The sequence below is a fragment of the Panicum virgatum genome, chromosome 5K (genome assembly GCF_016808335.1).
Source record: "Panicum virgatum strain AP13 chromosome 5K, P.virgatum_v5, whole genome shotgun sequence".
Classification (NCBI taxonomy): domain Eukaryota; kingdom Viridiplantae; phylum Streptophyta; class Magnoliopsida; order Poales; family Poaceae; genus Panicum; species Panicum virgatum.
The window spans coordinates 3,041,830-3,105,869 of record NC_053140.1 but is presented as its reverse complement, the minus strand read 5'-3'; the positions used below and the strand labels follow the sequence as shown (position 1 = coordinate 3,105,869).

General features: G+C 45.4%; 5 protein-coding genes and 2 long non-coding RNA genes across 7 annotated transcripts; 5 read left to right on the top strand and 2 right to left on the bottom strand.

The window, feature by feature from the left end:
• The first annotated feature begins 37,423 nt into the window (after positions 1 to 37,423).
• Positions 37,424 to 38,118, top strand: LOC120710424. Its single transcript, XR_005689888.1, has 3 exons — positions 37,424 to 37,498; positions 37,602 to 37,747; positions 37,874 to 38,118. It is a non-coding gene; the product is annotated as an uncharacterized LOC120710424 (long non-coding RNA).
• Positions 38,119 to 38,294: 176 nt separating this feature from the next.
• Positions 38,295 to 39,206, top strand: LOC120710423. The gene is made up of 3 exons (XR_005689887.1): positions 38,295 to 38,661; positions 38,793 to 38,925; positions 39,027 to 39,206. It is a non-coding gene; the product is annotated as an uncharacterized LOC120710423 (long non-coding RNA).
• A 1-nt stretch (position 39,207) lies between these two features.
• LOC120709423 lies at positions 39,208 to 39,957 on the top strand. Its single transcript, XM_039995055.1, has 3 exons — positions 39,208 to 39,522; positions 39,599 to 39,764; positions 39,865 to 39,957. The coding sequence occupies exons 1-3, from the start codon at positions 39,218 to 39,220 to the stop codon at positions 39,955 to 39,957; spliced, it is 564 nt and encodes a 187-aa protein (XP_039850989.1). The 5' UTR covers positions 39,208 to 39,217.
• Positions 39,958 to 42,430: 2,473 nt separating this feature from the next.
• Positions 42,431 to 43,440, bottom strand: LOC120709422 (protein FAR1-RELATED SEQUENCE 5-like). Its single transcript, XM_039995054.1, has 2 exons — positions 43,200 to 43,440; positions 42,431 to 42,975 (listed from the first exon to the last, which is right to left on the bottom strand). The coding sequence occupies exons 1-2, from the start codon at positions 43,438 to 43,440 to the stop codon at positions 42,431 to 42,433; spliced, it is 786 nt and encodes a 261-aa protein (XP_039850988.1).
• A 2,680-nt stretch (positions 43,441 to 46,120) lies between these two features.
• LOC120705684 lies at positions 46,121 to 47,295 on the bottom strand. Its single transcript, XM_039990162.1, has one exon. The coding sequence runs from the start codon at positions 46,966 to 46,968 to the stop codon at positions 46,360 to 46,362; it is 609 nt and encodes a 202-aa protein (XP_039846096.1). The 5' UTR covers positions 46,969 to 47,295; the 3' UTR covers positions 46,121 to 46,359.
• A 2,459-nt stretch (positions 47,296 to 49,754) lies between these two features.
• On the top strand, positions 49,755 to 56,204 carry LOC120705683 (phosphoribosylaminoimidazole carboxylase, chloroplastic-like). The gene is made up of 16 exons (XM_039990161.1): positions 49,755 to 50,124; positions 50,231 to 50,446; positions 50,552 to 50,663; positions 51,038 to 51,100; positions 51,179 to 51,317; positions 51,506 to 51,561; positions 51,900 to 51,973; positions 52,088 to 52,235; positions 52,322 to 52,495; positions 52,650 to 52,737; positions 52,814 to 52,927; positions 53,684 to 53,781; positions 53,881 to 53,998; positions 54,366 to 54,460; positions 55,100 to 55,206; positions 55,599 to 56,204. The coding sequence occupies exons 1-16, from the start codon at positions 49,943 to 49,945 to the stop codon at positions 55,687 to 55,689; spliced, it is 1,875 nt and encodes a 624-aa protein (XP_039846095.1). The 5' UTR covers positions 49,755 to 49,942; the 3' UTR covers positions 55,690 to 56,204.
• A 3,653-nt stretch (positions 56,205 to 59,857) lies between these two features.
• Positions 59,858 to 60,651, top strand: LOC120709421. The gene has a single exon (XM_039995053.1). It carries the CDS (start codon positions 59,858 to 59,860, stop codon positions 60,419 to 60,421), a length of 564 nt encoding a protein of 187 aa, XP_039850987.1. The 3' UTR covers positions 60,422 to 60,651.
• The last annotated feature ends 3,389 nt before the right edge of the window (positions 60,652 to 64,040 follow it).

The window sequence follows — 64,040 nt, the reverse complement described above, 5'->3', positions numbered from 1 at the left end:
CTACAGATATGTTTCCATTCTAGCAAAGCATATTCAGTCAAAACATTAGAGGCAATATAAATCTTTTCTTTCTCGGACAAGTCATGCTCATCAAATTCATTATCAACTTTTAGCTCCCAATCAATGTAAGCTTCAGGATCAAACTTACCAGCATATAATGGCAAATGTTGAATGACATCCTGAAGATGAGGGTCTAGTTTCAACTGCTCAGAAATCTCTGTATCACCTGCCATGATTAGTAGACAACAAGAAACACAAAAATAATATGTATCCTCCTGTCAACTACAAGAATGTGTCTGTTGTTGTTATCTTAATCTCAAGCTATTCAAATAAATTCTTACAAGTTCTTACAAATTCTTACCTTGCTCAACAGGTGGGCACAGCTACCAACAAGTCTGCAAACCTGGAATGAAGTGTATCGGTGCCGCAGCAACAAGACCTGTCAAGCTGTAATCGGATATGTGGAGCTATAGGTGGGCAAAAACAAGGAATGTACTAGAACCACACTAGTTACAAAAGCAAGCTGAATAATCGTTCAATGGTAGCACTATGCTGGTCCTAGCCTAGACCGTGTTAGAGACGCGAGCCTCAACACAAGGGAAGTCACAACGCACCAGCAAAAACAATAGATACTCACAATGAACAGATCAGCCCCTTTCTTTCTTTCTTATTTTCTTTTACTTTTTTTTTCTTCTCTTCCTTTTTTTGGAACTAAAATCTTTTGATTGATGCTATGACAACCAAAACAACCGGTAGCATACAACCCCTACCAAAACAGATTTACAATTCTTATTTCAGCTAGTCAGATGCGCAAATCTCCAAGGCGATTGCGGGGTGCTCAGAAGGAATTTTTGACCAAAGTCAAATCCGCTGGGAAGAGCACAAGTTAAGCTTTCCAGATTGTACTAAAACACCCAATTTTGAGATTGGACGCGGAAACTGCAGCAGTTTTCTTCTCGTACTAGAGAGGAACTCCGAAACAAAACAAAGTGACAAGAACTCGAAACTCTAAAGACTAAACTAAGACCAGCAACTTGACACAACCGAAGCAACCGAAAACTCAACAAGCCCTAACTAAGCAGTACTAGTAAAGGCTCAAAAAGTTTATAGGATTGCAGGTAAAACTAATCTACTATTTTTTTTGGCTTTTGTGTAATGTAGGAATTGAAACAAAAAAAATAGGGGAAGGATTGGAATCTCTCACCGAACAACCTTGCTCTGATTACCAACTGATGCGAACCCGCTAGGGTTTGATCCCGATCTTTCAATGAGAGGAACTGGATAAGTCGATTGGGGGTAGGAGACGACGTTCACGGCCCGACTACAGCAATCAAGATGCTTGTAGGGTCGAGATGGCGGATTAGAGGGGGGGTGAATAGTCCTTTCTAAAACTAATTGCGCCGGCTAACCGAAACTTATGCGGAATTGAAACTATTCGCTTAGCCAAGACTTCACCCCTCTAACTATGACTCTAAGGCACCTCCAAAAAGGTCCTACACAAAGCAAATGGAGTGCCAAGCTAGTAAGAGCTCTCCTAACAATTATAATGCCAAGTCATACAAGCCTAAGCACTAGTACTTCACAAACCGGGGGAGCTCCTACACAATTCTAATGAGCAAAAGCACAAAGCCAAACCTAAGCTCACTAGATGCTCAAGGACAAGGATACACAATCCAAATCCAAGAGCTCAACTTGCTTAGCTACACAATCTAAGCAAGAGCAACTAATTAGGCTACACAAGCTAACTAGTTACACTAGGATCTCTACTTCTAGCTATACAAGCAAGAAGATGATTAGCAAGCTACACAAGCTAACTAATCACTAGAGAGCGACTACACAAGCACAAGATATAGATGAATGTAAACACAAGATTTGTGATTTGGAGAATGCAAACCACCGAGAAGAGTAGACAAGATTGACACGGTGATTTTTATCTCGAGGTTCACTTGGTTGCCACCAAGCTAATCCCCGTTGAGACAAGCTCCAAGGTTGCCGCCGATCCTCTTGCTAGTGGTGACTCTCAAGTCACACTCTCCCACGTGGAGTGCTCACACCGAGCTCTAGCACATGATCCGGCCAAACCATTTGTTGCTCTTCACGTCTCGCTCAACTAGAGTTGCTCTTCGCGGCTCCCGCGGGGTGAGCACAATACCCCTCACAATCTCTTCTCCGGAGCACCGCACAATCTTCTTGCGGGCTTCAACGGAGTCTCTTGCCACCAAGCCGTCTAGGAGGTGGCAACCTCCAAGAGTAATAAGCACACCGGCTTGCAACACGATCACCTAGTGCCACTCGATGCAATCTCTCAAAGCAATCGCACTAGAATCGCTCTCTCACTCGATCGGATGATTACTATCAAGTTAGAGTGAGTAGAGGGCTCTCAATCACTCTCACACATGGACACCAAGTCCCCAAGGTGCTCAGCACCCTCAAATGGCCGGCCACACCCTCTATTTATAGAGGGAGGTCCCAAACTAGCCGTTACACTCAAATCCCGTGAAAACAGAATTTTCGCGGACTGTCCGCCTCACAAAAACCGGGCTGTCCGCCATTCAAAACCAACGGCTAGAACTGCAATGATTATGTGTCAGAGTCGACCGTTAGAGCCCCGGGCGGACTGTCCGCACCCCTGGGGTGGACTGTCCGCGGTTCAAAACATCGAACCAATCGATTTGCAAACGTCTCTGACTAAATCTGAAAGTGACCGGCGGACTGTCCGCTCCCAAGGGTGGACCGTCCGCCGTTCAAAAGGTCAGCACACACAGAAACCGCATTGTTTCTATCCCAGAAATTTCAGTAGGAGGCGGACCGTCCGCCCCCAAGGACCGGACGACCCGCAGTACAATTTGGACACCCAAGACAGAACAACCAAGTTTCTGCGCCCATTTCAGCTTTTAAAGGCGGACCGTCCGCCCCCATGGACCAGACGGTCCGCAGTTCATTTTGGACCACCAACAGAGCCAAAAACGGTTCTGTTCGAGCTCATCCGAGATAACGGCGGACCGTCTGCCCCCCTTGAGCGGACCGTCCGTGTAGCAGCACCGTCCAAATTAAACCGGCTTAAATGCACTAACCATCATCTTAATACTTAATCCAGTTACTGTTCACTTAAAACGGTGTAACCTGACAGGCTGTCGGGTAAAATCCCGATTAAACTACTGTACTCCAGGATCACAATTGCACTTAGACCCGTACGAAGACGAGCACAGGTGTTACCAGCATACAAAAATCTTCAAATTAATTTACAACACAGGTTTTACATAAAAGTCTTAAATACAAACAACAGAGTTCAAACGCACAGCGGAAGTTTAAAACTGAGTTCGAAATACAAATATGATAGCTACGACGACGATAAAAGGTGAGCTCCACATCCTGCCCACCGATGTGACGCCAACCTGCCCAATCTTCACGGGGAAGACGGGGCCCACTCGACGGTCCAACCTGGAGGAAGCGGCTGTCCAATCCAGGACGCACAGATCTCCTCGAAGTCCGCAGGGACACAACCTGCTCAGAAGGGTTACAACAACAACCCTGAGTATACTAATACTCAGCAAGGCTTACCCGACTCTGGGTATACTTAGCCCATTACCTAGACATGCAAAGCTTTTTGGCTCTGGAGATCTTTTGCTGAAAAGCTGCTAGAAGTGAATCCTTACTTTCAATATTTTAGCTCCATTTAGTATACCAAGTATTACTAAGTTCGCCTATTCATCTAAAACACACATGGTGGAACAGATTATCTTTTAGTAACTTCCAAACCAGTCTTTTCCATCCCGTTTTCAATTCAACTTCCTACTACGATGTGACAAAGTGACCAAGGTTCTCTTAACCGAGAGAGACGGCGAATCGATCCGATTTAACCTTGCAAGGTGGACCTAACTCACACGACACGCGTAAACCCCGTCGGGCCACACACGTCAACTGTTCCCATCATCACCACGACGTCTGAATCACGCCTGCCAAAACCCGGGTGAAGGGTCCCTCACAGCGAACTCCCAGAGAACTAGGAGGCGACATACACTCCAACACCCGCCATCATTCCACTCCCAGAGTAGCAGGTCGCGATTCAAAGTATCGTTGCAAATCAGGTAATTAGCTTACCGGTTTCGACTACCTCCTACTTCCGGCATGTGGTTAGTACTGTTCAAACTCAGTCATCACTGCCAACAACGGAATGGTCCTCAATCGACACAGGCGGAGATTTCTTTTCATCCATTCTATACCATTAATCCAACTCATTTCCGCCCGGTCTCCAATTCTCTTTACTCAACAAAACATTTCAAAGCCAAGGCTAAGGGATCAAGATCCTAAACTCGCGAGTGACAGTAATCACTCGACTTCTACCGAAATCCTATTTAGCAGAGCATTTCTACCGACACCTGCATACTAGTATAGGCCCACGGTACCTAGGGAAAACATGCATACTATGGTTCCATTCAACTCCTAGAACATAAATGCACAATACTTAATTAAACAATGCATAATTTAAATTATGGTTATGCTCCGGGGCTTGCCTTGCAGGTCAGCGGGGTTAACGAAGTCTTCTGGAGCGGGCTCAACGGCGACCTGCTGCTGCTCCTCTGCTCGTGGCTCCTGGATTGGCTCAGCAACTAGCTCGTGGACAGCGTTGTTCGTGGCGTCTACACGAATAAAATATGACATGCAACAGTTAGGATATGGTGCAATGCATGAGCACTTAAAGCGATGAAAGATCAACTTAAATTAGCCTGAAGTGTTTCCTTCAAAAACAACAACTACTAACTTGCTTAGAGCAGTAAGAATTAAAACCAGAGTTTGCTTTGCTGAGGTACACATACATGAAAATAACAACTAACAACACTTACATAAAGAAAAGAGTAAGGCTAGGGCACAATCTAAGCAAAACCCTAAATTGCGCATAAGCTCTAGTAACAAAAATTTTGCTAGCTTAACTTGAAAGCAGTAAGCATGCCACCCATTTTTTTTTCTAACATTGATTGATATAGAAACACATTTCTTTTAGCTCTAGAAAAGGAAAACAAACACTAACAGATGCACAACCAAGCACATAGGCTAAGCATCTGCAACTTTTACAGTGGACTGCACATGCAAGAACTAAGCCACTGCAAATTTTTCATAATTTTTAGAGTTATAGAACAAGTGGTACAAAATAGACTAGGTTAAACACAATTTGAATTTTCCCTAGAGCAAAAGTGATAAAATGCATGCTTAAGTATTTTTCCTCTGAAGATCATAATTTTACAAACCTAACAAAATTTATTTGGCATGTTTCGCATTTTTCTGTGATTTTCTACGCAATTATAAACTTCCAGCCGAAAATAGAATAATTAAACAAAATGAAAAACATAAAAGGGGGGGGGGCTGACAGCCGGGGCCCACCCGTCAGCGAGCCCGGCCCGCCCCCTTCCTCTGCTCCCTGCGCTCCAGGCCGTGGCCGGCGGGGCGGCGGCCTGGCCCGCTCGCGGCTCGCCAGCGGCGCGGCCTGGCCCGACCGCGGCCCAGGCAGCCCGGCGGAGCCGGCGCCCGCGGCGGCGCGGCAGGGCACGCGCTCAGCGCGGCCCGCGGCAGTGCGGAGGCAGGGCACGGTGGCGCGTGGCCGTTCTGGCCCGGCCGGCGGCGGAGGCGGCGTCCAGGCGGCGGGGTAGCGACCTGTGGGGGCCGGGGGCTGTGGGGCGCGCGGGATGCGGGGCGCGCGTGGGGCAGAGCGCAGGGCGCGCGTGGGGAAATAGGGCGGCGGCGCACACGGAGCAGGGCGGCGGCACGCGTCGGCGGCGGCGTTCCGCCGGCGGCGGCGCAGGGCGGTCACGGGGTGGGGCGGCGCGAGGTCCAGGGAGGCCAAGCGGCCTAGGGCGCGCGGTAGGGGCCCCTGTGCTGGAGCAGGGAGCCCCGGCGGCGTGCGCGCAGCGACGGCGGCGCGGCCACGGCGGCGCGGCGGCGCTGCGGCGGCGATAGCACCGGAATCGAAAGGGGAAACGAACGGGGAGCAAGAGGAGGTCGCGGGGGATCTCACCGGGGGCTCGTTTTGCGCGAAGGAAGGCCGGAGGAAGGTCGTCGGCGGAGAGGGGCGGAGCTCGGCCAGTGAAACTTCGACGTCGAGCTCTGCTCGCTTCCGCTCGCTGCTCCGAGGAAGGAGAAGGGAGGAATGGGACGGGACAGGAAGCTTCAAGGCGTTCGCGAGGATAAGAGCGCCGACGCCGAGGTCGGGCGCGATTGCCGACGCGTGGAGCGGCGCCGACGAGCACAGTCGCCGGTATGGCCGGCGAGCGTCATAGTGCCGAGCAGGAGATGCACTGTTTCTTCGTTTAAATTATTTTAACTCGAATTAGACTAGTTGAAACTCAAATTTTCATATAGGAACTTGAAATTTGGCCAAAATAAAAGTTGTAGAGGATTAAAAGATCTACAACTTTCGTTTTGGGCGGAAGTTGATTTGGAGCTCGGATCAAGGACAAAAACGAGATTGAACACAGCTAAGTAGATGTTTACTATGCAAACACGATTAGCGTTAACGACGAATTTGAGTCCACGATTAGCGAGTTAACTCTTGATTAGCGAGACGATTAACACAGGGGTGTTACAGCCTTCCCCCCTTAAAAGAATCTCGTCCCGAGATTCAAGCACAAAGGAATAAAGACAGGCGGAAAGGGTTCGAAGTTGTAGTACCTGGATGAGCATTTAAAAACTCCGGATACTTGGATCTCAGGAATTCCTTCTTCTCCCAAGTAGCTTCATCTTCGGAGTGATTACTCCACTGAACTTTGTAGAATCGGTTGGTGGTGCGACGAGTAACTCGATCCTTGCGATCAATAATCTTGATAGGATGCCCAGAATAAGTGAGATCAGACTCTAATTGAATCGAGTCACTTGCCACAGCTTCAGTCGGAACTCTAAGGCACATTCTGAGTTGCGATACATGGAAGATGTTATGAACTGCAGAAAGGTTTGCCGGAAGATCCAACCGATAAGCCACAGGACCGCATCGTTCCACAATTGGATATGGACCGATGTAGCGGGGAGCTAACTTCCCTTTCATTCCGAATCGTTGGACGCCTTTCCAAGGTGATACTTTTAAATAGACATGGTCACCGACTTTAAAGACGAGTGGATCTCTTCTTTTATCCGCATAGCTCTTCTGTCGGGACTGTGCAATCTTTAAGTTGGCTTGGATAAGGCGGACTTGTTCTTCGGCCTCTTGAACCATGTCGGGCCCAAAGATTGTTCTTTCTCCGGTTTCAGACCAATTGAGAGGTGTACGGCATCGACGACCATACAGTGCTTCGAATGGTGCCATTTTGATGCTCTCTTGATAACTATTGTTATAAGAGAATTCAGCTAACGGCAAACATTGATCCCATTTCTGTGGATAGGTCAAGACGCAAGCACGGAGCATATCTTCCAAAATTTGATTTATCCTCTCGGTTTGGCCGTCTGTTTGAGGGTGATATGCAGAGCTGCGAATAAGATGCGTTCCCAAGCAAGCATGTAATTGCTCCCAAAAACGAGCAACAAACTGTGTTCCACGATCGGAGATGATAGTCTTTGGCACACCATGTAAACATAGTATGCGATCCATGTACAATTCCGCATATTGCTTAGTCAAGTATGTTGTCTTAACTGGGAGGAAATGTGCCGACTTGGTTAATCTATCCACTATAACCCAAATAGAGTCGTAACCCTTTTGAGTTCGAGGTAAGCCGACGATGAAATCCATACTAATATCTTCCCATTTCCATTCTGGAATATTCAAGGGTTGAAGAGTCCCAGCTGGTCTGAGATGACTGGCTTTAACCCTTCGACAGATATCACACTCTGACACATACTTGGCTATTTCCCTTTTCATCCGAGTCCACCAAAATCGTTGCTTCAGGTCTTGGTACATCTTGTTGCTACCTGGATGAATTGATAATCATGACGTATGAGCTTCATCAAGGATCTGTTTTCTGAGTTCAAAATTCTTAGGCACCACTAATCGGTTCTTGAACCATAATACATTCTCAGTATCCTAGTGGAAGCAATTCACTTTAGGGTCTCCTTCTGATAGTCTTCTCTGAATTTCCTTCACCCCTTTATCTTGCTTTTGTGCCGCTATGATGAGATCGCAAAGAGTAGGAGTAAGCTCTAGATGAGCCAATGTGCCATGTGGTACAATACTTAAATTCAGCTTTTCCATTTCAAAGCAAAGAGATTCGCTTAATGGTATAGCTGAGATGCAATGACAGTGAGCTTTGCGACTCAGCGCATCGGCAACCACATTTGCCTTTCCAGGATGATAATGCACTTCGAGCTCATAATCTTTAATCAGCTCAAGCCATCTTCTTTGACGCATGCTCAAATCAGCTTGAGTGAAAAGATATTTGAGACTCTTGTGATCAGTATAGATGTTGCACAATGAACCTAAAAGATAGTGTCGCCAGATCTTCAGAGCATGGACCACAGCTGCTAATTCAAGATCATGAGTGGGATAGTTTTCTTCATGCCTCTTGAGTGATCGAGAAGCATAAGCAATCACTCGGTTCTCCTGCATCAAGACACAGCCGAGTCCTGTGCCCGAGGCATCACAGTAGACATCAAATGACTTTGTAGTATCGGGTTGGGCCAAGATTGGAGCTGAAGTGAGAAGTGTTTTCAATTTCTGGAAAGCTTCCTCACATTGATTACTCCAATAGAACTTGACACCCTTTTTCAGAAGTTCAGTCATCAGCTTCGCAATTCGGGAGAATTCTGGAATAAATCGTCGATAATACCCAGCTAAACCCAAGAAACTGCGGATTTCAGGAACTGAAGTGGGGGCTTCCCAATCGAGTACATCTTGTACTTTACTAGGATCCACAGAGATGCCCTCAGCAGATATGACATGACCGAGGAATGGTACTTCCTTCAGCCAGAAGTCACACTTGCTGAGTTTGGCATAAAGCTGGTGCTCTCTCAGACGCTGAAGTACTATGTGAAGATGATGAGCATGTTCTTCCTCATTTTTGGAATAGATCAAGATGTCATCGATGAAGACCACGACGAACTTGTCTAACTCCGGCATGAATACCGAATTCATAAGGTACATGAAATAAGCTGGAGCATTGGTTAATCCAAAGGACATTACCAAATACTCGTAAAGACCATAACGAGTAGAGAAAGCTGTTTTTGGTATATCCACCGGTCTAATTTTGATTTTATGATAACCAGAGCGTAGATCTATTTTTGAGAATACTTTAGCTCCAGCTAGTTGATCAAAAAGAATATCAATACGAGGAAGTGGATATTTGTTTTTGATGGTCACTGCATTCAGAGGTCGGTAATCCACACATAACCTCAAACCGTGATCTTTCTTCTTTACGAACAGAGCCGGGCAACCCCAAGGTGAGGTGCTTGGTCGAATAAAACCTTTATCCAGCAACTCTTGTAGCTGGATTTTTAATTCAGCTAACTCACTCGGAGTCATTCGATATGGCCTTCGAGATATGGGCGCTGTGCCAGGCTGTAACTCAATGACAAACTCGATATCCCGATCTGGAGGCATGCCTGGCAAGTCCTCCGGAAACACATCGGGGTATTCACAAACCACCTGAATTATTTCTAAAATTTTCCCTTCAAGATGGTATATGATAGTGGCTGGAATTTCATGCTTGGAAAGTTGAATATCCGTAGAACCATATGTGGGGGAGTTAATCCGAATGACACGAGAAGAAGTATCAAGGATAACACAGTGTTCCTTCATCCAATTCATTCCAAGTATGATATCTATCCCTTGGCTTGGAAGGACAATGGGCTTGGTTTGGAATATTTTTCCACCCAATTCAAGGGACACACTCGGAATTATTCGATGAGTGTGCAACCGTGCACCCGGTGTACAAATAGCATAAGGTCTTTTTATTCGAAATTCTTGCAAGTGGAGTCGTTCTACGCATGCTTGACTGATAAAGGTATGGGATGCTCCCGAATCAAATAGCACAGTAACAGGGCAGTGATTAACGGAGAACGTACCCGCCATCACTTGGGTGCCCTCCGGAACTTCCTCCAGAGTAGTGTAGTTCACACGACCAGTCTTGGCAGGTACAATCTTCTTTTTCTGATCCTTCTGGCTGGAACCTTGACTCAGCGCGGGAGTCTTGTAGATATTCTGCCGAGGTGGCAGACGGCAGTCACGTGCAAAGTGCCCCAAATTACCACAATTGTAACATGGGTAGTTGTTAGGGCGAGGACCTTGTAACATTAAAGGCCTCTGCTGCTGTGTCGGGAAACGAGGTGCCCACTGCTGCTGTTGCTGGGGTGGCCTAGCGACCCAACGGCCCTGCTGTGGAGGACGATTTGAAGCCTGTTGATTTCCCGTCTGAACCAGCTTGTACCTCTGGGGTGCATTGCTGGAAGATCCAGCAGGTGCTTTTCTCTTCTTATCAGCTTTGTGTGCCATTGTGGCATCTTCCTGGGTGATGGCTTTATTAACCAGATCAGTAAAGTTGTTGCATGTGGTGAGAGCTAGCTTATCCTGAAGCTTTGTACTGAGTCCCCTTCTGAAGCAATCCTGCTTCTTCTCATCAGTATCCACATGAAAACCGCCGTACTGGGATAGCTGATTGAAGGTTTGAGCATATTGCAGCACGGTGTTGGTCCCTTGTTTCAGGGCTAGGAACTCTGCCATCTTTCGCCTCATTAAGCCCGTAGGGATGTGGTGAGCTTTAAACGCTGCCACAAGCTCATCCCAAGTGAGACGTGTACCAGCGGGAAGTAGGGCCTTGTGATTGACCCACCATATTTTTGCCGGTCCTCGCAGTTGTTGTGCTGCAAAGGCGGCTTTGTCCATTTCCGCGCAATTGAGGATGCTGAACTTATCCTCAATGGTGCGAATCCAAGCATCTGCCTCCAGACGATCATCGGCCTTGTGGAACAGAGGTGGCTGGGTGGCCAGAAAACCGACATAGTCAGTTTCTGCTGGTGCTAGCGGGGGAGCGTGTCGACCTCTGCCAACATTTGCTTGGGCTTGCACCAGTTGCCTTATCAACTCCGTTTGCTCGTTGCGGTCAGCGATAAGAGCTGCAACAGCTTGAGCCAACGAGAGAGGTTGTTGGGGCAGTGCTTCGTGATTATCATTGTCATGATTATCACCCATCTGCAAAAATAATCATTCCCCTGGTTAGCCATTTCGTTATCAGGACTAATTCATGCAAATAAAGAATGTGCATATATAATATGAACACACGGCATGAATCTTTCCCCTCACGATATGGTTCACCAAGGAAAGATAAACTAACTTGCTTTGGTTGAAACCGCCTAAACAAGATTTCAACATCAAAGACAACCAAAACACAGCTCATCGGTGAAATCTTATACCACCGGAATTAACAAACTAAGGCGGTAATCAGAAAGATCATTAACATAAGCAATTTACACTATGCAGCCACGCTGCTTGCTTTGAAACAAGGTTCAGTACAATACCAAGCCGTGCTACGGCAACAAACTAACATTAGGGAAGGGTTCACAAACGACCCGACAACACACCACTACGGGGTCTTACACGACCCGGCTACACACCACACTAGCGAGGGGTTATCCTACATGACTCGAACTACTGATCCACAAAAGAATTCTCAACCCAAGGTTAGCCTAAAGCACTATGTTGGTCATCCTACCCAACTATCCTACAGTTAGGCTACACTGCAAGGGGAGAATCAACACTATCCCGCTGCATCCTCACGGAGTCCCAGGTCCCGACTCGACTCCAGACACTCCCTCAATCTCCTCAGGGTCCTCTTCCTCTTCTTCTTCTTCTGGCTCCTCCTCTGCTGCATCAGCCTCCATCTCTGCTGCTGCCTGCACCTGAGCCTGGGCGTCCTCAATCCACTCCTGGGCCTGCTGAAGCTGCCCCTCAAGGTGCTGCACCATCTGAGTCCTGTTCTCTAACTCCTCCTGCAACTCCTGAATCCTGATCTTCCTTGCTCTAGACTTGGCCTTCAGGGTCTTGATCTTGTCCTGGGTACCAATCATGTGCTGCTCATGGAGGTGAGCCTCTCGAGCCTTGCTCCTGCATATCGCATTCTCCTCGCGAAGCTGCTCATACATGTTGCTCAAAGCTGAGGAGTAGCTGAACGAGAGTGCTGTCCTGACATTGTAGTCGGGCATCATGTAGTTCAGGTTGCGGTTCACCCGATCTGTATAGGCCTGAGTAGTCTCATTCCTCAGAGGAAACACACTGTAAGGAGTATCTATCACCTCTGCATTATGCTTCTCTGAGAACTCCTCAATAGCCTTCCTAGCTGCAATCTCCCAGGAGTCTGCCAGCTTCCTACCATAGACAGTGAGCTGCCACGAGTCCCAATCCAAGCGAGCGGGGCACGCAGGGATCTTCACGATCATCTGACAGCGCTCGGTGCCCAGCAAGCTAGACTCGTGTCCGGAGTACTGTGGGGGCTCAGTGTAGTCAAACGCCCTGAGCATCTGCCACAGCAGACGAGGAAAGTGGCCGGTGTGGAGGGCATTGGAGTGCGCCCAACCCTCAGCGTCCACGATCACGTGCGTGAAGCTAGCCATCTGTAAGAACACATAGCGCTAACGTAAGCCACAGTTTTCAAAAGAACAGATTTAATTTGGCAACGCAACACAAATGAAATTTTTAAGGAACTCATAGTAAAAACATGGTGAACCAAATAAATTTTTGTGAGCGCTACTGTAACACCCCGGGTGTCTGCACCGTAATTAAATAGGTGTCTGCACAGTAATTGTGTGTGTTTGCTATGCATCATGTGCTTGAATTACTTTAAAAGGATCTTTTTGTAATTATGAAAGGTTATATGTGTAATTATGATTTTCTGCAAGGTCCTTTATATAGTTATTTGTGAATATAGCTTTTGTGGAGGGTGTTTCTGTAAAATTTCAGTGCATTTAATGCATGGCAGCAATTTTTACTTTTAAGTCTATGTTTGAAGTGAATTTGCTTTGAAAAGGACAAAATTCCTAGAATTCAAAATCCCTTCTATGAGTTTAATTTTAGCTCTTGTATCTTTGGTCAAATAAATTTTTGCACAACATCAAAGTTGTAGATCTTGAAAAGTTGAACAACTTTCATGTTGGGCACTTTTTCATTTGAGCTTTGGTTTGAAAGTTATCGCTGGTTTACAGTTTAATCCCTGGAACTTTTGGTAATTGCAAAACGACCCTTTTCTTCCACCTCCACCCCCCTGCTCTGTTTTCTCTCTCGCCGCCGACAGCGCCGCCCGCCACCGCCGTGGAGCGCCTTCCCGGCCTTCCCGGCCATTAATTCGCCGTGCGCTGTCACCCACGCGTCGCCCCGGAGCTCCTCCCCCTCCTGTTGCCTCGCGCTGGAGCCTCCACAGCCGAGCCACGCCACCCCCGCGAGCCCAGAACCTTCTCGCGGCTGCCACCGCGACGCCGCCGTGGCGAGCTCGCCGCAGAGCCCCAGCCCTCAATCTCGCGCGCGCTTGAGCACTGCAAATAGCCCCGCAACCCGTTCCCTTCATTTGTTTTCCGTTTCCCCAACCCCACACCCAGGAACACCACCGCCGCCATCCATCAAACGCCGGTGAGCCCAGGCCGCCGTTGAACTCACTCCTCCGCCATCCCCGCCCCAAATTAACCCCTCCAGTAGCTCCGACCTGGCCCCGTGCAGCTCCCTAGCCCCTTATCTTCCACCCTCGACCACCGGATAACCCTAGCCGCCGTAGAACTCCGCCGCCGACCCGCCTGCTCCGTCGAGCCGCCGCCTCCGAGCCCCTTCCCGCACCCCTAGGCCACCCAGAGGTGCGCCTTGCACCCGTGAAGCTTACGCACCCCTCCACTCTCGCCGCCGGTGAGCCCCTCGCCGGGAAACGGCCGGTCAAACCCCGCCTCCCCTCTCTGACCCGGCCAGGGACGTCGGTGTTAGAATTTGGAAAAGCCCAGGGGGCTGTCTGCAAAGCTCTAGACTCAGAGGAATAGTGCTCGAAGGACTTATTTGTATTAGTTTGCTGTGAACTTTGAAATTCTAGATCAATTCGTAGAAAATTCGTAAAATAGAAAATTTTGATGTTTTGGAATCCTCTTGAAGAGCTCTATGCAGTAGAACCATAATATGTTAGGCTTTAGTTGCAAGTTTTTGCTGTGTAAATGGTTTTGTGTCACTAGGTAATTAAATACTAGATGTTTAGTCTTTTTCTTATCTAATGCTTGAAAGCTGGTCTTGCTCTGAAATTTTTGTGGTAGTTTACTCATGTTACACTAGCTTTTCTATAAAAATTTCATGATCAGTTCTCTTGTGTAGCTTTTTCTTTGATTTAAACTTTGTTTAGTACACTTTATTTATGGTAAATAGTTTCTGTTCGTAATAAATCATGATTTTATTTCGGCATGTTCTTTTTGTGTAGATTAGCTTGTCCAGGAAGTTTGAGCTTCAGTTCATGTCTAGAACAGGAGTTAAAATTGAATCTTGCTAAACTGATGTCTATTTTGTTTATTTTCTCAGAATAAATTCTGTGTAGATAAACTCATGAAAAATTCACAGTGGCTATATCATCCCTGTGTAGATCTCATGTTAAATATTGAGCTTCTGATCTGCTTTAGTTTGATCGGTATAATTCAAGCTTGTACTAGGTGTTGCCTGCATAAATGATTTATTGTGTTTACATGGTTAAATGTTTTGGCATGATTTTTACAGGGTAGATTACTTTGTTCATGTTCTGTTTAGTGTAATTTTGGTAGAATCTATTACTATTTGTACTCTGATTTGTTGATTTATTTGCAAACCATGACTTAATTGTATAGGAAATCACCACTACTCATTTTATGAAGTTAGTTAACTTCTTTTGTGCTGTTGATCATGATGCCTTGTGTAGTTAGATTTGTTATTTAACTACTCTATAAACGATTGCCCATGTGTGTTTATAATACTGTTCTTGCATTACATGTAGACACGACTGCCTTATCGGACGGGACGTACGAGCTGATCCCGGAATCTGACGGAGGTGATCTCGAAGCTCAAGTAAACACTGCGGAACTAACTGAAACCCCGGACCAAAGTTCGGAAGAGCCTAGGGCTGAAATAGTTAGCAACTACCGAGAAGGCAAGCCCCGGACATAACCTATACTTCAAATTAATATCATTTACTGTATTATTTTACTTGTGCATTTACAGTTCATAGGAGTTGAATTGAAACCCTAGATGCATGATCCTAGGAACCTATGTACTGAACACTAGACCTGAGTTCGACTACTTGCTAAACTGATAGGACCGGTAAAAGTCGGGTGATTGCCTGTCACTCGCGAGCTTTATAGGAATTGATTGTTTACTTTCTATTATCAATATAAGGACGACGGACGGGGTTGTGTTCGATATCATGACCTTATGTGAGACCCCGTCTGTGTTATTGAACTTGCTAAGGTCGCGGTGTGTGTGGTAGCGTTGGTTAAGTTTTTGAACGTACTAGCCACATGCCGTAAATATGGTACGCGGTAAGCCTAGTAACCGATTGGACCGGGGAGTGGATATACCTGACACTCTCTCTTAGAGATAGGTTTTATTTATGTTGCGCAACACTACGACTTCTAGGGACAAGGGTGGACCGGGCACGGGTGGACCTTGGAGCCCTGTAGTCGGGGAGAGTGTTCCTATCCACGAGCCGGAAAGAAAGTCAAACGGTTGTTTGGAAACGACCCGACGGTGTTCCAAACGTGTGTGTTAGGTTTTCCTTGCAAGGTTGAATTTCGATTCAGAATCGTCCGCCTCTCACGATGAAATGAGACTGCTTGATCCCTTTGCCACACAGAGTAATAAGAGCAACAATATTCTTATTAATCTTGATGTTTGCTTAGAAGTTCCACCATGATTGGATAGTAGCTGCTTACATAAAATGGTTAATCAACTAGAATCTTGAAGCTAAAAAAACTGAAAGTAAGGACATACTCTTTATTGCTTTTCAGCAAAAGAAAACCAGAGCCTCACAAACCTTGCATAGTCTAGCTTTAGTGGGCTACTTATACCCGTTGACGGTTAAGTCTTGCTGAGTATTAGAATACTCAGCCTTGCTGTTGAAACCCTTTTTCAGGTATGAGTTTTGAGGATCAGATCGCTAGCTTGACCTATCCTTGCTCGTTGCCTCCTGGCTGGTCCGTAGAGTGGGATACGTCTTCGGCCGGCAATGACTGTGACGAGTGATACCATGCTTGGGCTAGCTTGGTATACTTTTGCGACGTGTTGTAGTCATCGTGTTTCATCTTCCGCTATTTAGACTCTGAACTTATAATCATAACTTGTATAACTGTTTTATTTAAGTTGGCTTTGTAATAATGTTTTTTAACTGGTATGTAATCGTTATTATGCCTGAGTTGTAAAATTGTGGTTGTAATATCTCTGAACTCGCCTTCGTGCGGGGTATGCTTGTTCGATCCGAGAATCGGTGGTTGTATCGGGACGTTACCCGACAGACCAAAAAAAAAATTGTTCCGTTTGAAGTGTGTTTAAGCTAATGTTGCCTTTATGGTGATGGTTTACGCACTTGAGCCGGGATAATTTAGGCGGTTCTGCCACAGCTGGTATCAGAGCTGCAAGCGTACATCAGAGGTGTTGGAACCTTAAAAACCATTTTCCATATAAAATTGGAACCATAAAGAATTTCGGAAAACTACGTTGGATCCGTTAAGAGTTGTGCTTAGAACGTAAAGTCCTAGGGAATTTATGGGAATTACTAGGTGGTTATTTCTGTATGGTTTATGTTATCTGACTTCCAGCATTTACTTTTTGCCAAACCATACTCACAAGCAACTCTTAATTTCCGTAACGACGCACCTACGTTGAGGTAAGATGGTAAGGATCCTCAGTCAGCTGAGGGAGTCTGACCTTCCCGTCGGCGATGCGAACCGAACGCTGCGCTCAAGCAGTGGCCTACTTGAGCTGCTGCCAATATACCGACCTCGGTCGACTATATTGGGAGTAAAGGAACTTGTGAATACGCCTCTTAGTAGCGTATGTTAACGTTGGCCATACGGCGGAAATTGTATGGCTGCCGCTTCTATAGTGAGCGGTAATGTTTGGGAACGCTTTCATGAGTGCTGGCATGAAAGGTTCATTGGGTATATATATTTATGTTTTGTCAATCTTATGCAGGTATGCTAACCACGATTCGATAAGATAAGAACGGTTAGAATGTATCGACTAGCTATATAGGGAGAGCCGTATTTATGTATACCACCGTGCTAACCACGTAAGCCCAACCATAGTTGGCAATTGTCTATCTTGTGAGGACGGTCAGGACGTGCATGCATATTTGGTTGATGTTTGATTGGTTCATAATAGTTGAAGTTGCTACATGAGCTTGTTAAGGAATTTCTAGTATGAATCCTTATAAGATAAGTGTTAGTGTGCTTAAAACATGAGTGAGTGAAACTCTGATTTTAGTAGCATGCTTGTTAAAATGATTAGGTTTCCTTGGATGAAAAATAGGGTTTCGAGTTATGCCTTCCTCCTAAACCCCATCTTGTTGTTGTAAGGATCTGTTCATTCCTTGGAATCTCAAATGATGAACCAGTACCGATTGTGGTTTATTATTCTTTGAGTATGGAACCATATCATCTTTTGATTTAGAATCATAGTTGTTTTTCCGCAGTCTTCTTAAAGCTTTATTTGAGAAGTCTTGAGTTGATCACATTACTCACATTTGAATCCTTTTTGATTCAGATGGCGACTTGTTCCCAGGTCTTTTGGGATGAGGAGGGAAATGCTCATACCGACTGTCTGTACTGGGAGGGTTTTCCGAGGATTCTTTGGGATTCACTTCGTATCTTCCACTACCCAGATCCACCCCAGTACACGGGACGCCAGTTTTCGGAGGATGGAATTAAGAAGAACAGAGTTAAAATGACCATTCCTCAGCACCCCACCTTGGAGTGGCCACCGATTGAGATTGAGGTGATTGGGTACCGTCTTGTGGATGCTTTTGAGAAGGCAGCTCTCAACGCTATCACCACTTTTTGTGAGCACCATCCCGAGGAGGTAGCTGCATACCCTATTGGTTTGTTCCCAGCAGTCAGTGCTGGAAATGCAGAGTGGCTGTTCAGGGTCACACACTTTGGGCACTTGATTGGAGATGTAGCGGATGAGACTATCGAGGCAGTAGTCAGATATATGAATGCTCAGTCGCACTACCAGATACTCCAGCAGCGACACATGGACCAGGTGATAGACTTGGCCCAGAGTTTTCAGCGAGGCCTTCGTTTGAGGGATACTCAGATTCAGGGACTTTAGGATGCCGTAGCTGGGAGGGATCTGGCCATTGCACAGTTTGAGCATCAGGCTATGGAGCATGGTGCTGAGATAGAGCAGCGCAACATAGTTATTGGTTTTCTTCAGGGGCAGGTGAATGAGCTTCAAGCAGATTGGGCTGATGCTTTAGCACATGTTGGTATGCTCCAGGAGCAACTAGATGCCCCAGCTGAGCCTGCAGCAGCAGATGAGGACCCCGAGGAGATTGAGGGAGTTTCTGATCTAGATTCAGAGCACGCACTTGCTGAGCCTAACCCTCAGCCGGATGACTCTTCTTCCGGCAGTGCCTCTTCTGTGGGCAACCTCGACGACTTCTAGGCTCCTTAGACTAGTCCTAGATAGTTCGTGTTTTCTCTTGTTGCAGCTTGTACATAGGAAAGAGATGTTGTAAGATAGCCCTAGGGACGAGTACCACTTGTTGTATTATATGTGGTAAGGGTGAGTGATGTTAGGTTGTAAGAAAAATGCTGCTTTGAATGTAATATAAGTAGCGACTACCAGTTTGGAAATCATAATCTTCCTACTTAGCATATCTCTTCATTTGTGCATGTTCACGCCGTTTGATGAATACAAGATGTTGCAAATTTTGTGGCATATGTGCTCATCAAATGTTAGCATGCGAATCTATGAGACTAAATTTTAGTCCCCCTTCTATGATCTCTGTTGTTTAGCAACATAGCACATAGCGATGAAGAGCGAATTGATAGATTATTTTCTTTACCCTTTGCTCTCAGCATTGAGTCTCTATACGATGGAGCAGGAAGCTATCTAGCAGCTGACTAGTTTTGATTTTTGTGGGGTACACAGTTATGTGTTGTGCATATTGTGCTACACCGCATCTAGTAATTTTTGCTGATTTTGTTTTATCCATTGTATGATCATTGCATGTGCCATTGATTTTGGAAGCGAGAAATATGTATCTAATGGATGTCTTCCATGATTACAGATGGTTGGTCATACACGCGGAATGCCTGATGGCTTTGGTTGTGAAACTGGCAGTGGATCTCAGCAACCACCGCCACCCCCGTCGAATCTGGCCGAGTTGATGGCCATGCAAACAGAATTACTTCGCCAACTAGTCCAAGGGCAACAAAATCAGCCACGCCAACAGTATGGAGGACGTGAGGCACAACCAGCGGGTTACCAGGAATTCTTTGGTACCCAACCTCCGCTATTCAGCAAAGCTGATGACCCACTGGACGCCGATGCTTGGCTCCGTACCATCAATTCCAAGTTTGCTTTGTTAGCAGTACCGTGTGTTGATGCAAACAAGGCTCCCTTTGCCGCCCAACAACTTCGCGGCCCTGCACGTATATGGTGGGATAATTATTGTGCAATGCAGCATGCTGAACATATCATATCTTGGGAGGAATTCAGAACTGCCTTCAGATCACATCATATTCCGGATGGACTAATTGAAAGAAAGTTGAATGAGTTCTTGGCTCTAGATCAGGGAACCCGCACTGTTTTACAATATGCACAGACCTTCAATCATCTGTGCCAGTATGCGGGCCATCATACTGATACGGATGCCAAGAAACGTGATCGTTTCCATCGTGGCCTCAATACTAAGCTCAAGGAACGTTTAAACTTGGTTCAGCCCAATACCTATAATGAGCTGGTTAATATGGCCATTACACAGGAAGATTGTATTGCTGCACATCGTGCTGAGAAAAAGCGGAAGGCACCAACGGGACCCTCGAGTGCCCAGCCACCGAGGTATCGCCTGGTGCAAAATACTTCACCTAGGCCTCCACAAAGAAATGCCCCAGTGGGTAGGTTTGTCTTTAGGCCGCCTCAGCAACAAGGAGGATTCAGACCTCCAGTGCCTCAGCAACAGCAACAGCAGCAATTTATCCCAAGGCCGAATGCCCCACAGTTCAATAGTGGGAATAGTAATAATCGATGTTTCAACTGTGGCAGTGCTTCTCATTTTGCCAAGAATTGTCCACAACCCAGAAGGAATAATCCAGGGCAAAACTCTAATCAGAACAACAATAACAACAACAAGGGCAAGGGCAAGAGGCAAATGGTGCAAGTCCGGCAAGGGCGAGTTAATTTCACTACTCTTGCAGACCTTCCAGCAGGAGCACCAGTTATGACGGGTACTTTCTCTATCCACAATAAACCCGCAGTCATATTATTTGTTTCTGGTGCAACGCATAGTTTTATAAGTGCAAAATTTGGAGCAAGAATAGGATTGGACTTTTGTCATACTAAGGGATCTTTTATGATAACAACTCCTGGTGGGAAGATAGCTTCCAATCAAATCACTACACATGTACCCCTTAAGTTGGGTAGTAAAGTGATAAAGACAGATTTGATCTTAATGAATTTAGAAGGCATGGATGTTATTCTGGGCATGGATTGGATGACTAAACATAGAGTACTGTTAGATATCTCTTCCCGAGCTATCGAGATAGATTCACCACATCAAGGAACCACCATACTCTATCTACCACAACGAGAGTGCGTTAACTCTTGTGCTTATGCCGCAAAAGAAATTAAACTTGAAGATATCCCTATTGTGTGGGAGTATGCGGATGTATTTCCAGATGATTTACCTGGGATGCCTCCTGATAGAGACATCGAGTTTGTTATCGAACTTCAACCCGGTACCGCCCCTATTTCTAAGAGGTCGTACCGAATGCCTCCAAATGAATTAGCAGAATTGAAAGTCCAACTCCAAGACCTTCTTGACAAGGGCTTTATACGTCCCAGTTCTTCACCCTGGGGATGTCCAGCCCTGTTTGTGAAGAAGAAAGACAATAGTTTGAGGCTATGTGTTGATTATCGACCACTCAATGCGGTCACTATTAAAAACAAGTATCCTCTTCCCCGCATTGATATTCTATTTGATCAGTTAGCTGGAGCTAAGGTTTTCTCTAAGATTGATCTTCGTTCTGGCTACCATCAAATAAAGATCAAACCTTGTGATATTCCAAAGACTGCTTTCTCTACCCGATATGGACTATATGAATATCTGGTTATGTCTTTTGGTCTTACCAACACCCCAGCATATTTTATGTACTTGATGAATTCAGTCTTCATGCCGGAGCTGGATAAATTCGTCGTGGTTTTCATTGACGATATTTTGATCTACTCCAAGAATGAAGAAGATCATGCTGAACATTTGCGTATCGTTCTTCAACGATTACGAAATCATCATCTTTATGCCAAATTCTCCAAGTGTGAATTTTGGTTGGACAGTGTGAAATTATTAGGTCACACTATCTCCAGTGATGGTATATCTGTTGATCCAACTAAAGTACAAGAAGTGATGGATTGGGAATCTCCTAATTCAGTTCATCAAATTCGCAGTTTTCTTGGTTTAGCTGGATATTATCGTCGGTTCATTACTAATTTCTCCAGAATAGCCAAGCCTATGACGGAGTTATTGAAGAAGGGAGTGAAGTTTGTTTGGAATGATAAGTGTGAAGAAGCTTTCCAAACTCTCAAAGCAAGATTAACTACCGCTCCAGTATTGTCTACACCGGACAGTACCAAACCTTTTGATGTCTATTGTGATACTTCGGGTACGGGTCTTGGTTGTGTGCTTATGCAGGACAACCGGGTTATTTCTTATGCATCAAGAGCTCTCCGGAATCATGAGAAGAATTATCCAACCCATGATCTGGAATTAGCAGCTGTCATTCACGCTCTTAAGATGTGGAGACATCATCTTATGGGAACTCACTGTAATGTTTACACTGACCATAAGAGCCTCAAATATATCTTCACTCAAGCTGATCTCAACATGAGACAGAGACGCTGGCTGGAGTTGATAAAGGATTATGATCTAGAAGTGCACTATCATCCAGGAAAGGCTAATGTGGTTGCGGATGCACTCAGCCGCAAGTCACAATACCATTGTCTATCTGTAGAACCATTCAATGAAACTCTATGCCAGGAAATGATGAAGTTGAACCTGGAAATGGTACCTCAAGGAAGTGTGAACCATATATCGATTGAGCCTACACTTCATGATAGCATCATCATGGGACAATTACATGATGAGGGTATCAAGATCATCAAGGAAAAGTTATCACAGGGAGAAGCAAAGTATAAATGTTTCCGAGTGGATCATAGAAGAGTTCTATGGTTTGAATCTCGACTGGTTGTACCTAAGAATCCTCAGCTTAGAAAGCAAATCCTTGATGAAGCACATCTATCGAAGTTTTCGATTCATCCCGGTGGTACCAAGATGTACCATGATCTCAAACAAAATTTCTGGTGGACTCGAATGAAAAGAGAAATCGCCAGATACGTTTCTGAATGTGATATTTGTCAAAGAGTTAAAGCTAGTCACTTGAAAGTAGCTGGTACTCTCCAACCTTTATCTATTCCATCCTGGAAATGGGAGGACATCAGTATGGATTTTATTGTTGGTTTACCCACTACTCCTCATAAGCATGATTCTGTTTGGGTAATCGTTGATAGACTCACCAAGACCGCTCATTTTATTCCTGTACACACCACTTATTCTGCCAAGAGGTACGCAGAGATTTATCTCGATCAGATTGTTCGTTTACATGGAATTCCAAAGACGATTATTTCTGATCGTGGGCCTCAGTTTATTGCACATTTCTGGGAGCAAATGCAAGAATCCCTTGGAACAAAACTGATTCGTAGTTCAGCTTATCACCCACAAACAGATGGGCAAACTGAGCGAATCAATCAAATCCTTGAAGACATGTTGAGGGCATGTGTTATTCAATATGGCAAGAATTGGGTTAAGTGCCTAGCACTGGCGGAGTTTTCATACAATAACAGTTATCAATCCAGCTTGCAAATGGCACCATTTGAAGCATTATACGGTGAACCAAATAAATTTTTGTGAGCGCTACTGTAACACCCAGGGTGTCTGCACCGTAATTAAATAGGTGTCTGCACAGTAATTGTGTGTGTTTGCTATGCATCATGTGCTTGAATTACTTTAAAAGGATCTTTTTGTAATTATGAAAGGTTATATGTGTAATTATGATTTTCTGCAAGGTCCTTTATATAGTTATTTGTGAATATAGCTTTTGTGGAGGGTGTTTCTGTAAAATTTCAGTGCATTTAATGCATGGCAGCAATTTTTACTTTTAAGTCTATGTTTGAAGTGAATTTGCTTTGAAAAGAACAAAATTCCTAGAATTCAAAATCCCTTCTATGAGTTTAATTTTAGCTCTTGTATCTTTGGTCAAATAAATTTTTGCACAACATCAAAGTTGTAGATCTTGAAAAGTTGAACAACTTTCATGTTGGGCACTTTTTCATTTGAGCTTTGGTTTGAAAGTTATCGCTGGTTTACAGTTTAATCCCTGGAACTTTTGGTAATTGCAAAACGACCCTTTTCTTCCACCTCCACCCCCCTGCTCTGTTTTCTCTCTCGCCGCCGACAGCGCCGCCCGCCACCGCCGTGGAGCGCCTTCCCGGCCTTCCCGGCCATTAATTCGCCGTGCGCTGTCACCCACGCGTCGCCCCGGAGCTCCTCCCCCTCCTGTTGCCTCGCGCTGGAGCCTCCACAGCCGAGCCACGCCACCCCGGCGAGCCCAGAACCTTCTCGCGGCTGCCACCGCGATGCCGCCGTGGCGAGCTCTCCGCAGAGCCCCAGCCCTCAATCTCGCACGCGCTTGAGCACTGCAAATAGCCCCGCAACCCGTTCCCTTCGTTTGTTTTCCGTTTCCCCAACCCCAGACCCAGGAACACCACCGCCGCCATCCATCAAACGCCGGTGAGCCCAGGCCGCCGTTGAACTCACTCCTCCGCCATCCCCGCCCCAAATTAACCCCTCCAGTAGCTCCGACCTGGCCCCGTGCAGCTCCCTAGCCCCTTATCTTCCACCCTCGACCACCGGATAACCCTAGCTGCCGTAGAACTCCGCCGCCGACCCGCCTGCTCCGTCGAGCCGCCGCCTCCGAGCCCCTTCCCGCACCCCTAGGCCACCCAGAGGTGCGCCTTGCACCCGTGAAGCTTACGCACCCCTCCACTCTCGCCGCCGGTGAGCCCCTCGCCGGGAAACGGCCGGTCAAACCCCGCCTCCCCTCTCTGACCCGGCCAGGGACGTCGGTGTTAGAATTTGGAAAAGCCCAGGGGGCTGTCTGCAAAGCTCTAGACTCAGAGGAATAGTGCTCGAAGGACTTGTTTGTATTAGTTTGCTGTGAACTTTGAAATTCTAGATCAATTCGTAGAAAATTCGTAAAATAGAAAATTTTGATGTTTTGGAATCCTCTTGAAGAGCTCTATGCAGTAGAACCATAATATGTTAGGCTTTAGTTGCAAGTTTTTGCTGTGTAAATGGTTTTGTGTCACTAGGTAATTAAATACTAGATGTTTAGTCTTTTTCTTATCTAATGCTTGAAAGCTGGTCTTGCTCTGAAATTTTTGTGGTAGTTTACTCATGTTACACTAGCTTTGTTATAAAAATTTCATGATCAGTTCTCTTGTGTAGCTTTTTCTTTGATTTAAACTTTGTTTAGTACACTTTATTTATGGTAAATAGTTTCTGTTCGTAATAAATCATGATTTTATTTCGGCATGTTCTCTTTGAGTAGATTAGCTTGTCCAGGAAGTTTGAGCTTCAGTTCATGTCTAGAACAGGAGTTAAAATTGAATCTTGCTAAACTGATGTCTATTTTGTTTATTTTCTCAGAATAAATTCTGTGTAGATAAACTCATGAAAAATTCACAGTGGCTATATCATCCCTGTGTAGATCTCATGTTAAATATTGAGCTTCTGATCTGCTTTAGTTTGATCGGTATAATTCAAGCTTGTACTAGGTGTTGCCTGCATAAATGATTTATTGTGTTTACATGGTTAAATGTTTTGGCATGATTTTTACAGGGTAGATTACTTTGTTCATGTTCTGTTTAGTGTAATTTTGGTAGAATCTATTACTATTTGTACTCTGATTTGTTGATTTATTTGCAAACCATGACTTAATTGTATAGGAAATCACCACTACTCATTTTATGAAGTTAGTTAACTTCTTTTGTGCTGTTGATCATGATGCCTTGTGTAGTTAGATTTGTTATTTAACTACTCTATAAACGATTGCCCATGTGTGTTTATAATACTGTTCTTGCATTACATGTAGACACGACTGCCTTATCGGACGGGACGTACGAGCTGATCCCGGAATCTGACGGAGGTGATCTCGAAGCTCAAGTAAACACTGCGGAACTAACTGAAACCCCGGACCAAAGTTCGGAAGAGCCTAGGGCTGAAATAGTTAGCAACTACCGAGAAGGCAAGCCCCGGACATAACCTATACTTCAAATTAATATCATTTACTGTATTATTTTACTTGTGCATTTACAGTTCATAGGAGTTGAATTGAAACCCTAGATGCATGATCCTAGGAACCTATGTACTGAACACTAGACCTGAGTTCGACTACTTGCTAAGCTGATAGGACCGGTAAAAGTCGGGTGATTGCCTGTCACTCGCGAGCTTTATAGGAATTGATTGTTTACTTTCTGTTATCAATATAAGGACGACGGACGGGGTTGTGTTCGATATCATGACCTTATGTGAGACCCCGTCTGTGTTATTGAACTTGCTAAGGTCGCGGTGTGTGTGGTAGCGTTGGTTAAGTTTTTGAACGTACTAGCCACATGCCGTAAATATGGTACGCGGTAAGCCTAGTAACCGATTGGACCGGGGAGTGGATATACCTGACACTCTCTCTTAGAGATAGGTTTTATTTATGTTGCGCAACACTACGACTTCTAGGGACAAGGGTGGACCGGGCACGGGTGGACCTTGGAGCCCTGTAGTCGGGGAGAGTGTTCCTATCCACGAGCCGGAAAGAAAGGCAAACGGTTGTTTGGAAACGACCCGACGGTGTTCCAAACGTGTGTGTTAGGTTTTCCTTGCAAGGTTGAATTTCGATTCAGAATCGTCCGCCTCTCACGATGAAATGAGACTGCTTGATCCCTTTGCCACACAGAGTAATAAGAGCAACAATATTCTTATTAATCTTGATGTTTGCTTAGAAGTTCCATCATGATTGGATAGTAGCTGCTTACATAGAATGGTTAATCAACTAGAATCTTGAAGCTAAAAAAACTGAAAGTAAGGACATACTCTTTATTGCTTTTCAGCAAAAGAAAACCAGAGCCTCACAAACCTTGCATAGTCTAGCTTTAGTGGGCTACTTATCCCCGTTGACGGTTAAGTCTTGCTGAGTATTAGAATACTCAGCCTTGCTGTTGAAACCCTTTTTCAGGTATGAGTTTTGAGGATCAGATCGCTAGCTTGACCTATCCTTGCTCGTTGCCTCCTGGCTGGTCCTTAGAGTGGGATACGTCTTCGGCCGGCAATGACTGTGACGAGTGATACCATGCTTGGGCTAGCTTGGTATACTTTTGCGACGTGTTGTAGTCATCGTGTTTCATCTTCCGCTGTTTAGACTCTGAACTTTTAATCATAACTTGTATAACTGTTTTATTTAAGTTGGCTTTGTAATAATGTTTTTTAACTGGTATGTAATCGTTATTATGCCTGAGTTGTAAAATTGTGGTTGTAATATCTCTGAACTCGCCTTCGTGCGGGGTATGCTTGTTCGATCCAAGAATCGGTGGTTGTATCGGGACGTTACCCGACAGACTAAATAAAAATTGTTCCGTTTGAAGTGCGTTTAAGCTAATGTTGCCTTTATGGTGATGGTTTACGCACTTGAGCCGGGATAATTTAGGCGGTTCTGCCACAGCTACCTTAAGCAACAAAACAAACAACAACTCAGGAATGCAAAATGCAAGATGCATGCCACGTTCTAGCGTTTCTCACACAAACAAGTACCAAAAATATGGTATACGAGAACAATCGGTGGCACAATTACGTACTCTCCCTATATATAGACTAGTCGTTCCTACGATCAAGGATTTTATAACGCGCTTACGAAGTTAGTTTCCTGCAGAAGAACACAGAGACAGATATAAATATCCATTTCTGGACCCTTCGTGCCAGCACACACGAACGGCCCCCATGTGTCCTGCGCCACACGGGTAACGCAAATGCAGTTTCCCACATATTCACACATACATTACCATCCACTATAGAGATGGCACCCAGACGTTCGACGCTGAATGGGCAGCGCTGCATACGTCATAACAACGTATTCACTTCCCGTACACTCGTCTTACGGGACATCCAAGGGTAGACGTGTCCCAAGGGTCACGGTCATGGCCAACCGCATGACAGGTTTACATCTCGTAACATTGCCTTACGAAATGGCCGTGATCACAATCACACGGCATGCAATCCGCACTCCATATCAGGCGGCAGATAGCGACAGGCTCGTTTGAATTGAGCCTTATCACCTCCTCGTATGCTCAACATACGGGACCCGCGCACGTATAAAACACGTGGGCTATTCTAAAGGACTACCAAGAATGCTTACCTTGCTTACCTTAGCGGAGGTGCGTCGTTACCGAAATAAGGTTTAACAAAAAGTAAAAGCTGGAAGTGCTAGAATAAAATAGATACTTAGTTGCCACCTAACTTATACAACATAATTAGGGCATACGAACTATCTATTCTATTCCTTAGCGCGTCTAGTGTCAACTTTTCGAAAACCCGAAATCGTTGCAAGGTAATCACCCCAGTGCAATTTAGAGCTCTGATGCCAGCTGTAGCAGCACCGTCCAAATTAAACCGGCTTAAATGCACTAACCATCATCTTAATACTTAATCCAGTTACTGTGCACTTAAAACGGTGTAACCTGACAGGCTGTCGGGTAAAATCCCGATTAAACTACTGTACTCCAGGATCACAATTGCACTTAGACCCGTATGAAGACGAGCACAGGTGTTACCAGCATACAAAAATCTTCAAATTAATTTACAACACAGGTTTTACATAAAAGTCTTAAATACAAACAACAGAGTTCAAACGCACAGCGGAAGTTTAAAACTGAGTTCGAAATACAAATACGATAGCTACGACGACGATAAAAAGTGAGCTCCACATCCTGCCCACCGATGTGACGCCAACCTGCCCAATCTTCACGGGGAAGACGGGGCCCACTCGACGGTCCAACCTGGAGGAAGCGGCTGTCCAATCCAGGACGCACAGATCTCCTCGAAGTCCGCAGGGACACAACCTGCTCAGAAGGGTTACAACAACAACCCTGAGTATACTAATACTCAGCAAGGCTTACCCGACTCTGGGTATACTTAGCCCATTACCTAGACATGCAAAGCTTTTTGGCTCTGGAGTTCTTTTGCTGAAAAGCTGCTAGAAGTGAATCCTTACTTTCAATATTTTAGCTCCATTTAGTATACCAAGTATTACTAAGTTCGCCTATTCATCTAAAACACACATGGTGGAACAGATTATCTTTTAGTAACTTCCAAACCAGTCTTTTCCATCCCGTTTTCAATTCAACTTCTTACTACGATGTGACAAAGTGACCAAGGTTCTCTTAACCGAGAGAGACGGCGAATCGATCCGATTTAACCTTGCAAGGTGGACCTAACTCACACGACACGCGTAAACCCCGTCGGGCCACACACGTCAACTGTTCCCATCATCACCCCGACGTCTGAATCACGCCTGCCAAAACCCGGGTGAAGGGTCCCTCACAGCGAACTCCCAGAGAACTAAGAGACGACATACACTCCAACACCCGCCATCATTCCACCCCCAGAGTAGCAGGTCGCGATTCAAAGTATCGTTGCAAATCAGGTAATTAGCTTACCGGTTTCGACTACCTCCTACTTCCGGCATGTGGTTAGTACTGTTCAAACTCAGTCATCACTGCCAACAACGGAACGGTCCTCAATCGACACAGGCGGAGATTTCTTTTCATCCATTCTATACTATTAATCCAACTCATTTCCGCCCGGTCTCCAATTCTCTTTACTCAACAAAACATTTCAAAGCCAAGGCTAAGGGATCAAGATCCTAAACTCGCGAGTGACAGTAATCACTCGACTTCTACCGAAATCCTATTTAGCAGAGCATTTCTACCGACACCTGCATACTAGTATAGGCCCACGGTACCTAGGGAAAACATGCATACTATGGTTCCATTCAACTCCTAGAACATAAATGCACAATACTTAATTAAACAATGCATAATTTAAATTATGGTTATGCTCCGGGGCTTGCCTTGCAGGTCAGCGGGGTTAACGAAGTCTTCTGGAGCGGGCTCAACGGCGACCTGCTGCTGCTCCTCTGCTCGTGGCTCCTGGATTGGCTCAGCAACTAGCTCGTGGACAGCGTTGTTCGTGGCGTCTACACGAATAAAATATGACATGCAACAGTTAGGATATGGTGCAATGCATGAGCACTTAAAGCGATGAAAGATCAACTTAAATTAGCCTGAAGTGTTTCCTTCGAAAACAACAACTACTAACTTGCTTAGAGCAGTAAGAATTAAAACCAGAGTTTGCTTTGCTGAGGTACACATACATGAAAATAACAACTAACAACACTTACATAAAGAAAAGAGTAAGGCTAGGGCACAATCTAAGCAAAACCCTAAATTGCGCATAAGCTCTAGTAACAAAAATTTTGCTAGCTTAACTTGAAAGCAGTAAGCATGCCACCCAATTTTTTTTCTAACATTGATTGATATAGAAACACATTTCTTTTAGCCCTAGAAAAGGAAAACAAACACTAACAGATGCACAACCAAGCACATAGGCTAAGCATCTGCAACTTTTACAGTGGACTGCACATGCAAGAACTAAGCCACTGCAAATTTTTCATAATTTTTAGAGTTATAGAACAAGTGGTACAAAATAGACTAGGTTAAACACAATTTGAATTTTCCCTAGAGCAAAAGTGATAAAATGCATGCTTAAGTATTTTTCCTCTGAAGATCATAATTTTACAAACCTAACAAAATTTATTTGGCATTTTTCGCATTTTCTGTGATTTTCTACGCAATTATAAACTTCCAGCCGAAAATAGAATAATTAAACAAAATGAAAAACATAAAAGGGGGGCTGACAGCCGGGGCCCACCCGTCAGCGAGCCCGGCCCGCCCCCCTTCCTCTGCTCCCCGCGCTCCAGGCCGTGGCCGGCGGGGCGGCCAGACACCGCGGCGGCGGCGGCGGCCTGGCCCGCTCGCGGCTCGCCAGCGGCGCGGCCTGGCCCGACCGAGGCCCAGGCAGCCCGGCGGAGCCGGCGCCCGCGGCGGCGCGGCAGGGCACGCGCTCAGCGCGGCCCGCGGCGGTGCGGAGGCAAGGCACGGCGGCGTGTGGCCGTTCTGGCCCGGCCGGCGGCGGAGGCGGCGTCCAGGCGGCGGGGTAGCGACCTGTGGGGGCCGGGGGCTGTGGGGCGCGCGGGATGCGGGGCGCGCGCGGGGCAGAGCGCAGGGCACGCGTGGGGAAACAGGGCGGCGGCGCACACGGAGCAGGGCGGCGGCACGCGTCGGCGGCGGCGTTCCGCCGGCGGCGGCGCAGGGCGGTCACGGGGTGGGGCGGCGCGAGGTCCAGGGAGGCCAAGCGGCCTAGGGGCGCGCGGTAGGGGCCCCCGGGCTGGAGCAGGGAGCCCCGGCGGCGTGCGCGCAGCGACGGCGGCGTGGCCACGGCGGCGCGGCGGCGATAGCGCCGGAATCGAAAGGGGAAACGGACGGGGAGCAAGAGGAGGTCGCGGGGGATCTCACCGGGGGCTCGTTTTGCACGAATGAAGGCCGGAGGAAGGTCGTCGGCGGAGAGGGGCGGAGCTCGGCCAGTGAAACTTCGACGTCGAGCTCTGCTCGCTTCCGCTCGCTGCTCCGAGGAAGGAGAAGGGAGGAACGGGACGGGACAGGAAGCTTCAAGGCGTTCGCGAGGATAAGAGCGCCGACGCCGAGGTCGGGCGCGATTGCCGACGCGTGGAGCGGCGCCGACGAGCACAGTCGCCGGTATGGCCGGCGAGCGTCACAGTGCCGAGCAGGAGATGCACTGTTTCTTCGTTTAAATGATTTTAACTCGAATTAGACTAGTTGAAACTCAAATTTTCATATAGGAACTTGAAATTTGGCCAAAATAAAAGTTGTAGAGGATTAAAAGATCTACAACTTTCGTTTTGGGCGGAAGTTGATTTGGAGCTCGGATCAAGGACAAAAACGAGATCGAACACAACTAAGTAGATGTTTACTATGCAAACACGATTAGCGTTAACGACGAATTTGAGTCCACGATTAGCGAGTTAAGTCTTGATTAGCGAGACGATTAACACAGGGGTGTTACAGTCCGCATGTATATTTACAGCAGAAATGTACCTCGGTAAAACGGCCATAACTCTTAGCTCCGAAGTCCAAATTAGGTGATCTTGGACTCTATGAAAAGCTAATTCAGAGGGCTACACAACCCTACTGAATACTTGATCCAAAACACAATGGATCAAAGCAGTATTCCACTCCAAGAGACCACCTAATTTCCGGAGAAAACCGAAAAACCTTTCTTGCTTCCCAAAGTTGATCAACATCAACTCCAACTCTTTCTCCTTTGCAAATGTGCCAACACAACCACGTGAACAACACCATGTGCATGTGTGTTAGCATTTCACAAACATTTTCAAAGGATTTTCACTTGGTCTCACCACGCCACTCGATCCTAGCAACATCGCAAAGTTAGATCGCTCAAGTGGCACTAGATGACCGATATGCAAACAAGTTTGCCCCCTCTTGATAGTACGGCCATCTATCCTAAATCCGGTCATGCACTTCTCTACACAACCTTTGACCTGTGAAATGAAATGCCCTACAAGTCATACCTTTGTCTTGCGCATTCCATTTCATCTTCCCAAATGTTGATGCCACACAAGCACCAAACTCCATCAAGCCTTTTAATCATCATCATGAGTCAACACTTGGCTTGATCTTTCTTAAATGATATGATCCACTCCATATCATCACATGACCTCTTTGGTCCATCGATCTTGACCTTGCTCGCTCTTCACCGTTGCTTCGGTCCATCGGCGCCAAATCTTGCCCAAGCTTCACCGCCTCGCGGTCCCTCGCTTCGAAGCCTTGACTTGCCCTTCTCCATTGCAACCGGTCCATCAAGTCAAGCCTTGTCTTGATCTTCTCCACTTTGGTCACATAACTCCATGTCATGTCTCATATGAAATGAGCTCCTCGATCACACTATATGAGCATAGCATCAACCCTTTAGCCATTTCTCCTCCATGGCACATGTTGCTCATACTAGTGTCTTTGTGTGGACTAATCTCCTGTGTATCTCAATATAAACACTTATTAGTCCACCTAAGTTATCACTCAATTACCAAAACCAAACAAGGGCCTTTCAATCTCCCCCTTTTTGGTAATTGATGACAACTCTACAAAGATATGGAAATTAAGTATATTCCAAGCTAGCACTTCACACATGTGTAAATAGCTAACTTGGTTTGGATTTTATGTTTCTTATCCACCATTAAGACCACTTGTAAAAGATTGGATAAGCACCATAAAAATCCAACTTGGTAGTGATAACTCCCCCTACATGTGTGCTCAAGAGATTTGGTTTTAAACTCACACACATGCATAAATATGAAGTTTGTGGGATTGTTATCACTACTAAGTGATGCTAAGGTATATAGGACAAACCATTGAAGCGTGATACCAATTTGTGTTGCATCCTTGAAGTTCATTCCTTAGCATCAATGAGTAACTAGACATTCATCAAAAACTCAAGATACCTCATGAGATCAACAATATTAGCAAGGCTCTTGATTCACTTGTAAAAAATGTCTAGCTACAATCTATGCATGCTAGTTATCAAATCATCAATCAAGTTCTATGACTAGCATACATCACACACAAGCAATGCATATATAAATTTTAAAACTTATGCAAATGCAAGCAAGCACATGAATATGCACATATCAAATGCAAACAACTAAGTTCATGAGCTTGCTCCCCCTACTTGTGTGCTCCTCTTGTCCAAGAATATTGATCCTCCTCAATATTGCTCCTCTTGATCCATGTCCATGATCGCACTCTCATCTCATCTCCCCCTTTGTCATCCAAGGATAATTAATATCTTTGTTCATTTCTCTCCCCCTTTTGTCATCAATGACCATAAAAAGGGCCGAAACCACATGAAATTTGCCATGTGAAGATCAATGGCTACCACTTGATGTTGCACCCCTTGTACTTGTAGGGTTATCACTTGAATACCCCTTGTAGACAATCATATGAAGCGCTTGTGGTTTGATACAAAGAGTTGGACTTGGGTAAATGGTTGAGTCTTGAATCTTCATTTTTTATGGACACTTTCAAGTTGATTGGAATTGACACCACTTGTAACAACAACATGTGGAAGCATGAAGACCACCTTGAAATGCCACATGGAGGACACTAGTAGGATTCTTGATCTTGATACTTTGTAGTGGGGCTCCTCCCCCTATGTCAAAGTGTTTGTCAATCTACTTGAATCTTGAGCTCTTCTTGATGAGGGTAGCTTTCTTGATTTGAATTGATCATCTGTCCTGCAAGCAATCGAGAACCAGCAAGAACAAGTAGAACAAACACTTGATTGCTAGATAGAATTGATGAACTCAATCTGAATCACAATATGGTGAGGTTTTGTAAACAATCAGACGGGCGGTTGGACCAACACACGCGCTGAAAGGCGATAGCAATGGCTAACTCGACGAAAACAAAACCCAAGTGTTCTTGGCGGCGGCTAAAGGGTATAAGAACATGGGAGGACGACCAAAAGGGTGCTGGGGTCGTGCTCCAACCCTAGGACCCGTCCATAATGGACTCAACTTGATACATGGCTCATTGGGCCAAAATAAGATGACGCATCATCGTTTGCAGAAAACATGTCGGCATAAAATAGATGATTGTGGTCGACTCCGAACAGATGTGGATGTGAGGTTAGATCCGTTGGAAAGTAGACTTGATAAGCTTTCCATGAAGTACTTGAATGGTCCAATCTGAGTCCGTATGCGACTGTGACGTCCATCACAAGTCGATGCTTTTCTGCAGTCCGAATCCAGCCTCCAAAACGTGTTGGACTTGATCTCTTTCTATCTTTGGGCCCAAAGTGACGTGGTGGCCTGGTGGAGGACGTGAGGAACACTTGGACTTCGCAAAGTCTATCCGGCGACGGGTCGTGCCAGCAACCCAACGCGCGACCCTCGCAGCCCAGCAGGCCGACGCGAGCCCAGGCTCCCTTTTTCGGCCTGTTTTGACCGTCCCACGCCGCTTTCATCTCCCGTCTCCCAAACGCCGCCTCCACCTGCACACCCCCAACGGCTGCCTCCTGCGACGGGGAGGGGGGGCGAGAGCAGCCATGCGGGTCCTGGTCGCCGGTGAGGAGCGGCAGCAGAGGACCGGCCGGCGAGGAGCGGCGGCAGAGGACCGGCGAGGAGCGGCGGCAGTGGCTCCGTCGAGGAGCGGCGGCAGTGGATCTGGGTCGCTTGCTCCGCTGCGGATTCAATGTGAGTTGCAACCCCCATCCTCTCTCCCCTCCTCCCCGCCATCTCACCCCTGCCCTGCCCTCCCCCGCCATGGTGCCGCAGCCGAGCTCGCGCAGGAGGCGCAGGAGGTAGAAGGGGCCCCGCGCCGCATGCTATTGCTCCACCCGTAGTTGGCTTTGCTGTCGAGGTAGAAGGGGGGCTCGCCCTGCCGCCCGCCATCGCCGCGGGTCCACCCGCACCCCCCTAGCTGTAAAGGTAGGTGGCAAAGTTTGCGGAGGATCCACGGCGTGTTGTAGAGGTAGAAGGGGCTCCGTGCCGCTGCCGCGCATTGCTGCCTCCACCCACACACCCCCTGCAGTACAGGTATGCAGCGAAGTTGCTGGACCCGCGGCGTGCTGTAGAGGTAGACGGGGCTCCCCGCTGCCGCCGCCATTTGCATCGTCCACTCGAACCCCCTTGCAGCACAGGAACACTGCTTACGCCATGGCGAATGAAGTTGTTCTCCATTATGAATTTATGGAAACAACAGCAAATCATTTGTTTTTTAGATTCCATTTTTTGTATGTTTCCTATGTCTGGTGCCCCCATAGAACCAAATTACACGACACGGGGAAATCTAGTGAGTCATTTTGACATCAGTCATTTTTCAGTGTCAAGTTGTGTGAAATTTTGCATGCAAATAGCGTCGATTTTAGTGTCAAGTCAGACATCCCTGTATCGCCAAGTTACATACTCAATATATAGTATCACATTAGGGTCAATATACATTTTATATACTCTAACTCAAATTTTTGTGCCTGTTTTTTTAGCATGGCTAAGAAATGGAAACTTGATACTATGGGACATCCATCTCCACCGAGAAGAAATACAAGAGCAGCTTCTAAATCAGATTTGGGAGGTTGTGGTGCTGGTGGGCCCACACAAACACAGCGTGCTAGTGATGCTGCCCTCCCGCCGAAGAGAGTCACTAGAGCAAGCTGCAGGGATATCAAGGGAATGCCGGATCAAGATGTGGAAAACAAGAGGCGCAAGAAAAGCATCATCATGGGCAATGAAGTAAAGCAGAAATCAAAAGAAAAAGAGGCGATGGATGAATGCCACACAATCAAGAAGCAACCAGATAAGGTTCAACACACCCGCCTTCTCCTTTTTGCATTTTTTTATTCACACACCTCCCATTTCTTGCAGCACTTGTGTTTTTGCCACTGTTTTTTTATTTTTTTTCTAGCGCTACATATTGATTTTTTCTACACTTTTTTTCATGTTCAAGGACTTGAGGAAAAAGGGATCAGCTAGGAGGTTGATATTAATAGCACACTAGAAGATCCTCAGAAAAAGGAGATCGAACGAGTCGGTTTTGGGGGGGCTGCTTCTAGTTCAATGTTGGTCAGTCCCAGAGAAGCTATCTTCCTGGCTCATCAAGAGATTTGATGTCACAAGATCCGAATTGGTCATACCGTGCAAGGGCAGAATAAAGGTTGATGACCACGCTGTCCATAGGATCCTGGGGCTCCCAATGGTTGGAGAGCACATCGATTATGCAAAGAACAGCTTTGCTGACATATATGAAGAATTTTACAAAGTTTTCAACCATGAAAGTGACCAAAAAGCGCCAACATTCACTGAAGCTGAAAATTGGCTATTGGGTGAGGGAAAGAAGAGGAGTGACACCTTATGGCTGTGGTATTAGCTTGAGTTTGCCATCAGCTCATTCTTGTGCCCTACTTCAAACCCAAGTTTGTGTGTGAGTGCGTTCCATGCGATCGCAGATATAGAAAAGATCAACAAATACAATTGGTGTAGGCTTATAGTTGAAAAATTGATTAGAGGCATCACGGAGTTCAATGAAGTAGGAAAGAAATCAGTGTCAGGCTGTCTTTTTCTCCTTACGGTACGGCGGATTATCCCCCCATGTGTTTTTTTGATTCACACAATGCAAGTTATTTGTTTTTGCCCAACTATATAATCTGAGTTCCACACATTACCTGCAGATTTTGTATTTGGATGCCCTCGACACCGGTGATATTGTAGATCAAACTGCAAAAGTAAGAGCTTCTGTTTGGACATGAAGCTTGGTTACCAGAATCACTACAATGGACAAGGTATCCAGCACTGAATTCGGAAAGTTACATGTGAGTCATTTGTCCCTTTTTTTCTCTCAGTTTTTCATGGAGTATCAATCTGCATGTTGTCTTAGTATCAACTTACTCATGGACATGTATCAACTTACATCACCACCTTGAGTCAAGTTGACTATATACGTCATATAATTTTTTTTGCAGCTCAAAGCTAAGTACCAAATGAACTACCCCAACATGCTCATACAACCAGAAAGGAGTGATGAGTTTGTCAACTCCAACATGCCCGCTGAATCAGTCACCATGGTAATTTTAGCTTTTTTTCACACTCCCACCACATCATGTGCAATGTATCAATGTTAATATATATAAGATTGCAATATATCAATGCAGGATAGGAACACCTTCAAGCAAGCCATCAGCGAGTTCAGCTTGGCCATCAATGAAGCAGTGGTAAATCTTACCTTCAAACTGTCTCAAGGCGGCAAGCAGCCAACGATCAGCACAGGTGCACCAGCAAGAGCACAGAGCACACGTGCAACTGCGGCAGAAAAACAGAGCAGCTCGGCAGCAACAAAAGACGAAGATGCTGAGTTCGAAGATAAAAGTGACACACCCTCCGGGGGGGATCTCGAGTACACTGAGGAGTCTGAAGACGAGCCCATTGTTAATTGTGAGCGCAGATCCAAAAGAAAACAAGATGATGGGGGAAAGGGTCAGGAAAGTAGTAGTGAGGAATTGGAAGGTTATGTCGATTCAGATTCTGGCAACGATCGGGGAGAAGATGGGGGAGAAGATCGGGAAGACGAGCCTATTGTTAGTAGGTATGCAATCATCAACTTTTCATGGATAGCAACTTTTCTATGATTATGTCTTCTTTTTCACCCATCATATATTTTTTTTCAAGCTAATTTTTTTTTTGCACAGGGATATAAATGAGGGATCTCAACTTGCTTGCAACACCCAGTCGCTAGACATTGATATCACCGGCTTTACTGCAACACAAAGATATGGTACACAAGAAGTTGACATCACCGGGCTGCATAGTCAACAAAATGATGATGAAATACAAGGTATATCGAGTTTTAATCTACACTAGCAATTTCTTCAGTACAAGGAGCAATTTACTTAGTTTTGAAGTGGCAAGTTATACATTTTTTACATGACTTTTTTTCATTTTTGTTGTCTGAGATTTTCAGTTCAAAGCAAGAAGAAAGGTATCCCTCAAGGCAAAGAAGACAACAAAGATGGTGATGACAAAGAAGAAGACAAAAAAAACACACCACTAGCAAATTGTGATGATGCTAAAGGCAAACAACCAAGGAAAGATGACGACCAAGATGATGAAGGATATAGTGGGGCCAACAATCCCGAAGAGCAAGCTGCAAGCAATATAGGGGACGAAAGTGGGAATGCAAGTCAAAGGTTAACACCTCAAAATTCTAAAGGGGTAGCAGATACAAAAGTCTCAGGCAAGTGCAGTGATGACCATCTGGAGCCTAGGGAAGAAAATATGCTGAGTATCAGAGAAGATATGGAAGCATTAGGGCTACTTGATGATACAATATCAGGTCGTGCGACTGCAAAGCAAATGGTTTTTGAACCAATAGAGATTTTAGAAGTGAGTGCAATAGCGGAGGTGAAGAAAATGGTTGAGGATTGCATGCAGCCACTACCTATGCCGGACTCTGCATTAAATCTGCCACTCAAAGAAGAATCTGAGAAGTTCGAGGCTAAACAAATCAAAGATGCCATCGACAACCACCTTTCTCCTGAAACAAAAAAAGAATTGAGGACCAAGAGAACTACTACAAGGACAGATTTTATGACTAGAAAGAAGTTGGCTGCTGAAAGTCTGAAGGCTGCATGCCACTTGCCTCCACTTGCACCCAAAAAGGATAATGGAAAGAAAACTTCAGACAAAATGCAGCTCCCCCAAGAAGTAAAGGGTTCAAACGAACTCAAACAAAACAGCAAAAGCCCACAGGTACACATGATCACATCATTTTTTCAGCATCAACTTGTGCATAAATTGTGTCAAATTGTGCACCACTGGACTAGCAATTTCCACATCACTGGCTATCAACTTTCTAAACAGCAATTTTTTTTTCAATAGAGCAATGAAAATAAAAAAGATGAAGCATCTGCAGCATCATCAATAGCAGCAAGGATAAATGTTTACACCAGGAAGCCAATGAAAATTTCAACTGAAATGGAAAAGCTAGTAGAAGCCTCGCTTCCAACAGACAAGGTTTTTGCTTGCCTCCTTTTCTTTTCTTTCTTTTTCTTTTTTCTCACTTCCAATATGTCAAGGCATGTTTGTAAATATTCCTTTTTCTCTAAAACGGCCAGGGTGAAGAGAGCAAAGGCCCGCTGGCAGCCAAAAAGTTAGATGAGAAAGCAAAGGTGCGAGCAGTTTTTTTAAGCACTACCCTGACATATGCAACCAGCAAATTGAGTACAAATGTTTTCCCCCAAACATTTTTCCTTCCTTTTTGTTTTGGCAGGGCATTTCTGGTGAGGGAGGAAGCAATCTTCCAATCATGCACACTATTGAGGAGATCAAGAAATCTAAAGGATACAGGGATGCCCCAGACGCACCCAGTTTCTCACTTGGGTTTGATGATGTTACCCAGAAGAGCCCAATTAAATCAACTACTGACGATTTTATCACCTCCTCAATGTTTGACCAACTTTGTGATGATGCCATGAAGAACTCAGCGAAGCATCAAGATTACTCCACCATAAACACAAACCCCACCATAAACACAAACCATTTGAGCCCGGAACAAGAAACCATATACAATGAAATTTGCAAGTGGAGGTCGCGGTCCGGTGCTGATACCAGGTATGTAGGTGAACAAATAAAGAAACTACACATGCACAATAAAACAGTACTAACAAGCTCTCCCTTTATTTCGCAGTCCGGACGCATTCAAGTCAAATGAAATCACAGCTACTGCGAGTGAGCTAGCAAATAGCATGGCCATGGGCAGATCGCTAAACACAATTGCGCTCCAAGTTGGGACATTTGTATTGTCGAAAGATCCAGCACAAAGGAGGAAGAAAATAATGTCACCATGGGTTGGGGTAAATTACTTGCCCCCCTCCCCTATCTAGTTATTGTATGATCTATTTTTATCAATTGGGTCTAATAATGTGTCTTTTTTTTTAACGGCAAAACAAACAGTTGAAGATTATGACACCAACAGAAGCGTATTGCAGGATGATTGAGAAAGCATTTGATTTCCTCAACACAGAATATGATCTAGTATGCTCCTGAAAATATTCTTTACTCCCTTTTTTTCATGTCTAGTTACTTACATTTTAGCACACAAGTTACATCACCTACTAGCAACTTACATATGAATTAATTATCAAGTTGTTCACCTAGAATCTAGATCTTGTTCCCAATCTATGAAGCAAATGAAAACGAACCGGATGCAGCAGGGCACTGGTTTACAATTGTATTAAACCTGGCAGATAAAGAGTTCCAAGTCATTGATTCTCTAAGGACCTCTGGCACCCAGTCACTGGTTCTGAAAGCACACATGGTTCGCGCGAAGATCATAACACTATGGAAGAAGTACACGGCAAAGCACAATGGGTGCACAGTCCCCAATATTTTTAGCTATGAACTTCGATTTATCTCGGGCTACCGGCAATTTGGAATGTAAGCACATAACACTACGCCCCTCTTGTATCTTGTCCTTTTCTATCATATAGTTATTTTTTTATCTAACATTTTAATGATGTACACACTTTTTATTTTTTGCCCACGGCAGCCATGACTGCGGATTGTTCACCCTCAAGGCGATTGAGTTTTGGGATGGAAGCAGGCTGCCCAAGTTTATTGGATCTAGTGAGGTAAATTTGTGGAAACAAGTTCTTCACCAGTGGATCACTAGTCCACGCAACCAAGCTGATTGGAAGAGCACTCTCTGTCAAGGAAGCGAAACAAAGTAAGTCACTACTCAAAGTTTAGCAAAGCATTCTTTTTTCTCTTCTTCCCCCCTATCATGTACTCCTCCCCTGGTGAAGTAACTTGTTGTTTATTTCGTCTATCCAAACAATAGGGGGGAAGGGGCTGGTTGTAGCACATCAATGGGGAAAAGGACATAGAGGAAGCATCGGAAGGGGGGGCAAGAAATGCAAAAATGGCGCATGGACGGCGTTTTTTTCCTCTCTCTTTTTTCAAGGATGACGTGTAACAAAAGGCATTACTATTGTGTTTCATGTCAGTCACTTTTTTTAATGCGTCTTTAGCTAAAGAAATTGTATGATGTGCGCCCCTTGCCAGAACTACAATGTTACAATGTTACACCCATTAAGTTCAAACCTCAAGAGTTGTGCATGCAGAGAAGTTCCTTTTTTGACACATATTGACACATCATCAAAACATAAGTCAGTTGACACACCAACCGAGTGACACACCAACCAAGCTGAATAAGTTGGTTGACACACCAATACGACCAGAAGATCAGACGTGTGCATTATATTTTATAGACCAATAAATTTTTTATACACCAATAAGCTGATAAACCAATGGACATTTTGATGTCACACACCAGTAGTCACAAGTTGACACACCAATATGACACAGTTTGACACACCAACAGACACAAGTTGACACAAAGAATCGGTGTTTCTCTCAAAACCACACACTCAGATAGAGCCATCTAAAATGTTTGCAGCACCAATGTCTTTTTGTTCTACAATTCCGTCATAAGCTTCTTTGCAGGCTTGGATGGGCAATTTGCTGTATTATGCTCAGTACAACCACAATAGCCACATGGAATTTTTTTGGCGGTTGCAGTCCCAACGGATTCTTTATTCTCTTCGATCTTGGATGCCCTTGCCTTTTTGTAATAACTGGATCCTTAACCCTCAAATCAGCACCTGATGTAAAATAGAAAGTACAGTCAAAATGAAAAGCTCTCATATCGCTCCAAACTACCGTCAATTTGCCTTTTTGTTTCTAACTTTTTTAGTATACCTGTTTGAAGAGTTGGAGTCGTATCAGCGCCTGAAGCATTGCTTGCCTTTTTCTTCGAGATCTTACCGCCACGTCGGCCTCCACCAACCACGCTTCCAGCCTGCGCGACATTGGACTGCACTTGTGAAGCAGAACTCGTCACCCCTCCATTTTTGCGTGCATTAAGTTCAGCTTGCATCGCAGCAACATGTTTCAAAACTATGTTGTGACTTTCATCCTCAACCATGAAAGGTCTTACAAACTGAGCAAAGTTGGAGCAAATTGTATGGTAACGGACAGCATGCCTCCCCAGGTTTGAAATTTGTGTGGCCTGCAGCGGCTCACCAGCAACTTCCACATTGTCACCATCATTCGCCTTTTCAGCAGACCACCTAGGCAAAATGTAATGACATGGCACCTCACGGACAGCAAGTGCATCAAACACCTTTAGTATATGGCAGCAAAGAACCCCGTCCCTCTGAAACTTGCAACAATCACAGCTATACAAACCATCAACACTGTTTGCCGAAACCCTGAATGTTCTCTTCCCATATAATAGATCGGGACAGCGCCCATATGGAACAACATCAAGTAAGCTATCACCTTCAACTCGAACAATATAGTAACTAGAACTCAGCTGTAGCTCATCCTGGAAAATATTGAACAACTTCCTTGTGTACATTTGCTTCATTTGTCTTTCCATGGGGTGGCCAGTCAAGTAGTGCGGAACCTTGACAGTTGTATTAGCCGCATGCATTGTTTGTTTGCCGAATATTCTATCCTATATTTTCTTGTACTGGTGAACAAAGTTTAGTATTGAATTCATTGGGTTCACATATCGCTTCAGGACAGCATTGAATCCTTCACTCCGTGCTGTTGTTTGCAGAAAGGGGAAGAAGTTGTTCATGAAGTAAGCCGGAACCCAGCAATTTCTCATTTCATACAAATGCTTGAACCTTTCATCATCATTGATCTCATGTTTATCCAGCATAGCTTGCCATTTGAATTCAAACTCTACAATTGAGAAGCTATTGTCAACACAATCATTGAAATCATCAGCCAAGCCTGGTTTACCATCTAAGGAAGCCCCCAATCTTTTCCTAGCATTCTCCATGATGTGCCACCTACAGTTCCTATGGACTGAAGTGGTAAAAACTTGAGCAATCACAGCCGCCATCGCCAAATCTTGATCAGTGATAATATTAATAGGATCTCTGTCACCCATAGCCTTCTTGAACTCAGTAAACAACCACACAAAAGCTTCTGTTTTTTCATTCCTCATGAAGCCACAACCAAGCTGAATAGTTATTCCATTTCTGTCAATACCTGTCAAATTGATACAAGGGGAAAAATACATAAATTGATACCTGTAAATATTAAGTTGCTATACAAGCAAAACACAACTTGCCACATAATAAAGCACATAAATTGATACAACAGAAAAAAAGGACATGCGCAAAATACCAATGAGATGTTTTTACCTATGAAAGGAGCACATGGCATATTATACATGTTGGTCAAGTAAGTTGTGTCAAAAGATATACAATCACCATAGAGCTCATATGACTTCCTTGCTGCACCATCAACCCAAAATAGATTCTCAACCCTATCAAATTCATCAAGGGTATAACTGTAAATGAAATCAGGATCCTCTTTCTTCAGTTCCTCAAAGTGATCAAGGGTTGCTTTCATGTCCTTTCCTCGATACTCAGCACGGTACTCCACTCTCAAATTTTTTGCATCACCTTCCGTGTATGGACAGTTTTCAATACCACCATACAACTCAACCATTATCTGGTAAGCGCGCGTAGTTGTTATGCAACACCCATGAAGAAACTTTATGAACTCCTCTTCAGCGGGTATCTCTCTATGGGACTTCATGTACTTTGTAAGAGAGAACTTCTTCACACGCTCATGATTGTGCTCCCGCTCAAAGTGAACGACCTCCCATTGAGATGGGGCTGTTTTTCTCACAATCATGCGTGCAGGACAGCGAGTCCTATCAACATAATCTCTGCGCCTTTGCCTCACTATCTTCTTCTCAGTTATCGGTCCTTCCTCATCAAGTTTTTGCTTCTTATTGACACCAGCTTTTTGGCATAAAAAATAACTTTCCTCTTGTCATTGTCCTTTTTGGATTCACTGGAGGTGTCAATTCTGATGGAAAAACCAGCGTGTCTAGCATACCTATTATAGTAAACCCTAGCATCTTGCGGGGTGCTAAATGTCATGCCAACATAGGGCTCTTGCGGTGTTGATAGAACCTCAATACCATCCTCTACATCACCCCATCTGCAGCAGTTTGAGCTATTGGCACTGTGAGACCATCAGATTCTACAGGCATTGATGAACTTGCTAGAGTAGGGACAGGAGGTATGGCAACAGGATCATCTTGAGACATAGCAATAGGATCATCTTGCGACACATTGATCAAATAAATAGTAACAGGATCATCCGCAAAACTAACATCTGTTGGTTCAATATTAAGGTCTAACCCCTCTACAGACGACATCTTTTTTTTGAGCTGCAAATAGCAAAATGAGAGAAGTCTGTAACTATCAAGTTGACAATTTTCTACAAACCGTAGTTTGACACAACAGCAAACTAACTTGACACTTCGGACAGACAAGTCAAAATAACAGATTTAAATCAGGGAAAAACATGCAGACAGAGAGAAATTGGAGACAAAATTGATACGCAGAACAAGATCAATGCGTGCTGCACCCCAAGATCAGAGGTGCAGCAAGCAGGATGTGAAGGAGGGGGGCGGGGGGCGCACCTTTTTTTCTGACGGGATGAAGACGCCGAGCGAGAAGAGGCAGACACGACTGAAGGGGATGGCAGCGAGCGGTCGCCGAGGAGGAGTCACGGAGCTCTGGCGGCGGCCGATGTGGGGGGAAGACGGAGGTTTTGGCGGCGCGGCACGAAGCCTGGCGGCGGCTGACGGGGCAGGACGAGGGGGGTGGGAGTTTTTTTTTGGTCGGATGGATGGCGCTCCCCTCCAAAAGGAAGGGGTACGGGGCGTCGGGGTCACGCGGTCGCGCTATGCGCGACCCGTCGCACCTTATCCCACTCCCTTGGACTTGGTCCCCAATCAACTTCTTTGGTCCTTCATGCCTTCCATGTTGTGTCTAGCACTCTTTTTTATCCATGTATGTATTTCTGAAAATGATAATGAACACACATCATGGCGCAACATCAATTCATCGAATGTAGCAACAATAATCATGATATATGATTGATTCACCTTTTGTTTACAAGCCATTAATATGGTCATATCTAAGCTGGTGATGTCCTCATCATCCTGCCAACTGGGAGCCGGCAGAGTCAACGGGAGTTTCGTGGAAGGCACTAGCGAGGACAACGGGAGTTTCGTGGAAGGGGGTTAAATCTATAATTATCCTCATCTGCTGGGAGATTTGAAAAGAACGCAATGCACGAATCTTTGATCGCTTAGAGGCACCTTCCTTCATGATCCTAGCAAAGATCACAGATGAAATTTCGACTTGGAGTCTTGCCGGAGCCAAGCACTTTGCTAATTTAGTGAGCAGAGCTTAAGTGTTAAGAGTAAAGTTTTGTCTTGCTTTGCTTCCGCGGTATTTAGGCGGTGTTTTGTACAGTATTGTACCTTTTAGCCTTTTTTGACTTTTCCCTTCTAATTAATATAATAGACAGCTCTCCTGCCAGTTCGTTTCAAAAAAAAAGATAAGGTCCTCGTCACGGAATAAACATAAGGGCGCCCTGCGTCCCAGAAGATGGTCAACGCATGTCGATCACGCGTCGGCCGACGTGGTGGGCCGATCAACGCTAGCCGGGCGGGTCTGTGACTACGATGATGCCGGCGGCACATGCACATGTAAACTATAGTTGAACGCGGCGAGGGAGCAGCAGCAGCTAGCTGTACCAGACTACCGGTTCAGTTCAAGGGAGCTGCATGCCCGTGTTCCCCGGCTTGGCTCAACAACCACGGCGGGCCTCGTGTCCTCCTGGTGGTTGGATCCGTCGCGCGCGCCCGGCGCCGGCCAGCTCTCGACAGGAGGCGGAGCAGGGCGCGCCGCGCACGCCAACGTCCAAGTAGTCAGGCCCATCAGTAAATTATTGTAACTTGGGCCGACGGCCTAACTCCGACCAAAATCCACAAACAATTTCGTGTACGCGCCCACGAGCCAGACTGGTAGCCCGAAACGACGCAGAGGCCGTCATTTGAAGATCCAATCCAATAGGTTTCTTTTTTTTTTCAATACGCAAGAGCTGTTAGGATGGAAAGAAAAATTACAGCAATGCAGAGCGGAGCTCGCGTCTAAAGTGCACCTGCCGGGTGTCACAAGAGTTACAAGAAACCACAAAAGGATCCAATCCAATAGTTAGAATTCTGATTGATTGGTTTAATTCGCAGATACATGATTAATTCACAGATATGTTGATAGATATCTAGACAAACACATAATGTGTCTATATGATGGCATGAATAGATTGGAAATTCACAAGTTTTCATCAGTATTTGATATTTATGTGTGTATAGTACAACCAAAACGTAGTACAAAGCCACGAAAAAAATTGATCTCCTAATGAAACCAAAAGATATCCAGCTATCCACCTAGCAAAATGCCACAAATTACAAGCTTAACTAGCCATGTTGATACATGCTATACTACAAAAGATACAAGCCCATCCATGCTGAGCTACTAGCTAATGATGAAGCTGAAGCTTTTATGCACCCAAAGAAGAAGAAGAAGAAGAAGAAGCCAAGTCTCTTGTAATGGCCGGGATGCAGCTGGAGCTCCTGGCGAGGGCGCCGGCAGGGGCGTGATCCCTGGGGCTGTTGGACCTGCACCTCTTCCTGAGGATCTCCCGCATGGCCTCCGTCTGCATGAGCACGGGGTTGGCGCGGCCGACGCGGTTGAAGCGGCCGCACACGGCCATGTGCGCCGCCAGCGCCTCCTCCGTGCGGCCGCCGTGGCGGCTGTCGGCCTCGCCGTTGACGGCCTCCGCGCACAGCCCGCACACCCACCGCCCGCAGTAGCGCTCCCGGACGCGCCGCACGTACTCGGGCGTGCACTCCTCCTGCATGCCGCAGCACTCGCACCGCGCCTCCTCCACCTGCTGCTGCTGCTCCGTGATCGCCGGCAGCAGCTGCTGCTGCGTCGCCGGCTTGGCGTCGGCGGCCTTCCTGTCCCTGGCCAGCTCCAGGGCCAGGTCGGACATGGCGCGCTGGAGCCCCTCCATGGATATCCTCCTCGGCTTCGACTGCCGCCGCGCCGGCTTCGGCTTCGGCGCCGGTGCGGCCGCCGCGACCACTGCGTCCCCGTTAGGCGCCATTATTATCTCTCCGTCGATCTGGGTCACGCACCAAATCAAAGATTACTCGTACGTATTAATACAGAGAAAGAGGTATAGCTAGCGATCTCTCTTGCAACTTTGTATCAATCAATACAGCGGAGAAATAGCTGGCCAATGATTAGGTGATGGCTGAACAGCAAGTAGCTAGCGATCGATTAGCTAGCAGTTTAGTATGATGGCAGGGCAATGCTTTGCTCGAATGCAATGTTGATTATGGCAGTGTACATAAGCGATCTTTATATACAGCTAGCCGGGGCTAGCTACCAGTGTAGGCAGCTGTGTGCAAGCGTGCCTGATCACTCTCGTGCGCGGAGAAAAGTACAAGATTAGTGGAGGAGGTGCGTCGTTAGCTCGTGACATGATCGATCGGGAGACGGAAAGGAAGGGGAGGGAGAGGGGACGAGGACGCCTGAAAGCCCTAGACTGCACCAGATCTGCGGGCTGCGGCTGGGATCGAATTGGCTGGCAGGCTGGTACGCATCATTTCAGAGTGTGCAGTGTGCTCGTGAGCGATCGAGATGGTAATGTTTTGCTCGATTTTTCCTGTCCATGCGTGTGTGTCACAGTAATACGAACCCTTCGTTCTGATTAATTTATGGGAAAAACACCTCACTAATTCTGCTGAAAAAGTGAAGGGTGTTGTTGTATGCTGCATGGTTGCAAGATGCAAAATATAATTAATCTTTTCTGTTGGAAATAAATGGGATCCATTTGGTTTCTTCTCGCCTTCTCCAGGGTCATGCACGAGCAGCAAGACAGTGATGCATGAACCCCCGTAGAGTGTAGACAGTCAGACATGTATACGTATGCAAAGTGAAAGTAAAGCGATGTTCCTGTGCGAACGAAGTTAAATAAAATATTTTGGAAATTGGAAGTGAAGAAAATTAAAACGGCAAATTTCATGCCAAACTTCACGTTTAGTTTTTTTATTTTGCCAGGGCATTCATATTTTCATTCCCCCCTCATTATGCAAATATTATTATAGCTTTGGCAAAAAAAAATTGACCGTGATTACTACTGTACACGTTATTACATTAACCCACGGTTAAAATTGACCATGATACGGCAGGGAAAAGCAAGGTTTCCTGGCCGGAACCCGGGCAAGCACGGGCGCCGCCGCCGCGTCCATATGCCGTGGCACCGTGTCGTGCAACGACGACATCCACAAGCTTCTGCCGCCGGTGACTCGGCGGCGAGCCGGCGGCAAGTGCCCCGCACCGCATCATTGCGCGAAAGAGACGGCGATCGAGAGGCAGGAGGCTCACGGGAAGTTTGGGCGAGGCGATCATTGCCGGATCGGGATGCGCCGGCCATGCCTTTTCTTCCTCTCTTTATTTGGGAGGAGGTTCGCCGCACTTTCACTGTGCCGCCTGGCGAACTCGCCTCCTCCCTCTCATCTCATCGAGCTGCCGTGTGCTCCATCATTGGGTGGCTCATCATTGCGACCCTCAACTTGCATTGTGTGCTATACTGATTGGTTAGGGTCTTCTCTTGCAGCTGCTCCCCATGCCCCGGCCCTGGCCCTGGCTCGCTCCTTCTTCATTTCTAAGCCTAGCTGGTTCAAGATTTAAGGCCCGTCTGGCCCTCTGCTCTCTCTGATCCATGAACCAAAACTGTGTGTGTTCTCGCGAGATCAATGGGACGAAGTCATGAAGAGAGTACTCACTCCTAAGTTGGTAGAATTCGAGATAAAGCAGAGCATAAATTACATAATAAACTACAACAGGAATTTAAATATACTATCCCAAATCTAGGAGCAACTTCAGCAGACCTTTAAACAGTCCTCTATTCTAAATTTAGAAGGTTAAGTTAAAAAAATGCACTTCAACAAACCCTCTATTTTGAGGAGGTCTCTAAAATTGCTCCTCCACCCTCCATCCTAGGGGATTTTTATGAAATCCTCTATTATAAATTGAAATAGAGGGTTATTGCTGAAATTGGAGCAATTTTAAAAGCATCTAAAAATAAAGATAACCCCACGTTTAGCATTTGGAGGATGTGATTTGGATGCTGTTGTTGAAGTTGGTGTACATGTATACATCGCATCGTGTCATGGGACCTCATTTTAGAGGAAAAGAAAGCGGGAATGCTCTACCTGAAACACGATTCTGAATTTCACCTAGAAATTTATCAAGAACAGCTTTTCTCTCGCGTTCTGGTTGAAATTCAAGCAAAGATTTTGCGTCGCGTTTGCGTTGCGCTGGGAGGGAATCCAAACCCATCACTTATTTGTTGCGTTGCATAGCGAGCGGCGGTCCGGCCGGAAGGGACTCCTTTGCAGTACTTTCCTGTCACTCACGTGTGGGGTCGGGCCCGCACGTCAGTGACCCAACTGCAGGGTGATGTACTGCAGAGGATCCTCGCGCGTCCGGCCACACCACGCCCATCAAAAAGCAACCTATCGCTCCTCCACCCTCCATCCTAGAGGGTCTTTAGAAAATCCTCTATTAAAAATTGGAATAGAGTGTTATTGTTAAAATTGAAACAATTTTAGAAGCATCTAAAAATAAAGACAACCTCACGTTTAGCATTTAAAGGGTATGATTTAGAGGCTGTTGTTGAAGTTGGTGTACATGTATACATCGCATCGCGTCATGGGACCTCATTTTGGAGGAAAAGAAAGCGGGAATGCTCTACCAGAAACACGATTCTGCACTTCACCCAGAAATTTATCAAGAAGAGCTTTTCTCTCTCGTTCGTCCTGGTTGAAATTCAGGCAAAGATTCTGCGTCGCGTTTGCGTTGCTTTGCGCAGGGAGGGAATCCAAACCCATCGCTTTATTTGTTGCGTTGCGTAGCGAGCGGCGGCCCGGCCACGCCCATCAAAAAGCAACCTATCGCTTTCCGCGCCGCCGCCGCCGCGCCCGCGACCGACCGTCCCTCACCTCCCTCGCTCCCCCCGCACCTGTCCCCCTCCTAAACCCCTGCTTGAACCCTAGCCACCGCCAGGGAGCATGCGCGCCAGGCTACTCAGCGCCCCGTCCGCCGCCGCCGCCTCCTCCTCCTCCTCCGTCCCCTCGGGGGGCGCCCGCCCGCGCCGCGCGTTCTGGAGGCCCCGGGCCCCCGCCGCCGCGCCGCCGCCGCTCTCGTTGCGCGCCCGAGCCTCCATGCAGCCCGCCGCGCCCCTGCCCGAACGGTGAGTGGAGTCCCTCCGCATCGCACCGATTCGCGCCGAGGGGGATCGATGGCTGGCTGGTACGTGTGGGTTGCGTGATGTGATGATTGCTCGTGTTGTGTTCCAGGCAGGGCGGCCCGCCGGTGCACGGCGTCTCCAACACGGTGGTCGGGGTGCTGGGGGGCGGCCAGCTGGGGAAGATGCTCTGCCAGGCGGCGAGCCAGATGGGGATTAAGATGGCCATCCTGGACCCCCTCCAGGGTTGCCCGGCCAGCTCTGTTTGCCACGAGCACGTTTTGGGTAGCTTCAGCGACGGCGACGCGGTCCGGGAGTTCGCCAAGAGGTATGCGAAAGCTGCAATCCTGTTACACTTGTTGTTTGGAGGTCGTATCTTATGCAATGTTGTTGGTGAACTGCCGTGATTCATCCTTTTTTATTCTTCTGTTAGGTGTGGGGTCCTAACGGTGGAAATTGAGCATGTTGATGCCGCAACACTTGAGAAGCTGGAAGAACAGGGTGTTGATTGCGAGCCCAAAGCCTCTACAATCACGATTATTCAGGCAAACTTTTCCTGATTCTGCCAACCATGTGTTCATTTTTACTGCTTTGAGATTTAAACGCAATATATATATATATATATATATATATATATATATATATATATTCATAAGATGCTGCATCTAGCTCTTCAGAGACGAAAAATATAATTGCAGCTGCAAATTCAACTGATTCGTGCTATGCAAGCTGTGAATGCTCTAGCAAATTATTATTGGTTCAACAATCTCTTGATCATTAAGAACCAGCCGTATCACACAATGTAGTTAGTTGTCGTTTCAGTTCTACTTTAGTAGGTTCTATCTCCTAGGACTCGTTCTCTTCAGAATATCTGTTTGAACAACTTCATTTACTGATAGTTCCATACAATCAATTGCAGGACAAGTACAGGCAGAAAAAGCATTTCTCAAATTTTGGGATCCCTTTGACTGACTTCATGGAAGTAATGCACAGACTTCTAACCAGTCGATTTTATTTGAGCTTTGACTGTCACTATATAATTCGTAGTTTTGATTTGTAGGTAGATACTTTACACAGTATAGAGGAAGCAGCGGAAAGGTTTGGCTATCCTCTAATGGTAAAAAGCAAGAGGTTAGCATATGATGGTCGAGGCAATGCGGTCGCCCAAAAGAAAGAGGATCTATCTTCTGTTGTTGCTTGTAAGGGATTTAGGTTTCTTCTTTGAAGTCTAAGAGCTGCACTGTTTCTTTGTTTGAAACTGTTTGCTACTTTTGAAAATTAGCTTATTTGGGATGCTAGTTTTGTGTCCTTGATTAGCCATTAATCCGAGGTCCATAGACTCCATACTTTTAAATTTATTGTTCCTTGGCATTCTTACTTTTTGTAGCTTTGGGTGGGTTTGAGCATGGATTGTATGTCGAGCGATGGACTCCTTTCGTGAAGGTTAGTTAAAATTCAGTTTTCTTTGGTCACGTAAAAAATTGAACTCTTTGGTTGTCAATATTTTGATGATATCCTGCAGCTATTTTGATTATCTTATCCTGCTTGATCCTAATGGTGCAACTCATCTGTATGTTTGGTAAAATTGAACCTCTTATTTTTTGGCCCTCCTTTTGTATTGAAAGATTGATATAGCTATTTTTCAAGCCATGCTAACTCCCTGACAGTACCATGGTGGTTTCTGCATATGCATATTATTCTTGGTGCTTGTTCTTGCTGTTCCATATATTGATGAAATGAACATGAACATAGGATGTGTTCTGTTTGTCCTTTCGGTTTAGGAACTTTCTGTTATTGTGGCAAGGAGCAGAGATGGTTCTACAGTCTGCTATCCTGTTGTTGAAACCATACACAAGTAAGATGTTCTTTTTGTAATGATAATTCGCCATTTTTCTTGCTTCCTTTCGTTTGCAGTTTGCTCTGTCCTTTTGAGTTTTCAAAATACAACACGTTTGTTTGGAACTTCCAGGGATAACATCTGTCATATTGTCGAAGCTCCTGCTGAGGTATCTGCCAAAATAAAGAAGTCAGCTACTGATGTGGCTGAAAAAGCTATAAAATCATTAGAAGGTGCTGGTGTGTTTGCTGTAGAGTTATTTTTAACAGAAGATGATGAGGTTTGTTGGTTCTCCTATCTTTATTTCATAATTTAATCCTCCTGGAGCATTGTTGACATTATTCTCCTCATGTTGACATTCACTAGATTTTATTGAACGAGGTAGCCCCTAGGCCTCACAACAGCGGGCATCACACGATTGAGTCATGTTACACCTCACAATATGAGCAGCACTTACGTGCCATTCTTGGAATTCCACTTGGTGATCTTTCAATGAAAGCACCTGCTGCAATAATGTACAACATCCTGGGAGAGGATGAGGTAGTTGATTCCATATTCTTTTGTGTTCACTTATCATTACATTTTGGACTATATTGAATATTGATTAGGTTACAATTGGCTACCTTGGCAGGTCTCAAAGTTTTCTTATTGTAATTATTGTAGTATAATATGTTGGACTTTGGTTGTGCTATAGGGTGACGCAGGATTCTTTTTGGCTCATCAGCTAATTGAGAGGGCATTAAATATTCCAGGTGCATCAGTTCATTGGTACGCAAAACCAGGTTAGTTCAATCTACACAGTCAACTCCTACAAAGTTAACAAGTCAGAAAGTGATGTTTAGAAATGTGTTCTTTCAGAGATGCGAAAGCAAAGAAAGATGGGTCACATTACAATCGTGGGACCTTCAAAGGCGAGTGTAAAATCACGCCTGGACAAGTTGCTGCAAAGGGACACGTATGACCCCAAGAAAGGTATTACGTTCACTGTTAAAAGATATCATTTCCAGCCTATTAGGGCTCATGCGATGGAGGAAGGATGAGCACTAAACCTCCCAGGGGCTGGCACAGGGGTACTTGTTCACGTATGTTATGCACTACCACGCTACTGTTCACGCCAGGCCCAGGGTCGGCTTGTTACATTAGATATTAGATTCAGTCAGATTGATTTATTATTCCCCTTAATACTAGAGATAGGTTTCTTAAGGGTACACCCCTTGCTGACGTTGCAATTTCCCCTAATCCCTTGTTTGGCACTGTCATTGACACACATGCCAGTGAAATACAGATAGCAAATAAGGTATGGCTAATTTTTGCAATGGCTGGTAAGGAATAGCCCCTTTTTTGATAGGTCAAGTTGTCTCCATCTATACATGGATGGGCTTAGATCCCTGGCAACATAAATGTTCGTAGGTGATTCTCTTGTATCCCTGCCATTGTGGTGTGCCCTTTGATCGTCAGCATGTTACATTTCTTGGGTAGGCCATCTAAAGGACGCCCATGATGCAAATAACTCATTTGAATTAACGCGCATGTACGCAGCAAACCTTTACGACACTCGTTGTTATTGTTTAATCTGGCACCATGTAATTTCTTTGCTGGTTATACTTGCCATCGTGAATTCTTCGTGCTTTCTTATGCCATTTCCATATTCCTTTATTTTGGAACATCTTACACATTTTCATTCTAGTTGATTGAAGGAGCGCTGAAACAATGTAAACTTTATTGCAGTTAGCCCTCGTGTTTCTATAATAATGGGGTCTGATTCTGATCTTAATGTAATGAAAGATGCTGAGGTGATATTAAAAAAATTTAACATACCTGTTGAGGTATGATTTCTGAAACCATTCTCTTTCAAAGATAACCTGCTTTCATACCTAGTCGAGTTTGATGAAAATGTAAATATGATGGATATCTGAATATTGCAGACTACAATTGTTTCAGCACATCGTACACCAGAGCGGATGTATGATTTTGCTAAGTCTGCATATGGCAGGGGTATTGAGGTCATAATTGCTGGTGCAGGCGGAGCAGCTCACTTACCAGGCAAGTATCAGTTGACAAAAAAAAAACATATCCACGAATTCACCATGATAATTTGTTTTGATTTTCAAGGTCAAATCCTGTGTCTGTTGGTATACTTCTTTTTCTTATTCTGGCAATTAGGTATAGGCAATATTTTAATTCTTCAGTATTCTACTGCATTTTCTTAGAACCAAGTAATGTGGAAGTGTGGTATATAGCCGGAGCATTTCATTGATTTTATATTCCACCAATTGTCAGTTATGTTATGTGCTGGAGTCTGAAACATGGTATTTCTGGATGAAATGGGTTTAACATTAAACTGTTGACCTCCATATGCAGAAAGCTCATTGTTTGCCATTATAAATCAGATATAACCGTGTTGTTGCAGGGATGGTAGCTTCATTGACTTCTCTTCCAGTAATTGGAGTACCCGTCAAGACTCAGTCGCTTTCAGGACTTGATTCCCTCCTATCTATTGTGCAAGTTAGTGTGTTAAACAGTTCTTTTATTTAAGATTCAAACAGAAGTTTGTGCCATAGAGATTTGATAATCGTAGCTGAACTTCAGTGCGCACTCTTCTCATACGTTCAGATGCTTTATGTTTGCATTTTGTATTGTACTATTATCTGAATTCTTCCGTTTAAGATCTGATTATTGAGGTTTGAGTTTTGCATTTACCATTTCTCAACACGGCCACAAATTTTCTGTTTTAATGCAAGCATAGAATGTTGGCCGCTGCATTCTGAAACATGTCTTTCTGCTTGGGACTTCACCTCACAATGAAAGGCATTAAAATTTTCAAGCCTGATACTTTCTTTTGTAGACTTGGACAGCACCATTTACTTTTATCGCACCCTTTTGTGAGTGATGTTTGGCATCTTGCAGCTAGGTGCGCCCAGGCCTCAATAGATCGAATGATACCTAAGTGTGTCAGCATGCTAATGAAAAACATTTCAGAACGCCCACATAAATGAACCACCAGTTTAGTTAAATTACTGTTGATCATATTGTTCTATAGAATGATTAGTTTTGTCATCATCTTTGTGCATGGTTGTCCTTATTTTTTCACCACTTATTTCTTATGGATGAAAATGATTGTTGATATTCTTACTACTTCTACAGATGCCAAAAGGTATTCCTGTTGCAACTCTTGCTATTGGGAATGCTGAAAATGCAGGCTTGCTGGCAGTTAAGATTCTGGCTAAAACAGATCCTGAGCTTACAGATAAGTATGGTTCTTTGTTAGTATTGTTATTTGCATATTTGCATGCAAATTTGTTAGTGTTGGGCTATGGTCTATAGATAGTATGATTTTCAGTTGATCGAGTTACCAAACACCGCGAAAAGGTAATCGACCTAATCAAGAAAATAGGCCAGTTAATTGTATTGGTCACTGGTTTTAAAGAACAGTATCAAATATTGTGTATGCTGTGTACATTCAGATGAAAGGCTGTATCCACTCGAAATTGGCAACAAGTTGATGATTCTGCATGTGTTTACTGACAGGGGTTTCTCTAACCACCCTTTTCCAAATCCTATCTAATACTTGGTCTGAGTAGCAGTCATTTCTCCCTTTGATGCTGTTATGCTATATCATTATATGACCTGTTATTTCTTGCAGGGTGCTTAAATACCAGGATGATCTGCGGGACATGGTCTTGGAGAAAGCAGAAAGGCTTGAGAACATAGGCTGGGAGGAATATCTGAAGTGAAAGGCGCGAGGACCAGGGTTCCAAGGAACACAGTCGACGGCTCGATTCTGGTGGCATTCTTTCACATCCAATTTTGGTCGGAGCAATCTGGTCCAAAGTTTTAGGGGAGATAATCCGGTCCAAAGTTTTGGGGAGATAATAAACCCTTCAGATTGTGGGCTGCAATTCTCTTGCTAGCTGTGCTATCTTCAGAACTTGTCCACCCATCAGGGAGTGGCTTTCTTAACAGAACTTGTGACTTGGCTTTATAGAGGGAAAAAAATGGTTGGAGGTGAATCTCAGTACGGCGCCACCCGACTGTACCTAGCAATGTATTACTTCCTGACCAAGGAGAGTGTCTGTTGCACAGGCGGCGAGCCTGCGGCTGCAGCCAGCCAGAAGCTGCTACATTGCTGCAGCTGGGCGGTGCGGCTGTAGCTGAAATATGGGTGTTTTCAGTGATCAAGTGTTTTTCTTGTAAGTAATTACAAAATCCTAAATAAGCACCAATGAGCGACATCTCCCAATTACCGGTATGGGTCAAGTTCCACAGTTTGAACTGATATAAACAAGGGAGCCTTTATCGGAAATGCTTGAGCAGAGGCCAAGATTCAAGACTTGCAGTTCCGAGCAGCTTGCCAAGTGCTGCAAAGCTGAAAATTCGGGACTCTAAATAATGAACTGTTAGAGAAACCAATTGAATACACGGCTATCAATGAACTGTTAGAGAAAAGCAATTGAATACACGGCTATCTTTCAATTACCCTCATCATCAATACAGCAATCAGTTAGGTCAAAAGCAAACTCCTGGATAATTGTCGTGAAAAGCTGCCTGCGCGTGAGCCATTTCTATTGAAATGTGGTGGGGAAAACAATGCATGGGCGATGGTTCATTTCAGGACGTCATTATCCTGATCCACCTAGCAAAGATGTACCCCCTTCATCCAGTTTTGATAAATATATTTCAAAAACTCAAATGTTCAAAAATGATAGCTATATTTGCTATTGGCATGGGCTGCTAGTAACGAGGAGTTCCCAGTTAAAACATTAGATGACCAACAAAAAATCTGTGTTGCATTTATTAGATTGATAAGCACATTTGATGTCCTTAGTCATTGTGTCATATGGAAATAAATCTATCAAAACTAGATGGAGGGAGTATGTGTTTGCACACTTGCAGCCTATCAGCGATGATATTAGGCTACTAGATTATACTTTTGCGCTTTTGAGGCATTACTTTCCAACTACTGGCCGGCTGCATTGGGGTTATCTCTAGAATGTCCGGGCAGTGTTAGCAACTGGCCACTTGATGTCATCATGATGATGATACAGGCAGCTGCGTTGGATATATATAACCTTGTTCTCTTTTGCTCCACGAGTACGTTGTACACAAGCAAGCTTAACTGATTTCACGTGAAAGTCTGGTTGTTTTTATATCACAGAATAATAGCCTTGTGTTCTTCAGACTAATAAATTAATAAGCCATACTGAAAGCAAAAAAGATTACAGCAAAATGAGAAGCGTCAGCAGAGTCCTGTTGCCGGGAGTCGATATGATGATGGTGGTGCCACAGGAGAGCTTCTTCCTTCAGAGCAGATTTCAGGCCACTGATAGTGTTGGCTTCACAACAGATTTGGCAGAGTATATGCTGGCTTCAGAGCAGATTTGCATTAAACTTTGGGAAAAAAACACACACCCCCTCACCTGCACAAGCACAACTCTTGCTAGTTTATTGCAGAGTATTGGCTTTGACAGTGGTTTAATTTTGATTTTGCAGTGACGCAATATAGAGTTGATTATTAGTTCATTATCCAGGAGTCACTATATATCATATCAGTTGCACAATAGACACACCAGCTTCATATATATCACTCTGTTCTGCTGGCAACCATTCTCTCGCATCAAATCAGCACCAGCCACCAGCCAGCCAGCAGTACTTTTCTCTCACAGCAAATCAGCACCAGCCACTAGCTACAGCCACAGCCAGCCGAACAGAGTGATGTGTCAAAAATGACTATATCCATTAGCATAAAGTGATTGATTAATTTAGCTGCCTTCCGCTGCATTGTGGGCGAAGTGCACGTGTTATGGCGCGCCTGACATTATTACTTTATTATATTATTATCACTACGTAGCACACTGTCTCGTTTGATGCATTCGAGTGTGGACGCGACCTTTACATTTTATCTCCCGTAGGCTGTCACGGGAGCATCGTGCATTGCTGCTTGCTCCATTTGAGTACTTCATTTACTCTCGGACAATGATTGATCGGTGTTGATACTTGATAGATCTATCAATTATTCGGAAAGAGAGCAGCAAAAGAGTGACTGGATGCATGCAAAGCATACGGAGTTGTTCTGCCTTTTTTTCTAAATAAGAAAAAAAATCTAATTTGAACACGATACAGACACATATGCTTGTAAAGTGGTGAAAACATACTCACCCTCTAGGGACGGGCATGCAGACCCTAGCCATATGAACATCTCTCCAAGACAATAAACTCAAAAAATTTGAGATCGACAAACTCACCATTGGCAAACGCGTGTTGCTACATATCAAGGGGCGTGTCACCTATCGCTCAAAGCATATTATTGTTTAGGCTGTGTTTAGTTCGTAAAAAAATTTGAGTTTTGATACTGTAACACATTTTGTTGTTATTTAACAATTAATGTTCAATCATGGACTAATTAGTCTTAAAAGATTCATCTCGTATGAAACAGTTGTACTGTGTAATTAGTTATTTTTTCAACTGCATTTAATGCTCCATGCATGCATGTGTCCGAAAATTCGATATGATGGATACTATAGGAATTTTTTTGAAACCAAATGTGACCTTACTTTTGAAATACAAACAAAAGTACTTATGCTAGCGCACACGCAGTCTGCAAACTAGTCTAGCTAACCTAACCACCTGTAACATATAAGCCACGGCACAATATATATACACATTTTTTTTCTTATGAGCAATTATGTAAGCTAAAAGAGTCGTTAGATCGATATCCATGTGATGCAAGATTTATTAATAAAAAACATGAGTTAAAGAATACATAAGGCGATCATTAGTTATTAGCAGCACTGTCTTTTCCTGATCTTTTTACGCGCCTTTTGCAAGATTCATGCATGCTTGCCCATAACTCTATAGCTACTATTATCTAGCTAGTGTGAAGTGTCTAGTGTGATGGAAACAGCAGCTGCAGCCTGCAGGCTATAGTTTAATTTGCGTGGGATGCATGAATCCGATCCTACGAGCTTCGCTTTGCGGCGTCAGTTGGGGGTGTTGGACAGTGATGCATACTCACAAACTGGGAGATCCCTGTTGTTTCCCTCTACCAAAGATTTCTCTTTCACATGCAAGATGTTGCCCTGGATTAGCAGAAGCTGGCCGCATCCTCGTCTGCAAATAATTTCTTCTGTGCGGTGCAACTAGATTGGAGCACAAGTTGCAGAAATGCCATCCAAGTTGTGCTTTCTTTGGGCACTACTTGTTAGCAAACACCACCATGCATGCCATCTAATAGGCCTATAAATATGATGTAGGATAGCATCCTGCCACCATACACTGCTTCCATCCTAGAAACTTTATTGTAAGACAGATAGAGAGACGCAGTGGGAAACCACAATCATCTAGACCGAAACGAGCGAACTCCAGCCTGCAGCAAAGGTAAATTCTATCTTCATTCTCTCTTGCTGTCACAGAACGTGCACCATGCATAAAATTAAACCTTAGTTGAACACCGGTGTGTATCAAGCTACTAGATGAGTGATTGTCACATGAAGTTGGTATCTACACAGTGATTCGTCAGCAAGTTAATTAAACGTACTTGCATACAAAATATCATTATAGTTTCTCTGTAATTTGGAGGGAGCATATACATGAAGCCAAATTGAGCTTTTTTTAAGAATTTATAAGACGCATGCATATGATCATTACATTGAATAATTGCAGAGTAATCTCTGAATTTACGAATGAAACAAAACAAGGTGAGAGCAAAGCAAGCACGTCAATGATCATCAGTTTAGCCTTCCTTTCTAGCACCAGTATATATGTTACGGAGAGGAGGCAAAACTAAATTATCAGAGTCGTTTGTGTTTGGAATTTGGAGCCTTTTTTCTGGAATTTGGCACAGATGAATGAAATGGATAAACACACAAAAATTAATATGTAAACTCTTCATTTTCTGTATTTCAGATGGAGAGCCAAGATCTTCGACGGGCTTGCTCGGAAATCGCAAACAAGCTGGAGATCACGGCAGGCGCTACGACCAGCAGCCCACGCCCCGACGCCGCCGCCGCCGCGATCACCTCCGCGGCCAAGGCTGCCGCCGGCTCCGATCAGCCGGGGGCGGTGGAGACGGTGCGCTGCGCGTGCTGCGGCGTGGGCGAGGACTGCACGGCGTCGTACATCCGCGGCGTGCGCGCGTCCTTCTGCGGCGACTGGCTGTGCGGGCTGTGCGCGGAGGCCGTGAAGGAGCGCGCGCGCCGGGACCCGGCCGGCGGCGTGGCGGCGGCCCTGGGCGCCCACGAGGCGGAGTGCAGGGACTTCAACGCGACCACGAGGCTGAACCCGACGCTGTCCCTGGCCGGGTCCATGCGCCGCATCGCGCGCAGGAGCCTGGACCGGCGGACGGCGTCGTGCCAGGAGCGCGGCAGCGCGCCGGCGTCCAGGGCGGCGGCGCTCGCGAGGTCCGCCAGCTGCAACCCGTGGTTCATGGCCGACGTGATGGGAGAAGCTTCCCGGGACCGGCGCAGATGATCGATCGATCGCGCTCACGGCAGGGGATGCTCCGCTAGCGGCGAGCATGCGTCCGGCCTTCCAAGTTGTTACCCATCTATGGGCCTTGCCCCTTGGCTAGATATTCCTCCTACCTTGGTTTGTATGATTTTCATGTTGATGCTTGAATGTACATATGGGGCACGGGCATACATCTTCACCTTGTTGTCTGCCGGTGCTTCTTTGAAGAGATAAATCCATGGTATTGTGCACAGGGTTTTTTTTCCCACCGGTAGGATGAAACCGCCGCTGTCCGGTTCTGCTAAACCAAACCGGTTTGACCGGTTACCGGAAAAAACTGGCCAAATTTAAATTTCAAACCAGAAACGACAATTCAACCGGTTCCCACCGGTTAGCCACCCGGTTAGGTCCTTAAATCGCTCCGGTTTGAGTGGTAATCGAGACGTTGAAAAAAAACCCGACGGTTTTAAAGTGATTCCTCGTTGTGAAATAAATAAAAATTTTGGCATGAGCTATGCATATATTAATGTAAAAGACCATATCAAAGCAATAATTTATAATCATGCATACAAATACAATAGTAATAAGCGTACATACAAATACAATAGTCACTAATACACATCAATAAAAGTTCAACGTACGAATGAGAAGACCCCCATTTGGGACGCCATTTGGTATTCCGCCACCGACATCACATTCAAACCTCGCACTCTAAGCAGCTCAGCCTTGTAGTCTTGCCAACTTTGCCCTGTCCACGCTGATGTTGTCTCCCATTTTTGAACTAACATAGTGTAAAAATGGAGGTCTTCCCATTTGTACACCCATCTCGTCGGTGGCTGCATGCTGATGTCAGGTATGGGATAGTGAAAAGAGTGCGAGGTATCGCTGTAGGAGGAAGAAGAATACTGTGGAGTGTTGTAGTCCGTCGGTCCAACCGTTCTTCTTTGCGATTAGGGTGCTCCATGATCGGGGTCATGAGTAGCATATGTGAACTGAGTCTCCCCTGCAATCAACCATATATCATAATTAGTACTCATAGTCAGAAATATGTGTGCATATGTAGGTGCAATATATACCTGTGAAACGAATGGGATCACCACCACCACCACTACCACCAGCACCACCACCACCAGTATCAGCACCGTCACCATCATCACCATCATCAGCCAAACTGCTATCCCCAGTCTCCTGATACGGTGGACTACGCTCACCATCGCCATCATCAGTGGAGGTGTCGCTGCTCACTGGTTTTGCTGCTGCTTTGCCTTTTCGTTTTTGACGCTTCGGGTCACCCTTCGTAGGCCCCTTCTGGAACTTCCTCTTCCCTAGGTGAGTGCCACCCACATGTTTACGTGCCCAATCGCTGATGCAATCATCCCCGTAGCCTCACGTAGATCTGAGAGGTTTATTTGATCCTTCACAATATGGGACGGGAGAGGGACGTATCCGTCATCATCATCCTCATCCAGAACTGGAGCCCGATTAGATCTACCATATTCCATCCATTCCCACACCAGATTATTCTCATCATAGAATGAAAGATGGGCCAGCTGGTCAATAAAATCACCTTCTTCACGCATCGATGGGCCGGAGACGTCCTTAAGTCGCAGACGAAGGTTGAAGTTGACATAGACAAGCTTGTTAAATTTCTTGTGCGACAACCGATTGCGAACCTTAATATTAAAATCTACCTAAATCCTAAATACACCTAAATCAAATCTACCTAAATCCTAAGTCATAGTGTAAAAAATCATCTAATACACCTAAGTCATACACTTAAATCTTACCTAAATCCTAAATACACCTAAGTCATACTGCTAAATCTTACCTAAATCCTAAAACAAATAATCTAATATTCTAAATCAACTCATAGGGTAAAAAAAATCGAGTTCGTACCTCCGGGCCGGTAAACCGGCTGCGCGCGCGGTTTACCGGTGGGGGGCAGTAGATCCGCTGCCGGGCCGGCTTACCGGAGCTACCTCCCGGCTAGCCGCGGGCTCCGGGCGGCTGGCCGGCGGTGAGCGCCGGTCGCGGCGTGGGGGCGGCGGAGGGGTCGCGGCGTGAGGGCGGTGTGACGTTCTGGGGGGCGGCGTGACGTTCTGGAGGGTTCTGGGGTCTTCATAAGGGTCGCCGGCGCATTCGGGCCAAAGTGGGTCTTAATCGGCCGGTTCATTTTTTCTTTTTTTGTTTAACTTCAAATGCCGGCAAAGTATACTAAATGAATGAATATTTGAAAAAATTTGACACCATTAGATTCGTCGCAACTTGAAGTATTTTTAGGATTTTTTTGGGAATTTTTCATTTTTTTGAATTCAAATTTGAAGTTTTGAATTTAGGCGGTTTGAAACCGGCCGGTACTGGAACCGGCCCGGACCGGTTACACCGGTAACTGCGGTTTCCGGACCGGTTCCGGTCGGGAAAAAAACCTTGATTGTGCAGCGCCAAATTACTCGCGCTGATCATCAATCATTCACTCACACGAGTAAATAACTCACAATTAACTTTTACTTTATGCCTTCTTTCGACTTAGCTGTACGTTCATAGATATAAGTATACGTGTGTAAGTGTTTGAGTTATACTGTGTAATAATTTTTTTTAAAAAAATCAAAAGAACAAGAGCTGTAAAAATTAAAATAGATGGAAGCGTACACCCCGGAGGGGGGATGGCCTTCAGCATTCAACGGCCCAGAAGTAGCCAAGCCCACCACTATTTCCTGCACAGGCCCCAACGGTAGTCTGAGCACCGCGCGCTGCCCGTTCAGTAGCCCACGCCCTTGAGCACGACCTGTACTGCACATGAAACCCAATAGCTCACGCCCTTGCTTGCTCCGCCTCTCTTCCTCCACCGCACCCCCCCCCCCCCCCCCCCACTCTCCTCCGTTCCGGTGCCCGGTGGCTGGTGGCCGCCTGGTGCGCCGCCGCCCGGCTGGCCGGCTGTAACAGGGGAGAGTGGCCTACTACTGTAGCGGCGTGAATTTAGTCCATACTGGAATTGGAGTTGAGTCCAGACCAGCTTAAATACCAGCCCCAGAGTAGTTGAATAACTCTGGTTGTAACTTTTTGCGCGAAGCGAGGACGAAAGCGCAAGAGAGTTATTTAGCAGTTGTGATTAGCAGATGTGATTTACTCAACGTGCAGAGTAGATCTTAGCCATTACCCCGGGTCGGGTCGTTACACCGGCTGCTCGCCCAGAGTAGACGAGAAGAAGAAATGATCCCTTGCAATGGCGGAGCCAGTGGGGTCCAGCAGGGGCCGTGCCTCCCTCAACGATGCAGCAAAAACTTTTCTTTCTACCTCTGTTTGAAAATGGCAACTAATTCAATGCAAGTTTATTGTACAAGTTACAATCCACATAAAGTTTATACAAGTTACATAGCACAATTAACCTTATAACTACTAGTGCTAGTGCTTATCGCAACATTAATACGGATCGTAATTTTGGAGCAGATTGACCAAAACGATCATGTTTTTTTATTTACATGGTCCTCACTATGACTATATGAGGGTCTACCTTTCCTTTTTTTTTTCAAAATGCGCACTTGGCCCCGATCCTCAATACAATCCTTGTACGTCTGGTCGCTTTTTCTAGCTACCCTTACCCAAATTCCTAACCCTATTGCACGATGCTCGATAGCTTGTG

Bases quoted from the DNA above. Each gene is read 5' to 3' on its own strand.
- LOC120709423 (XM_039995055.1), top strand. From the start codon at position 39,218: ATGCACACTATTGAGGAGATCAAGAAATCTAAAGGATACAGGGATGCC. The intron at 39,523-39,598 runs GTATGTAGGTGA...TTTATTTCGCAG, and splicing joins CGGTCCGGTGCTGATACCAG to TCCGGACGCATTCAAGTCAA. The intron at 39,765-39,864 runs GTAAATTACTTG...CAAAACAAACAG, and splicing joins TAATGTCACCATGGGTTGGG to TTGAAGATTATGACACCAAC.
- LOC120709422 (XM_039995054.1), bottom strand. From the start codon at position 43,440: ATGGTTGAGTTGTATGGTGGTATTGAAAACTGTCCATACACGGAAGGT. The intron at 42,976-43,199 runs GTGATTGTATAT...TCAATTTGACAG, and splicing joins GAAGTCATATGAGCTCTATG to GTATTGACAGAAATGGAATA.
- LOC120705684 (XM_039990162.1), bottom strand. From the start codon at position 46,968: ATGGCGCCTAACGGGGACGCAGTGGTCGCGGCGGCCGCACCGGCGCCG.
- LOC120705683 (XM_039990161.1), top strand. From the start codon at position 49,943: ATGCGCGCCAGGCTACTCAGCGCCCCGTCCGCCGCCGCCGCCTCCTCC. The intron at 50,447-50,551 runs GTATGCGAAAGC...TTCTTCTGTTAG, and splicing joins GTCCGGGAGTTCGCCAAGAG to GTGTGGGGTCCTAACGGTGG. The intron at 51,562-51,899 runs GTTAGTTAAAAT...CTTTCGGTTTAG, and splicing joins GATGGACTCCTTTCGTGAAG to GAACTTTCTGTTATTGTGGC.
- LOC120709421 (XM_039995053.1), top strand. From the start codon at position 59,858: ATGGAGAGCCAAGATCTTCGACGGGCTTGCTCGGAAATCGCAAACAAG.